Source organism: Cibotium barometz, chromosome 8, assembly GCF_041138505.1.
Source record: "Cibotium barometz isolate CiBa-2024 chromosome 8, ASM4113850v1, whole genome shotgun sequence".
In the NCBI taxonomy this organism is placed as follows: Eukaryota; Viridiplantae; Streptophyta; class Polypodiopsida; order Cyatheales; family Cibotiaceae; genus Cibotium; species Cibotium barometz.
In genome coordinates this window covers 12,617,643-12,677,642 of record NC_141053.1, presented here as the reverse complement: position 1 = coordinate 12,677,642, position 60,000 = coordinate 12,617,643, and the positions used below count along the sequence as shown (strand labels likewise).

Here is a 60,000-nt window from a genome sequence, read left to right as displayed (position 1 = left end):
TCTCTCTCTCTAACTCTCTCATACTCTCTCTAACTTGCTAACTCTCTCTCTTTAACTCTCTCAATCTCTCTTACTCTCTAACTCACTAACTTTCTCTAACTCGCTTGTCTCTCTCTCTCTCTGGCTCTCTCTCTCTCTCTCTCTCTCTCTCTCTAGCTCTCCCTCTAACTTTCTCTCTCTCTCTCTCTCTCTCTCTCTCTCTCTCTCTCTAACTCTCTAGCTCTCTATCTCACTCTATCTCTAACTATTTGTAACTCTCTCTCTATCTCACTGCATCTCTAACTATTTGTAACTCTCTCTCTATCTCACTTTCACTTCTCTCTCTCTCTCTACTTGAATCTCACTGACTCTCTCTTTAACTCTTTATATCTTTCTCTGTGTAGATCTCTCTCTCTCTCTCTCTCTCTCTCTCTCTCTCTCTCTCTCTCTCTCTCTCTCTCTCTCTCTTTAACACTTCTCTCTATGACTCTCTCTTTCTAACTCTTCCTCCTTAAATCTCTCGATCTCTTTTACTCTCTCTATATCTCTCAAACTGGCCTCTCTCTAACTCTCTCTCTATGTATATTTCTCTCTCTAACACTCACTTTCTCTCTCTAACCTACTCTCTTTACTCTCTCTCTCTCTCTCTCTCTCTCTCTCTCTCTCTCTCTCAAATTCTCTTAGTCTCTCTAACTCTCTCTATTTCTCTCAAACTAACCAAAACTCTCTCTAATACACACTCTCTCTCTCTAACTATCTTTTTTGAATTGGCCAACTCTCTCTCTCTAACACACACACTCTCTCTCTAACTCTAACTATTAAGGAAAACCTACCCTAACCGTGTCGTGGGAAGATGCCTTTCTGCCGAGCTTGAGCATGGCTCAAGAGCTCCACTGTAGCCGCTTGTCACCGCCGTCCTCCCACACTCGTTGTCACACCGAGGTAGTTGCTCTAATCCAACAGGTGATGCAAGCTCTCTCGCGAAGATCGTGTGGGATCTCCATGGAAGAGGATCGCGTTGGTTAGCGTGAGAGAGAGAGAGAGAGAGAGAGAGAGAGAGAGAGAGAGAGAGAGAGGAGAGAGAGAGAGAGAGAGAGAGAGAGAGAGAGAGAGAGAGAGAGAGAAAGCAAGAGGGAACAAGTGATTAGCACTAATCACTCCCAAATCTTAACCTTACACATGCTAGATTAGAGTTGCAAGAGAGAGGGAGAGAGAGAACACTCCACTTCTATTGCACAAATGGGAGAATGAGTTAGAAACAAGAGAAATTGGCTTTTATAGTTCCAAGCCTTTTTGCACTAGGCCGCTTGTTGGGAGTAAGTGTCCCGGGGCGCCCAAAACATAGTTATAAGGCTTTCTCTATGGTTTGGCCAACTCACCAAGATCCCCTTGTCTGTCCTTTGAAGCTCAATACTTGGGAGTGTCTTTAGGGCATTTCCCTCATCAAATGATGGGATTTATAATATAGCATGAGCGCCCATTACATAAGTGTGCGATCATAGTTGTCATAGGAATGTGTTAACCAATATGTGGTTAACATACTCCCCTTCCAGAAGTCGATCGCGTCCTCGTGATCGGTGAGAGGTTGTTGAGGCACGCAGGGAAGGTCACACTTACTTAGTTCTCCTGTCTCTCTGGAAATGAGAGGGGGGTGGGGGAGTTAGTATGATGGAACTCTCTCTCTCTCTCTCTCTCTCTCTCTCTCTCTCTCAATCTCAATCTCTCCTACTCTCTATTTCTCTCTCTAACTCGCTAACTCTCTCGCTTCCTCTCTCTATCTCTAACACTCTTTGTAACATTCTCTCTCTATCTCTAACACTCTTTGTAACATTCTCTCTCTCTCTCTCTCTCTCTCTCTCTCTTTATCTATCTATCTCTCTCTTACTCTCTATTTGACTCTCTCTCTCTCTCTCTTAACTCTATGAATCTCTCTTCCTCTCTCTAAATTTGTCTATTTCTCTCAAACTGGCCAACTCTATCTCTCTCTCTCTAATATAAACCATATATATATATATATATATATATATATATATATATATATATATATATATATATATATATATATATATATATATATATATATATATATGGTAGATAAGTGTAGTAGTATAGAAGAAGAGAACAAAGGAGGAGCTACCACGTAGGGCAACTAGGATTTTGAAGTTGCCAGTTGGGAAATTATTGCCAGTTGGGAGATTGTTGCCAATATTACAGCATGGCATATTTGGAGAGCTGGATGCACGGAGGCTACTGAGGGCGTCCAAGTTTTTGAGACTCAGTGTATTAGCACTATATGGGGTGATATCATCCATTCTCTCATGGCTACTTGTGCTCGTACTTAGGGGTCATCTCGTTCTTGAGCAAGCAAAGCGCGTTACATTTATGCGGGAGCATGTCATTTTATTTTCCTTTAGTCCCACAGGTCTTTTATGGCACCATGATGCTCCTCAGTGGGTTGAGATCACCTTACATATTGGGGTGATTCTATTCTATTCCGGCTTATAGCCGCGTAATTATTATATGCTTTTTTCATACTTAATAGAAGTCTCTTTCCTAGAAAAAAAAAGTTATAGAAGAGTATTCTTCAATAAACTCCATGCTTGAAAGGGAGAAAAAGAAGTAATGGTGGCATGGGAAAACTAGGATGATATGGTCGGTGGGACAAAGGACCATTTTTCATAATTTAAAATATTGTTGTAATAATACCACATCCGTAAGTAAGTTCGTACCAATCTTAGGAATGTACTAATTGTAGCCACGATTATTAGAGATATTTTGACTTCTTATGGCATACCAACTTTTAATAGCGTGATGGTTCGATAAATACAAGGCTTCTCTAAATGTAATCTCTTTTTGTTTTGTTTTTTTTTAAAGAGGGGGATTTTATAGGAAACTAAAAAAATGTAATCAATTCAAGGTAGTTTTAGGGATTTAGGATTCACAAATAAGGGGTTTGAGGGGACACAAGTGCTATGTGGGGGTTTTAAACAAAGGTAAACCCTGGGCTAGAAATTTGGAGGCTCACTTAGAAGAGCGATCACGTGAGGTGACAAGGCAATGGGGTAGTGAGCGGTACTGCCTTTTAATCTACACGTGTTGGGCGCATGCGCTTGTACGTCGATGGGAAGTCAACTTGCACAAGGTTGCATGCTTGGGATTACAAGTCCTTGGCAGCAAGGGGTGGTAGAAGTTGCAAGCAAATGGGGGGATTGGGAGGTCAACAATCCGAAGGAGATGAAGCGGCTCTGTGTGAAGAGGAAGGCGGTGAGAGTGTGAGGAAGAAGAATGTCCTAGACTAGATCAATGCAAAGCTTAGCTCATAAGCCTTGAATCGAGGGAAGAAGGTATGCTTGAAGGTTAATCTAGAGTTGGTTTAGGAATTAGGTCGAGCTCTTCTCTCTATGCATTGTTATTATCTTTTGCCACACGAAAAATTACATGCTAAGGCTGAGGTGGGTAAGTGGCTTCAAGAGGATATTCTACATGATAGGGTGGTTTTGAATGTGTTCTACCTAGGCAAGGGTTTCTTCAATGTTATGTTTTTAAAAGGGCAATATATTTTTGAATTATTTGGGAAAGCTCCTCTTTTCATGGGGTAAGGCTGGTGCATGTGTTCCCTTTTGACCCTTTGTTTGATGTGAATAAAAGCCTTCAAGAGTCTTGTCCGGTATGGGTAGAAATAGTTGGGCTCCCTCCTTGGCTTAGGCCTGCACTTCAGGATATTGCATACTCATTGGGTCCGGTGCCACACCTTCCAAATGATGATGCTGGGCATAGGCAAGCTAATAGCGTATGTGTATCTTGGAATACTAAGATTGAAACTCCTAAAACTATTGAGGTTGATTTAGGAGAATTAGGAAAATTAGAATTGGGTTTGAAATTTGGTCCGTTTCCGGGAGCGTGCTTTAAATGCAGGGGTTTTGGACATATAGCTAACAAGATCTTTCTTTTATTTCAAAGAGGGGAATAATTACAAGAATAGAAGGGGAGGTTCTTACACCTTTACACGTAAGTCTGATGGGGAAAATGAGATAGGTGAAAACAGTGCTAAAAAAGGTAGATTTGGTTACTAGTCATGGGAAGGAAGTAAAAGGGAAAGATAAAATGTAGGACGGGGAAGGGGGTCATTCAGAAGGGGAGGGGGTTAGAGTAAAAGGGAAAGTTAGTGTCAGGCAAGCCAAAGAGGAGACTAGAAGAACCCATGTTAAACCGGGGGGAGAAGAAAAGGAGAATAAGTCTCAAGGTAGCTTGAGCCCCCTGATGTATTATAATCCTTATAGTCGAGGAAAGTGGCACTTCCTCTATTCAAAGGTTCAATTATTAGGTAGAGGAGACTTGGAAGGGGATTGAGCAGGAGGATTTGACATTAAGTGAAGTTGAGGAAGTTGACATGGTACCTAAAATTGAGTTGTCATGAATAAGTCAATAGATATTTTTGGTTGTACATGGATTGTTAAAGGTATTAAGGATAATACAAAAGAATGCTTCTTTTGGGGGGTTAGTTAAAGAGTGGGGGTTATCTATTATGGCTATACAAGAACATAACCTTTTTGGGACTAAAACTTTAAGAAGAGAGAGGTTTAGGGATTGGGTGGTGATGTATGGAGGGACGAAGGCTGGGTATAGGGGTGTTATGACTATAGTCAGAAGTGATCTGAATGCTACTATTATAGCCAATCATCCTAATGGTAGGATCCTTGTGATGGGAATCCAAGTCAGTGGGGAAAAAGTTTGGATAGTTAACATTTATGGTGCTCATAATCATATGATTAGGAGTGGGATGTGGGATTGGATTGTCAATTTGAACATTCAAGTTCCTTGCATCATTTTGGGGGATTTCAATATGGTTAAGAAATAATTAGATAGGTGTGGGGGAAGCACCATTCTGATGGGTCACGAGAAGGGAAAATGGGAGGAGTTGAGAGGCAAAATGGGATTGGTTGATAGTTGAAGCGTGGGGGATTTGAGAGACAATCCTAGGCATACCTACTTTAGCCTCCAATATATTAGTTCTTCTTCTAGAATTTATAGAGTGTATTTCAATCAACAAGCCTCATGGGTCCCTCATACTTTGAGGGTTTATATAGACTCTAGCACAACCATCTCTAACCACATGCTCTTGAAATGGAGCTGGCACTCAACTAATTGGGAGGAAATTGAATTGAACCAGTGTCCTACATAGGAAGTTGAGAATTAATAATCTTTTACTCAGAGATGATCTCTTTGTTGGATACACTGAGGAAGCCATTGGAAGACTAAAAAGGAGAGGTATGTCTGATGGATCATGGAGGCAGTTTGATAATGAGATGAAAGGAATCATCAGAGCTATTGGCAAGATGAGAGCTGAGGAGAGGAGGCAAGAAAGGAAGAATTGGGCAATGCAATTGGAAAGTCTACAAAAGGAAAAGACAGGTTGATAAACTTATTGTGATGATAAAATTAATCAATATTTCAGATGCCAATTTGGATTGAAACAAGATGATGATAGGTGTGCTAGAGAGGAGGGGAACTGGGCAAAATGGAAAACATTCAATAATAGAAGGAAACTAGAGAGATACCTTTTTAGGCTTTCAAAAGGGAGAAATAGTAGGGAAGTGGTGGGGAGAATTTTAGATGACAATGGGAAACAACTCGACAATGTTGAGCAAATTGCAAGAAAATGGATAGATTTCCTTAGTTTTTGAAGGAGAACTTCTCCGATAGGAGGTTTCAGGCATAAGGTACCTCAAGGAGAAGCAAGTGGATCATACATTTGTGGCTTTTGTAGAAACATGTGGAGACCAAACCTACAGTCAAAATTTGGCCAAAAAAGGGAGACATATTGGAAAAGCAAACTCCTAGAGGGTATACCACTGAGGCTATGATGAAAGTTTGCACCCAATTGGGCTATCAGATTTCTTGGGGGCAATCCAACTTTGTTTTAGAGGATGATAGATGGAATCTGTTGTGTAATCTGCTAAATGAAGTGAAATGTGGTAATTAGAGGGTGTGTTCAGTTTGTAGTCTTGGTTGGTGTAAAAGATCGAGTTGTATAATCAGTTCTGAGGTAATATACATACTTTTTTTTTTCCGAGAAAAGATCCTTTCATTAGTTATATAAAACGCCCGAAGGGCTACAAAAGATCGCTCCTGCTCCTAAGAGAGAGAAGAGCAGTGAATACATCATGGCAGCCCGGGAGACTCTCCCCAGGTGCTGCAAAATACAAGCATCAGTATAAATAACTGAGCGGCTAAATCATACAATAGGGGGGGGGGGAAGAGCCAAACAGGTGGCCTGTAGTGCCAACGGGGGGATCCCGTGTGTAAGGTGTAGAACGGCCCACAGCGCCAAGTGGTGTGAAAGGCCTGGCGCCGTAAGATCGCCTCATCCGAGTCTCCCCGGATGCGGTCGTACTGTCCTCGCAGGGTGTGGATCAACTCCTGCCAAATCCCACGAACAGTCTTTGCTGGTGGCTCCAATCTCCCCTCAAAGGCCGTAAAGCACCGGGCCCTCCAGGTGAACCAGATGGTGAGGCTGCTGAGGAGCTCCCATCGTAAATCCCTCTCCTGTGTCCAGCTGGCGGACGAGAAATCCGGTGCCGGAACCAGGCGAGGCTGGCCCAGTAATATATATACTTATTATTGGTCCCAAAAAAAAAAAGAATATGTTAGGTGGTCAATAAGCATTGCTAGCCCTCTTTATCTGTTTCATCAATTGTATGTGTGCTTTTTTGAGTCGAGTTCACAGTGCCACCCTTAGACTCGAACAAAGAAACACTTTTGCCATTAGCTTCATCAATCACCACCCTTAGACTCGAACAAAGAAATACTTTTGCCATTAGCTTCATCAATTGCCACCCTTACACTTGCATAGAGAAATACTTTTGCCATTAGCTCTTGTTTTCAAGAGTAGTTTCACTACCCACCTTTAAAGCATTGCCCCAAGGACCCAATATGGCTACGAAGCATAGCAACGACTTACCGTTGTGAGAAGCCCAAGTACTGTGGAACTTGCCCACCACGTTTCACCCACTAAAAACACTATATACTCCACCGATTTCCAAGTAGGAATTGCCATACCCACATTGGGCGTAAACTCAAACAAATACTGTTAGGTGATGGTTCGTATCCCCCCAAGACTATAAATGCTGATTCCTTTGACAATGTGCACATATCTTTTGGCAAAACACAACAGTAACATTGATTGAACTAGTGATCTATTCCAATTTTATGCAGCCATGATGAGGCGTGTGGTTGTTACTTTCAACCAACTCAACAAGTTTGGAGGAGATATAAGATTGTTTAATGTTCCTTCTTATTGTCATTTTCTTTCTTGCTAAAGACTTAAGGATCCGAGATTTTCCACTCTCGCTCATGGAAGTAATAACATAAAGTGTTCCACCAAAGATCTAACAAAATAATGATAATAATAAATTTTTATAGTAAGATAACATGCTCAGTGGATCAACAAATCTCCTAATAGAAAGTGAAGCAAGTAGAGGCAGTGTTTCTCTTTGGTTGGAGCGACAATGTCGGTTAATGCATTTTGCATCCCGATACAGAGAGTTCAATATTTCATAAGTAAGGAATCGTATATTGGACACCTATGTGCAGCATGACCTTGGTGGTACTGAGCCACACAGAGAACCTATTAGCCTCATTGGGATCAAGCATCCTTGTAGTGTTTGGGGACTCACTCCTGACATTGACTCAGTCTTCCAAGACTTTGAGGCTTCACCCCTTGGCGTTGACTCAACCTTCCTAGAGACTTCCCAAAATACCTTCACAGTTTGTGTTATTTTCCAAGTAGAGATCCTGCTACTCAGTCAACAATGTTGCTCCTCTCCAAGCTCGACCAACAGGGAGTAAGAGAGTTTAGAGCCCGTCTGACCAGCTGTCCTTCGGCTGCCGAAAGTGGGATTGGATCCACCTTCACAGTTTTTCGTGCAATGTGAAGCATGTGATTTGAGCCCATAGATCTTTTGAAGACATCAAATGGCTTTGAGTGTAGCAGGGGGCTTAAGTAGCTCTTAGACATTGGTTAGCATTAAGGGTGCTGATATAGTGACACTAAATTACAACTGTAGCAGGTGCCACAAATGCTTACTTGGGGGTGCCTGATCACGCTCAATCCAGCTCTGGCCAAGCTTCCCATGCACCTTCTTTTAGCCTGATGTTTTCTACCTCGGCTGCACACTCATGTAGCCCAGCATTAGCATAGATGTTTGACATCAAAACATATGCAGCTGCCTGCTTGGGCTGTAGATGAACTGCATAATCAAATGCTTGTTTTGCAAGCTTTAAATTACTATGTATACGACATGCACCTAGCAAGCACAACCAAATGGTTGGATCAGCCTGCATTGGCATTCTCCCTAACATGTCCTCCACCCTCTTGAAGTCCCCTGCACGCCCAAGCAGGTCTACCATACTGCCATAATGCTTCAAGTCTGGAGTTATGCCGTGATCCCTAATCATAGATTCAAAGCACTCAAGTCCTTCGACAACAACACCAATATAGCTGCAAGCTGAGAGAACAGCCGTGAAGGTTACTCCATCAGGCTCAAGGCCTGCCAGTTTCAGCTTCTCAAACATGTGCAGGCTTGCTACAGAATTTCCTTCTCCTGCATGTCCAGCAACGCAAGCATTCCATGACACGATATTAGGTTCCTGAAGTCCATCGAAGACTGCCTGTGCATCTACCATGCTTGCACAACTCCCATATGCATGAATAAGAGTGGCTGCCACAGAGGACATCCATTCATGCCCAGCAGAGACAACTTCAAAGTGAAGCTGTTTGCATATTCCTAAGCTTCCTGTTTCACTGCAGGCTTGGAGAATGCACACAAGTATGATGGCATCCAGAGTCACATGCTCTTCTTGCATCTGTCTGTAGAGAAGTAAAGCCTTCTGCCCTTGACCTTGCTCAACATAAGCTGAGAGCATTGCAGTCCATGACACGACATTGCGCTGCGACAACACATCAAACACACCCTCTGCATCTACAAGGGCACCACACTTCCCGTACACATTCAAAAGAGTAGAACAGACACTAGCATCCGATGCATAGTCCATTCTGCAGGCATCCGCATGCAATGCCCGCCCAATTTCCAAAGACATTGTTTTAATTGACTGTCCATTCACAGCATGAGCTGCTTCTTTCTCTGCAAAGATGCAACATGCTTGAAGGGCAATCAAAAGTGTCAGCTGGTTTGGACTCATGCCTTCTTCTTGCATCTGCCTGTACAACAATAAAGCTCTCTCTCCTTGGCCCTGCTCAACATATGCTGAGAGCATTGCAGTCCATGAAACTGCATTGCGCTGGATCATTACAATGAACACATTCTCTGCGTCCGATACAGTCCCACACTTGCCATACATGCTCACAAGGGTAGTGCCAACAAGGACATCTGATGTGTGGCCCTTACTATAGGCATCCGCGTGTACTCCCTGTCCAATGTCCAAAGACATCACTTTGGTTCGTCTCCCCTTTACGATAAATGATTCTGCCTTCTCTGCCAGGTTGCCACATGCCTGAAGGGCAATCACAATTGTGAGCAAGTTTGGACTCATGTCTTCCTCTTGCATCTGCCTGTACAACTGTAAAGCTTTCTCTGCTTGACCCTGCTCAACAAATGCTGATAGCATTGCATTCCATGACACAACAGTGCGCTCAGAAAGTGTGCTGAACACATCCTCTGCTTCCAAAACTGCCCCACACTTGCCGTACATACTCACAAGGGTATTACTGACGAAGATGACCGATGCAAGGCCTTTCCTGCGGGCATCAGTGTGCAATTTCTTGCCCTGTACAAGGTCCTGTATGCTGCCGCAAGCTTTGAAGAGGTTGACAAAGGTATGACTATCTGGCTCGACACCATCCTCTTGCATACATTGATACATTTTGAGGGCCTGCTGCCAGGAGCCGCTTTCCACATAAGCAGAGAGAATGGCGGTCCAGGAGAAGACGGTACGGAAGGGCAATGTATGGGATATTTGGACTGCATCTTCGATGGCACCACACTTTGCAAGGGTCACCACCAAGTAGCCACCCAGCAAGCCAGTCAGGTAGGGCCTATGATGGGCAATATGGGCATGGACGCGATTGGCGTGAGGGAGGGCCTTCCTCTTGATGCATGCCTTGAGGAGAGACATGTATGTGTTGTCGGAAGGGGATATATGCATGCGGGAGAGGACATCCAGAGCCCTGTCCAGACGCCCTTTTGTGCACAGAGATTGAAGAAGCTCATCATTCTGTAAACCTCCACTCCCCGGACAAGACCCACTCTTTTCCTGCCTCTCATGTTGCCCACAGCTTCTCTTAAGGCCTCCATCCTTTTCCCACCTCTGAGAGAGAAAGAATGACCTCTGAGAAATGAATAATGAAAGATCTCCCTGCTGTTTTCGGCTTCTTGTTGCTTGTTGTGGTACTCGATGGGTTTCTGATGCTGCTCGGAGCGGTAGTGATGATGGACGATTGGCAGATCGCAGCAGAAAACGCATTGATTTTTCACATTTTACATAATTCATTCAAACCTCACCCTCTAAGACCTTTATTTAATATTAATATTATTATTATGGCAATTGAATTTTAGTTATGGTATATATATTCACTCAATTTTCTTATGTTTTCTTGCAAGAGAAACATACATCACAATAGGACTTGACCATGTAGCTAGAGCTACCATAACAACCCACTTGTTCTTCTCTAAAATCAGTATGATGATATGTAAGAGGTTCTCACAAGCCGCTTGCCAAAGTGGAGGGTGTTGCGTGTTTCCCAAATAAGGTCACTTGCAATAGCTTTTAAAACATGTCATTCGTCAGTTGGGTTCAATTTTCTTGTGTCTTCAAGAAGAGGCTACTTCTAGTTGCATCCCCACATTAAATGTATGATTGATTCTTGAGAAGTCCAGCAAAAGGGGCACATGGGATTCATTGGCATCCATTTAGAGAGAGTCCAATAGAGGGTTTATTCTTGGTTGGCAATTTGAGGTGAAGCACCCTCCACACAAGCAAGTTTGAGCCTTGCTCCAAATGCAAACCTCGAGCCAAGGATGAAACTAAAGGTAACATATTCACTCTATTGATCTTGGTGGCATTAATTAATTAAATTAAGGTCCACCACCTTAGGAGTGATCGGTCGCTCCCAGCCCTTCCCTCCTTGCTTTCTATCATAAAGAGTAAAAGAAAGCATATTCAATAGCAGCAACAATTGCATCTCCATTAGCTAATGCTTTCGTATCCCAAACTCCCCCACCTATAAGCCTCCTCCATGGCCCATGTGCCAAGCCATGATGTCCTGCTAGCATAGAGATAACGAGAGAGAAGAAAACATAGAGAAGGCCTTGTTTACCCAACTATGTCCTCCTAGTCTATGAAAATCTCATCCCTATTGGAGGGCATGTTAGGAGAGCATTTGCATGTGGGAGAGGCCAAGTGTGTGTCCGCGCGAGAGGGGTTACTGGGCTGTATAGATTTTTACTCCACATGTGGCGGGGGCATGCGCCCGTACATCAAAGGGAGGTTGACGAGGTTGGGGGTGCATACTTGGAATGGTCTATTTGTGGCAATAGGGGGTGGTAGAAACATCGAGCGAACGGGGAGATTGGGAAGTTGACAATCTAGGAGAGATGAAGCGGCTCCGCGATGAGGATGGTGGTGAGTGTGCAAGGAAGAAAAATGTGCTAGACTGGATAAACGCAAGGTTGAGTGCTCAAGTTCAAACGCGAGAGAAGAAGGTATGCTTGAAGATTAACCCGGATTTGGTTAGGAATCAAATTGGGCTCTTCTCTATGTGCAGCAGCATTGTCTTTTGCCCAGGGAGGCCGCCTACAAAGGTGGAGATTGGTAGGTGGCTCCAGGAGGATGTCTTGCATGATTAGGTGGTCTCCAAAGTCTTTTATCTAGGTAAAGGATTCTTTAATGTGCTATTTGTTAAGGGTCAGTTTGTTACGGAACTCTTGCGAAAGGTCCTCTCTTCTTAGGATAGAGGTTAGTGCATGTGTTTCCATTTGATCCTCTGTTTGATGTTAATAAAAGTCTTCAGAACGCGTGTTGGGTAGAGATTGTAGGACTCCCATCTTGGCTTAGGCCAGCTCTGTGGGATATTGCTTACTCATTGGGTCCGGTTCTGCACCTTCCAAATGATGAGGCTGGGGGTAGACAAGCTAATAGTGTGTATATTTCCTGGAACACCACTAGAGATACGCAAAAAACGGTCGAGATTGATTTAGGGGATTTGGGAATCTTAGAATTGGGTTTAAAATTTGGATCCTTTTCGGGAGCCTATTTTAATGTGAGGGCTTTGGATATATAGCTAAGAACTATGTAGAATAGCCTCAGGGCAAAGGTGAGGGGGAAAAGGAGGTAAGAAAAAATAATGTTAAAAAATCTGAATCAGTTGCTAGCCAGGGGATAGAAGCTAAAGGTAAAGAGAAAATGAAAGATGGGGGTGAGGGACAGTCTAAAGGGGAATGGGTCAGTGTAAAAGGGAAAACTAGTGTCAGACAGGCCAAAGAGGAAGCCAGAAGAAGTCACTCCAATCAGGGGGTAGAAGGAAAAGATAGTAAATCTCAAGGTAGCTTGTGCCTTTTAATGTATTATAATCCTTATAGCCCTTTGAGGGAGGGGGGGAGTGGTCCTTCTGTAGAGCAAAGGTTTGATTATCAAGTGGAAGAGGCTTGGAAGGGGATCCAAAAAGAGGATGTGGCAATAAGGGAAGGTGAGGAAGTTGATATGGTCCTTGAAATGGCTTTATCATGAATAAGTTACTAGGACTTTCAGCTTGCATGTGGAATGTAAAAGGATTTAAAAAAAAGAATGCTGCTTTTTGGGGGCTAGTTAAGCAATGGGGATTTTTGGTTATGGCTATTTAGGAGCATAATCTTTTTGATAATATCTTTAGGCAGGATAGATTTAGGGATTGGGTGGTATTGTATGGGGGGGCAAACTTCGGGTGGTACAGTGGTGTTATGACCATATTAAGAAATGATCTTAATCCTAGCATTATAGCTAATCATCCTAATGGCAGGATCCTTAGAGTAGAAATTTTGGTTAGGGGGAAAGAATCTAGCTCATTAATATTTATGGGGCTCATAATCACAAGATTAGGAGCGAGATGTGGAATTGGATTGCCAACATGAATATACAGGTCCCTTGTATCCTCTTGGGTGATTTCAATATGGTTGAAAGACTAGTGGATAGGTGTGGGGAAGTACTATTCTAATGGGTAAGGAAAAAGGAAAATGGGAGGAGTTGAGAGGTAATCTGGGATTGGCAGATAGTTGGAACTTAGGGGATTGGAGAGATAACCCTAGGCATACGTATTTTAGTTTGCAATATATCTCATCGTCTTCGAGAATTGACAGAGTGTTATTCAGCCAACAAGCTTCATGGGTTCCTCACACTTTGAGGATCTCCATAGACTCTAGCACTGCTATCTCTGATCATATGCCCTTGAAATGGAGTTGGGCTGCTACTAAGGGAGAGGAGATTGAACTAACTTAGTTTTCCACTAGGAAGTTGAGAGTCAATAACCTTCTTCTCATGGATGACTTAATTGTTGAATATACAGAGGAAGCCATTGGGAGGTTGAAAAGGAGAGGTATGTCAAATGGATCATAGAGCCAGCTTGCCAATGAAATGCAAGGCATTATCAGGGCTGTTGGCAAACTGAGATTTGAGGAAAGGAGGAGTGAAAGAAAGATGTGGGCAATACAACTGGAGAGGATGCAAATTAAAAGACAGACTGGGAAACTCACTACTGAGGAGATTAATCTATAGTTTAGGTGCCAACCTAGATTAAAACATGCAAATGATAGATGTGCTAGAGAGGAGGGAAACTCGACTAAATGGAAATCCTTCAATAATAAAGGGAAACCAGAGAGATGTTTGTTTAAACTTGTCAAAGGGAGGAATAGTAGAGGTCTGTTTAAACTTGTCAAAGGGAGGAATAGTAGAGAAGTGGTGGGGAGTATTTTAGGGTCTACCCTTAGCTTGAAGGAGGACTATTCTCAGAGGAGATTCCAGGCAAAAGATAAATTGCTAGGATTAATCAAACATAGTGTGGACCTTCACAAGGCTAGATGGCTAGAGAGGGATGTTGATGTTGAGGAGTGTTGGGTTGCTCTCTTGAAATTGGGAAGGGACAAAGATCCTAGATGGGATGGGCTATCTGTGGAATTCTTCATTGCCTTTTGGCCATCCCTGAAGGATATTATTGGAGAAATATGTAGAAAGGCCTTCAACTTTGGCAGCCCTACTCATACTTTAGCAAGGGCTGCCTTGATGCTTCCCAAATGTCTACACTAGGATGAAACATGGTCTGTTATGGTAAGGGAATTAGTGGTACATGCTAAAGGTATGTGGCAGGACTTGGGGTGGAAAGACAAATTGTTCTCTTATTGACCTCTTAAGTTGATAGGCTCTCCTCTTTGCAAGATGATGTGCAAGAGGTGGAAAGATGGTCTAAGCCTTATGACTTGGGATGGGGGATGCAGAGTGACAGGAAACTTTATATTCAACCTGTGGATTTGGTGGACACATAAATTCAATCCTTCCTAAGGGCTACTTGTTGATAATAACTATGCAAAGAAGCTGAATAATAAAGGTCTAAAGACATTGAATGATTGTTGGGATTGGGGTGGAAAAAGTTGGACCAATTAACTTTGGAGTTCCATCTGTTTGCTAGGGAGAGGGACATGATGACTCAGGTGTTGGTGTAGATACAAAGTGGGTGGTGCTCCACTACTGCAGATGAATCATGTTGGATCAAGAATTGGGCTTGGTTTAATGGGGTTAAGTTGGCAAATGGCAAAACTAGAGACCTGTACATTGAGTTGAGGAAAGGAGAGAGCAATGTTAAATATTGCAACAAGATTTGGAGAGTGAGCTGGAGTTTTGGCAGTTGGAAAAAGAGGTGGAAGAAGTTGTTGGATCTAAACTGCTACACAAAAAATTCACTAGTAGATGTTGCCCTAGGTGTAAATTTGCATTGGAAAATGGAAAACATGCATTTTGGGATTGCCCAACCATCATAGGTGCATGGGGTAAGATTGGAAAGTGGGTTGAGAAATGCTTAGGAATCCAAGGTTACTGGGGTGATTGGATCCATGGGAAATGGGCTTTCAATGATGACACTGTAGAGATACTGTTTAATATTATCAGAGCCTGCTGTGGGAAATCTAGACCACTAGGAATGAAGTTGCCTTTTAGAATTTCTCTCTTGTTGGTATTGATGTGACAGATGTAATGCATAAATGTATATGTATGTGCTAGTCTATAATGAGTGTGAATAAATTGAGAAAAGAGGGGATGGATCAGTTAATGCTAAAACTACAGATAAGCATCTCTTGATTCAGGCCTCTACTTGGGGGATCTTCAAGCATACTAGGGTAACCTAACCCATGGGACTGGTTTAGGATAGTTCTTGATGTAAATGGTTCAGTGGTGTACTTAGCTTTCAGTTAATACATATACTTATTATTAATTCCAAATAAAAAAATCATCCTTGTTTTTTTTTGGTGGGGGGGGGGGTTAAAGCTTGTGCATTCCTATCCCCTACAAACCATGTTTTCCTACTTGTTTGACAGCAAAAATAGGACTTGATCTTGGTGTTATTGTGAGGTTGTGGATCTAAGGAGGCTTATGCTTAATGAACAATGCCATGATTAATAGACTCGCTAATTAGAGACTAATCACAAAACTTAATGCAAAGAAGATAAGCTAAACAAGGCATCATTAATCTCATCAATCATATTTCACCGTGTGTGAGTACATCATTATATCGCTCCATGTAGAAGCATCTAGATCCACTTTCTTCTCCTTGATTCTCTCAATCATCCCTTGTGGCTTCTCTTGCCTACATCATCACTTACATCAAGCTAGAAACCTACCCCTTGACTTTGGCATTCACTTTTCTTACATTTACACTCACATAACCTTTGATCGATTGAACAATTTCCCCTTTTACATCCATAAATTTATGTGTCCCATGCACCTTCTAGATACATCCTCCCTTGATAGAGAGCCTTCACGTGCTAGAGGACCAAAGAATACATGTGAATGACCATCATTCCAACAGTTATATCCACCACATAAGTGCCTGAGAGGTCTTGTTAAATGAGAGAGAGCTACTCCATGCCAATGTAAGGCTCCACACATGAATTGAAACAAGACTCAACCTGCAAACATATATGACAAACAAAAATCCAAGTGCAAAACTAAGAAGAAAGACTCCCAACACACCCTTGGGTCCAATTTGCCCTCTCCAGATGTCTCTCCTTCTCATATGGAGTATTTATATCTTTTATTCCAAAAATAGACCCATGTAGCTATTCATAGTTTGCTCCATTCAAATTTGGCTCTTCTTTTACAAAAATAAACCTTCATGCCTTGTGCACTACCTTCTCATAATTTGCCATTTGTTCAAGTCAAGAGCTTGCCTTAGCCCTGTCGAATCATATGTCGTTTTTCCTTTAAGCCACAATTGTAACTTCCCAATGTGGGTACGCTAGCTCGTCCGTCTTGTGTCCTCACTCCGTTGTCAGACCGGAATGCTCCTTTTCCAATGGGGTTAAGGAAGAGCTCTCTTAGCCTAGATGAAGGCATATAGAGATTCGTCTTTGTGGTGGTTCTCTCTCACAAAAGGTAAGGGAAGGTGGAGGAAGAAGACGAAGCTAATGTAAGAGGAAAACCTACAAACAAACCTATCTAGCATGCATCCATTAGCAAGCAAGATTCAATAGCAATAGGGAAACCTACAAAAAACCTATCTAAAATGCATCCATCAACCAAGATTCAATAGCATACATGCAAACAAAATAGAGAAGAGAAGAGCTCACAAGCATTCCATTGTAAGGGAATGAATATGTATTCCTTAGTTTCAAAAATGACTTAGATACAAGTGACTCGTTTTCACACTAAGGCTCAGCTAAACGTAAAAATGACTTAGATACAAGTGACTAGTTTTCACACTAGGCCATAGCTAATTGTAAAAATGGCCCGCTCTCTATTATTAGTTAAGCAAGTACATACATGAAATCCTTGGACTTTCCCTATTTGACATTAAGCTCATGGTAAGGATACTTTAAATGTTCCAGCATCATCTTAAAATAGATAAGTGCATGTTCAAGTGAGTAAGATGGAAAAGAACCTTACAATAGGTCAGACAAGTAAAACCATGCTAACCTATGAAGTGGTTAAGATACCTCCTTCCTAACACAATGACCAAATCCTCACTTAGGTGGAGATATTACATTACACACGTACAACAAGAGTTCAAGGTATTACATTACACATGTGCAACAGGGGTTCGGTGTTTATACTTTATCATGTGGGCTCAATGAGCAAAGGTGGAGAACCCCATGATGAAAACTTGGATGCCACCACCAATGGCTTCACTGGTGCACTTGTTTGAGCTTTGACCTTCTAGCTAGTGAGTTGAGGTTGTGGTGTAGCGCACAAGGGTGTTATGGAATTGAGGTGATCCTTCTAAGTCTAGGGAGAATCTTTGGGCACCAAGAGAGTGTACGTGGCTCTTCTAAGATTAGAATTGATGGGGGTGAGACCACCGCGCATGGACTTGGAGAGGAACATTCACGATTTCTTGCAAGATACAAGTTTACATCCAATGAAAAACTTACCTTCAAAACAAAAGTTATGGATTGAGAATTATTTACCACGATCAGGGTTGTTGAGGATGGTGTGAGGTGTGGGTGGCCTAACAAGCTCCATGTCTCCCAAGACAAAAGATTATGGCTAGCATTGGTGTTAACCAAGGTTGGCCATATAGCTAGGTGGTCTTTCTAGGGAAACTCTAGCTCAAGTTGAGCAGGTTCTATAATTGTTTCTACCTCTAGGCCGAATTATAAAGGTTGGCTATACAAGATTTTGTACGCTTGGGAGTCTACGGCCTCTTTGGTTCTTGTTTTTTTGGAGGCATTCTCTCTTCGTTTTTCGTTGTTAACCTCTTATTTATTGAATTCCCCGTCACCAACCTTGAATCGGTAGTGATTTCTGCGGTCATTGAATTGGTAGTGATTTCTGTGTGACTGCAGCTCGCACAATGTTCTTTTGAAACATGCATGGGGCATCAAGAATGATGTATCAATCATGTCTTCAAAGGTGATGTGCATATATCCTGGTACGTACCTGAGATGATGATAATAATACAGCTGGATTAAACAATGGGAACTTGTAGCAAGCATGAAAAGTCTTTCGTTCAGCTGCAAACGAGAGAGAGAGAGATGATACAAAGAAACACTAAGAGATGATACAGCAGGGATCAAACACTAGCAGTTTATGGACAAAGAAACAGAGTAACAGGGAGGATAAGGTAAAAAAACGGAGGGAGTCATTCATCAAAATGAGGTGTTGAGGCTCTTCTTGCTGCAAACATGGGAAATGAAGACCCCCTAACATGGCTCATCCCAACCAGTTTCAAGTTTGTCCTCAGATTGTAATGCTAGATTGGCACCATCCCTAGCACGCTCCAATGCAAATCTCCCTGAACCCCTTCACACGTGCCCGAGCTTTAAGGAGTCTTTTAGCTTGTTGGCAAGCTCTTGGCCTGATAAACATTCTTAGCTTGTAAACAAAGCAATCATTTATGTTAGAATTTTCTATAATGCATAGGGACTGCCAGATCCGATCATTGTTGTAAGCAGGTCATACTTGTATTTGAGCAGCCATGATCTATCATGCCTGACTGCTGACCAAACTCACACCATTCCTTTGCCTCTCCTAACAACATAATCCACAAGATCCTGTGTGTGGAAGATGCCATTTCTCAAGCTTCTTTGCAGGAGAAAGCTTTTTCTGTGGGTGCTTGCGATCTCCTCAAATAGGTGGGTATACTTCCTGCTCGTGCTCTTGCCAGGCTTCCTTTCATGACCTTTCTGTCTAGAGTTTGGTGCACACTCCTACAGCCCAGAATCAGCATAATTCATTGACATCAAAATATACGCAATAGACTGCTTGGGCTGTAGTTTCACTGCATAATCAAATGCATGTTTTGCCAGCTCTAAATTGCCATGCATACGACATGCACCCAGCAAGTGCAGCCAGCTGGTCAATCCGGCCTGCATCGACATTCCCCCCAACATATTCTCTACCTTCTTGAAATCTCCTGCACGCCCTAGGAGATCTACTATACTATCTAAGTGCTTAGGATCTGGGGTTATGCTATGATCCCGGCTCATGGACTCAAAATGCTCAAGTCCTTCAGCAACAAGGCCAGTACGAGTGCAAGCTGAGAGAACTGAAGTGAATGCTAATCCATCAGGCTTGATACCTGCCAGTTTTAATTTTTCAAACATGTGCAAGCTTGCTACTGCATTTCCCACTCCAGCATGACCAGCAATGCATGCAGTCCATGATACAATGTCAGGATTACAAAGTTCATCAAAGATGGCCTGTGCATCTACCATGCTTGCACAAGTGGCATAGGCGTGTATCAGAGGGGCTATCACAGAGGTAACCTGATCATAACCAGCTGAAACAACGTCAAAGTGAACCTGTTTACATATCTCCAAACTTCCTACTCCACTGCAAGCTTGCAGAGTGCAGCTAAGTGTAGCATCATCCAGGGTCACACCCTCTTTTAGCATCTGTCTGTACAACCAGAAAGCCTTCTCTTCTTGGTCCTGCTCAACATATGCTGAGAGCATCGCATTCCATGACACAATGTCACGCTGGGACAGCTCTTTAAACACATCCTCCGCTTCCACAATGGTCCCACACTTGCCATACATGCTTACAAGGGTGTTACCAACAAGTCCGTTTGATAAGCAGCCATTCCTCTGAGCATCTGTGTGCAACGTCCGTCCAATTTCCAGAGACATCATCTTGGTTGATTCTTCCTTCTCTGCAAGGGTGCCACATGCCTGAAGGGCACTCACAAATGTCAAGTGGTTTGGACTCATGCTTTCCTCTTGCATCTGCTTGTACAACAATAAAGCTCTCTCTGCTTGGCCCTGCTTAGCATATTGTGACAGCATAGCATTCCATGACACTACACTGCGTCTGCACAATGTAGAGAACACCTCCTCTGCTTTTGAAACGGTTCCACACTTGCCATACATACTTACAAGGGTGTTGCCAATAAAAATGTCCGATGCATAGCCCTTATTGTGTGCATCTTTATGCAATGCCTGTCCTATTTCAAAAGCCATGACCTTGATTGATCTCCCCTTTGCGACAACAAGAGAATCTTCTTTCTCTAAAAGGGTGCCACATGCCTGAAGGGCTATCACAAACGTCAGCTGATCTGGACTCACCCCTTCCTCTTGCATCTGTCTGTACGACTGTAGAGCTCTCTCTCCTTGGCCCTGCTCAACATACGCGGAGAGCATTGCATTCCATGACACGGCATCACGTTGGGACAATGCAGTGAACATATCCTCTGCTTCCCCAAGTGCCCCACATTTACCATACATACTCACGAGAGTGTTCCCAACAAAGACATGGGATGTGAAGCCTTTCCTGCGGGCATGGTTGTGCAATTTCTTGCCCTGGGTAAGGTCAGGTATGCTGCCACAAGCTTTGAAGAGACTGGCATAAGTGAAAGCGTTGGGCTCTACACCATCCTCTTGCATGCATTGATGCAATTTGAGGGCTTCCTGCCCGCAGCCACATTCTACATGAGCAGAGATCATGGCCGTCCATGAGAAGACACTACGGTGAGGCAATTTACAAGATAACTGGAATGCGTCATCGATGGCACCGCATTTTGCAAGGGTCACCACCAAGTAGCCGCCGAGCAAGCCAGTCAGCTGGACCCGATGATGCGTAAGATGGGCATAGACTCGCTTGGCATGAGCGAGGGCCTTCTTCCTGCAGCATGCCTTGAGGAGGAAGAGGTAGGTGTTGGTTGAGAGGGATGTGGGCATGCGGGAGAGGACATGCAGCGCCTTATCGAGCTGCCTCTTTTCGCAGAGACTGTGAAGAAGCTTCTCGCCATGGTGGTGGCTATCATCGTCATCATCGTTGTTGTGATGGATCATCCAGTCACCGCGGCTTGTATTGCTGGTGGTCCTGCAGCCCGAGGGACGGGTGCTCCACCATCCTGCCCCTGTCTGTTGCTCGCCTCTTCTTCTCCTTGTTTGAACACTGCAACCTTCTTCCTTAGGAATTAGTTAATGTGTGCCTTGCATCAAATATTATTAAGGTCAAGACCTTAGGAGGCTGGTTTTTAGAAGATTACCATAGCACATAGTGTCATCATTTCTTCTATTTGACATTTTTTTTTGGAACATGGAACAATAGTGTTATATATATATATATATATATATCCAAAAAAACTTTATAACCAACTTCATCGAGTTACAAAATCATATCCACAAACTCTATGCCCTGCTTTACAAGTCCTTGTTAAGTAAACTACATATCAGATTCCACCTTTCATCTTCCAACACAAAAGAAGACTTGTTAAGTAAACTACATATCAGATTCCACCTTTCATCTTCCAACACAAAAGAAGACTGCCCCTAGGAAATTTGGTATCCCAGTTGTATCCCATGAAATGTATATATAATCCCTAGGCTGGTGCTTCTATCTCTATTGACTTCCCCTACTTGGAGTGGCCTTGTTGATCGCTCTCCATGCATGGTGGCTTTTCCATTTCAAAGTGATACCCTCGTATGCTCAAGAATAGTTTACCATCATCCCTTTTTGCATGAGTACCATTAATTATTCATAGGTGTGCTTAATGGCTTCCCATTATAGATCAGAATGAAACTTCACTAGGTTGATAAGCCTCTAATTGGGACTGTATGACCATCATAGGAAGATGTCACCTTGTTCTTTCATGATTTTTCTTCTTAAAAAGGAATCCACTTCTCTCTCTCTTAATATGAGGGGGAAAAGAGGCTAACACTACTATTTGAAGGAGAAGATGCCTAAAAAAACTCTCCATGTGGCATCACCAAAAGTCAATGTGTGTTCTCCTTTTATATTTAGTAAGATGGAATACTCTTCCTACCCTTAATCATGAGTTGGGGGCATGAATCGTGGATTCACAGTTTTAATTAACATGCAATTTATAACTTGGGTTGTTTTTAGCTTTAACCATGTAGTCATTGGCACACATGATTTTGGGTATTGATTGTATAAAAGAAGGGACTTTTGACACCTAATTTGTTAGTATACATTCAATGCCTGCCTCTCAGCATGTATCTCACATTGATGTATGGTGCACATTTGTACGGCCCCCCATTATGAGGAGAAGCCATTAGTGCACATATCTTTAGTGGGAACCCAGCTTAGATGCTGGAAGGGGTTGTAGTTGTGACCATTGATGGTTAGGAGATGATGAGGGGTACAAGCATTAGTTGGGGTCCAAAAAGGTATAGGGAATATTCCTTGGAATATTCACTCAGATACTACCTATAGCACTATAAATGGACATAGTTGGCACAAGCAAAGGCATCCAATGCTTGTGTGCATATATTCCCTATACTCTCAGTATGCCCTCCATCCAGAGTTTGTCTAGATCGCCATCTACTAAGCTCTACACTAGAGCGCACGAGTGGACATCACCATCATATTGTACCTCTCTTGTTTAGTATAATCAGAATTTTGAAATTCTCTCCATTCTCTCTATTGCATTGTCTAGTGTACTTTCTCTTATTGTATCTGCTTTTGCTGTGCCATATTCTTACATGATGGCCATGGCTTTTATATCTTTTTTTATCCTTGCTTTGAATCCATCATCACTCCCGTCCTCAAGATCTTCTCCATTTACTAACCCCCAAAGCTCCTTTTGCACAAGTAAATTTATGACCCTTGTTTGCCATGTATGGAATCCTTCACCACTAAATTTATCCACGAAGGTTTGAGTGGCCATGGCTCAATGAGGAAGGTGTTACCAAGATTTTTATTGTATCTCAGTAGTAGTTTCTAATCCTCTTACAATGATTTGAACAAATTTAGCTTAGATTTGGTGCTAAACAAGATTGAGATCACTAATTACTCACTAATCTCAAGGAACAAAACTAGGTAACTTTGAGTGATCAATTGGGATAGTTGTACTCCCATTTAACCCAAATGCTTTGAGAGAGTGAAATGGCAATGAGTGAAGATAATATTGAGCTAATGATACTTGGATTAATCAACTTTTAATCAAGGATTAGAGAGCTTATCAAAACCTTAATGAAAAACAAAGGCATAGGCCTGGATCTCACAATACACTGCTCCATTGCAATTTTTGATGCTTTTAGTGGATTTGCAACATCCAAAAACCCCCAAGTACCACTCATTTTGAGTTGGTTTGATGCGACGAAGCGGAATTTTAGTTTTTCCCTAAACAAATTAAACGCTGATTCCAACATCTCCCATTCGTTTAATTTGTTTTTCCCTAAACAAATTAAACGTTGATTCCAACATCTCCCATTCGTGAATGGCGCCCAATTGAGCTGCTTCCTTAGAGTTGTAGTTGCACCCTGGAGTGATGAGAACCCTTATAGAAGGTCATGGGCAATGGCTTAGTGGCAAGCCTTCAATTGGCTAGCTATTTTTAGCCAAGTGAAAAATAGAGGATAAGGTTGCTAATAACTATGATTAGCACTAATGATGGTGATAAATAGTGTAAGGAGTGAAAATGGGGTGCCTTGGCTCTGATACCATGTTAATTGAGGTGGATTTGATGATAATATGAGTGCATAACTAAGGAAGGTGAGAGCTATGGTGGATGAAAGATGGAAGAAGACATGCTTAGAGCATAATGGTGACACTAATGAAGATAAACAAGATATGGATTAGGATTAATCACATACTCACATTTTTGCATTAAGATAATGAGTTTGTTACATCCATTTATAGATCTCATAGATCTCTCAACATGCTCCATGCACCCTTGTGCCATCCATGTGTTCATAAATGCCCACATGCCTTGTGCACCCTTGCACTTTCCATGTGCCTACTTTCTGACCATTCACTCCCTTTTATGTTCATCTATTCACAACTCCTAATAACCTTAGCCCTTATCTATTCCAATTTCATGACATCCTAAACTTTATCTACCTTGCTTCCACATACATGTGCCCCATACATGACATGACACACTTGAGCTATATCAGTTGTTGGGGATGGTCCACAATACATGACCTTTTGTAACTCTTCTCCCCAGTTATCTATAAACGTTTGATAAATGTCTACAACACCAATCCATTGTAGCCATTAGGCCGTGATTATTCTTTGTGGAACCTCTTGCGCATGTTTATCTTATAATGCTTTCATTTTTATTTTTGTTTCTTCAATGTTCTTTTTATTTAGTGAGAAGCTCCTTCATCCAATTCTGTTTCTTTTTCACTTGTCTCAATTTTACTTGGTTTGGTTCCACTCACCCGTGTTTGTTTTTTTTCTGTTTCTGTCTCATTTCCAGACTCCTCTCACCAGAGGTGTAAGAGTTAGAAGTATATGAATCAAAGTCTTCTTCCCATGTGGATTCAAGCTCACTATCCTCACTAATTCCCTTGTTGTCTGAGTATGTCTAAGTACATGGCACTCAGCATTCGCAATGGTACAACTTTGGGAAGTTCCTCGCCATCTAGTGTTACCCATGTTGATCCTCGCCTTCCCGAAGTGTCTATGGTGGCCATCATTTGAATACAACTTAAATTATCACCTTCATCTATGACCTTTGATTAGGATGCTCTCTAGCTCACATTATTGTCCTTCTTGCATGTGAAGAAATATTATAAGTGAATAGAATTGATGCTCATATATCTGATTATCAAAAAGACCACTACTACCCATAGGAGGTACATGACCAAAGTCACAAGGTCTACTCTAAGAATTGAATCATCGAACTGAAGTAGACATGTTTTCTTGCCCAATCATGGACCATTTTAGCTTCATGCATAGACGTCTTCCTAGGATTATCTCATAAGAGTCGGCTTGTTTCGAGAAATCTACATCACGTAAATGAAGGTATGCTTCAAACGATGTTTTAGCACCTTGATTATAAAATCTTGTAACATCACAATAGGTTTGGTAATTGTTCCATTTGCCATCTTGACAACAATGTCAAACACTTTAAGGCAAGGTTTACCCATCTTTTTCCAACACTTCCTGGTGATTAGACTTATTTCTGAGCCACCGTCTAGGACTCCCATTATTGTAATTCCCTTGGCAATGAATGGAGAGGGTTGCATTAGTCTCATCACTCTCAAAGTATTGTCCTAGTTTGTTTGATGGTAATTTGACCACAGAATTGGCATTGTTCTCATCCATTTGAGGCTTTGGTGTAGTCTCATAGGAAGGATGTCGTTTATGCATGTCTGCAAAGGGTGATAGTCCAACATTAAGTTCCCCATTAAGAAGACCTTTCAATGCAGAAAAAAGTTTAGGGCATCCACATAGACATGCAATGATTATGGTCTCAATTTTCAAAGCCATGAAATCCATTAACTTAGGGATGTTCAATGGAGTACCCGTCACCTTTCTACCATATGAGGGTGCTGGTGAGATTGGAATCTCCACCTCTTGAATGGGTTTGGGGTTCTTGTACTCAAACATTCTCCTAAAGAGTTTAGAATCCATTCTCCTAAAGAGTTCAAAATCCATGCTTGGAAGAATAGGTGAGTTCCCATTGACCTTAAGGATGACACTAGGTATATCCAATGGTTTGTGGGTTGCGCAGGCTTTAGGTTGCTTGGATGAACAATGTCAGAGATGTTTACTTATTTTGGTCTTGGTTGTAACTTCTCTTGAGTATGTGTGACTATATCCTTGAGCTTATGAAGTTGTTTCAATTATCTTATAGGGTCGCGGTATGAACCAAGTTTCTCTTTATTTGGTTTCTTGATGGCTTGCAATCTTTCCTTTTTTATCTCCTTGGTTTTCTTTTTAGTGTCTCTAGTTTGTCCACTTAATTGGAATCCTCATCAAAATCATTCATGTAGACTGGTTCGTCAAGTGTTTCCAAGTTTACCCGTTCGGTTTTCTCATTTTTTCCCTCGTTTATGGATTTATTTCTTTTATGGCCCCTCTTCTTTTTGGATCCTGCTACTGATGAAGCGTGGCTTTCTATTTTCTTTTCCACAACAGGTGTGTTTTGAGCCATAAGTCTTGTTATTGCATTCACATGTGGGTTAGGGTTTGTCAAAATCGATCATTGAGTTTGACCACCCACTCCAATCATGTTAAGAGGTGTGATGCTAGGACCTTTATGCTGATTTGCAATAGCTACAACTTTAATTGGGAAATCTTTGATCCAATGATCTATGCCACAATGATTACATGTTGTAGGTGGCATGCTAGAAGATGTAACTTGGTGACTGTTTGGTTTTTGATGGGACGGTGTGGTCGCTGACAATGCTAGCATTGAAGAGGCATTCTCTTGATAGTAGGGTTGTTGTTGTCTTGACCTCTTCCCATCGCAGCTAGCCGGTATACTAGTTTGACTCCACCTTTTACATCGACTAGATAGTATTCTTAAAATAATAAATCTCTGTGAAGTCCTTAGTGACGTGTGATGCACTGTCCAAGTCAATCTCGTATTCTAGACACCCAAAAGATTTCTCTAAACTTATTTGGTTCAATGGTGTAATCCTCTGAGGTGAGTTTAGGATCCCAAAACTGGTGGAGGTAACGATACATTTTTCACATTGTAAATCCCCTTTGCAACAATAGGTTGTTGTGCCAGTTGCTCATCATTGGGTTGAGGTGTTGCAGTAGTAGGTATTATGGCTTGTGGCTGTGATGGAGTTAGTAAAGCCAACTACTGAGGTCTGGAAGCATTAGAAAGGGTTTGTAAACGTGTGTGGCGTTGTGAAGCCTCATGACCATAACATCCACAAAAAGTATAATTCCCATTACAGCATGCCCTTATAGGGCTGGACACTCACTAGTCAAATGCCCTTGTTGGGCAGATTGACCACCATTGAAGCTCTCATTATAGCATGCACTTAAGTCTAGACACTCACTGGTCGAATGCCCTTGTGGATAGATTGAGTACCATTAAAGCTCTCTCCTTGTTGATAGATTGAACATCGTCGGCAAATTGAGTACCATTGAAGCTGTCTCCTTGTCGGCAGATTGAGTACCATTGAAGCTGTCTCCTTGTTGGCAGATTGAGCACCATCGGAGCTCTCTCCTTGTTGGTAGATTAAGCACTATTGGAGCTCTCTCCTTGGGTATATATATACATTTTGAGGAGCTTTATTTGCCTTTATCCCCTCTCCTAGAGTGCTTTCATAAATTCTATGAAATTCATCTCCACTAAAGTATTACCTTTTTAGCAAATGGGTTTGACAGTAGAAGTGTTATGTCCAGTGACTCCGTAAGTAATAGATTTAGAATTTGATGCTTTGGCTCCCTTGAACACCATGAGTTTATCTTCTAATTGGATGGCATTTTTTGTGACTTCAGCCCATGTAGTGATCTCTCTAATGACTAAGCCATTATAGATCACTTTATGTTTAACTGCATGGATGAATCTATCAAAGCAACTGATTATTCGAATAGAGTTTATGCAGAAAGCAATGAGAGTTCAAATGCTTAAGCTGTCTAATGAAATCTCGTATCGACTCCTCTTCTTCTCTCTCTGCTTTGTGTAGCTGTGAAGCACACGCATGAGGTGGGAGATGGCACCCAATAGTGTCTTAATGGTGATGTTTACTCTATCTCATGTTTTATTTTATGCTATGCTCAATCTTGTCGATTTGATTTAAGTCTATGGTTTATTCTTGATGTATATGTGAGTTTAATTAATTCTTCAAGAAGTACATGAGGTCCCATGACAGTGGTATCAAAGCTATGGGTACTTGCACTTGAAGAATAGGGAGAAGCTCACAAAAATCCAAAGGATAAAGAAGACAAACGCTTAAGTACTCTCAGACAAAGCTTGGAAGGTTTATGTGAATTTTATGAGCCATAGGGTGGAGAAAAAGACAAAGGAAATCACAGTTCGAGTTAACCTATTTGAGCCAAATCTAGATGAATCCAACCCTAGGATGTCAGGTCCTATCAAACTCTTGTGAAGTGCCACAAAGGCCAAAAATCAAACCTTGGCAAAGGAAATCAAGGCGGAAGAAAAATAGCTCAAGGAGCAAGAAGAACATGACCTCCATGCTAACCGAAAACTTTACGGCTTACCACAATGAAGAGTGCTTTATTCAATTTGAGCAAGCCCAACTAATTCAATTTGAACAAGCCAAACTAATTTTGGATGATAAGTGTGAGGTGAAAAAAAGAAAGAAAACCCTTGCCTCTATAGCCCTTCCACCTCGCAAACTTGGAAACACACACACGAACGGGGGCACCACCAGCCACCGGCTGGAACACTCTCTCACACTTCACCACCCAACCCACGCCAGACAGACAGCAAAAACAGGGGCACCATAAACAACGCAAACACCCAGCAATTTATATTTCCAGTAAACACATGTATACAAGCTTCTCCGACACAGAAGCCTTACTCACACAGCTCACAAACACTTACTCAGACCTGTCACACTGCCGAGGATACACCACATCCCCAATCACCACGAACCTCTCGCCTGTCTGCTGTACCAATCACATCAGAATGAACCCGGCCACTCTCACTTCAGAAGGCGCCCACACCAGCTAACCCTCAAGTCTGCAGCCCATCACTTCTGCATGTGTCGCCAGCAGCATCTACCCAAACACGTCTCTCTCTCAGTCTGTGCTGATCCTCTGTCAGCCTCACCCTTGAACACTTCTCTGCAGCTTATCTGCAGTGCTACCGGCCCACCACCAAGCAGCAACACCTGTCTCTTTGCTTCACTCGGCACCCTGCTCTGTCCACTGCCCTGTCTCCTAGGCGGCCCACACCAGCCTACGCATCCACTTTCACAGCTCCTTATTAGCTGCTCTACCCCGCTGTTCCAGTCCTTTACATCCCGCTTCTCTGGCGGACCAAACAGAACCCAGGCGGCCCTTTCACTCCTTCGAGGCGGCTACCAGTCCTTCACGCTCTCGTTTCCCAGCACCTGCTACTTTCACACGGGGAGGCTCCCCACGACTACACGATTGCCACTAGCCACCTAGCTGCAGCTCCACGCTTTGCCCTCCTCTGCACTCTTGTGGCTGCATACGCCCGAGAACCCCCGGCCTACAAAACAAGGCGACCATCAGCTTATTCTCTCTGCTGCGCATCTCCCGCCAGCTCCTACGTTCGCCAAGCTTCTGGACTGTGTGCGCTGGCGGCAGCTCCAAGCTCATCGCATACTTTCCTGAAGGCCACGTTGATCCTTATATTTTTTATTTTTTATTTTTGAAAAAATAGCCACCATGCTATTCCTTTTCACACCAAATGCCCAAGGCATCATACACTGTTTCAAATGCAACTTAGTGCCCGCTGTACTTGGACGCATACACATTTCAAGGCAACATTAATCCCCCATACTTCCACATCTTCAAACACAAGCAGGTGCCCATTGTATTTTGACGTGCCCACACATATCAAGCGGTCGAACAGCTGAAACCATCTCCATCAAACCCTGTTTCGGACAGGCCTGCAACAAGCCCAAATCAAATCCGTCCACCCTGTACACCTGGCAACGCCCTCAAACCCAAAACCTTCACACACGCCACGCATCCATATATACACACGCCCAAAATACCTTTCAAAAAAACACCTGACATACTTTGCCAACCCCCCCATCTGCTAGAGCATTCATGCTCATCAGCAAAACACAAGTCCAGTAGCTATCCACCAGGATCAAAAGGAAACAGCAACTCACCATCCCATTCCCCAATATCTCTAAAACACCATGGCTGCATCACTGCATACCAAACATCAACCACGTGCATCACAAAATCATTTCTGTCCACTTCACCCACAGCAAACCTCCCCGTCTTCAAAACCTGTGGCATTCCAGCATTTAGCATCCCATTTATCAACACCTGTGAAGGCCAGGTTTCAGCATCTTGACCTGTTTGTACACCAAAATCCACATCCTCTCCAATGGGAGTGTCCACCAGCACTTTCAGCTCTTGCAAAACAGGCATCTCTTCACAACCATATAGCTTAATTGGCTCAAAATCCTTGTCATCCATGCACTTTGCCTTCAGCATTTCAGCAACCCGCAAGGTAGCCTTAGCTACACTCTCGATCATATCTGCATCCATCTCCACCTCTGGCTCCTGTTCATCAAGGCTAGCAACTTCCCATATATCATCCTCAGGCACAATACTCACTTCACAATGCTCTTCATCAGCCAAATCCACATGCATACCTTCTTGAATGTTGCCAACCCCCCTGGTATCATCGTCCAAAGATTCCCCAGCACATAATGCATCAAATGGAAAAACATCCATACCTTTCATTGCAGGTACCAGACCATCATCAAGCTGTCCAAGAAAATCCAAGACGATAGGATCTTCCTCCACGCTTTCCACATCCGCATCACGAACCATCTTCACTTCATCAGAAGTCTCTACCCCATCCTCCTCCCTTGTAGAATCTGATAAAGAATCATCCTCAAGGCATTCTGTATCCAGCTCCTCTTCCTTCTTATCATCAGTCAATCCCAAGAGATCATCCTCTTTGCTTCCATGTGCATGCATATCATCCAGATCACTGTCATGAACAACCACGACCTCCTCATCCAAAGAAGAATCCACTGGCAACTTCTCATCTGCACTTTTCTCCTTCACCTGCTTTTCATCCACCTTCACCTGCTTAAAGACTTTGGAAAAAAATCAGAAGGCACATAAAACATCCCCCTTTGCACCTGTATCGGCCTTTGAGGCTCCTGTCTAATCAAACCTTGCATAGGACTCTTATCCACCCCAACCAAATAAACATGCATATCCCTTGCAGACACAATACCTTCATACGGATAAACACCCATCTCCATCTGCTTCAAAATCTTGCCTTCCTTTTCCCTAGCAACCCTAACAGCATCATCAAATGACTTGGGATTCTTCAACTCAACCCTGACCTTTAAATGAGGTAACAGACCATCAATGAACAAGCTCTTCTTCAAAAACATAGGAGGAACTCCCTGCTTTAATGTCATACAGCACTTACCCCACAAACATGTAAATACCTTCACAAAATCATCCAGTGATTGCCCATGTACCTGCTTCAAGATGCTCAACTCCTGCCAAAGCACACTAGAATCCTCCACTTGCTGAAAACGCTTCAAAAGGCCTTCTTTCAACCTGTCTAAGGTCAAAACACCAGCGTCCTGTGCTTCAAAACCCTTAAGCCAGCTTCGGGCATCTCCCTTCAAGAAAATCTTTATCAGCTTCAGAACCTGCTCTTCATCTGTCACATGGTTGCTAATGCATGCCAACTCCATCTGCTCCAAAAAGTCACACACATCTTCTCCCTTCCCGCCATGAAATTCCGGATAGGACCACATCATGACAACCTGTACCAATCCCTGAGCTCTCCTTAGTGAAACACACGCCCTTCTAGGCAAAGAACAACGCCAGAGCTATCCTCAGTCAAACAATGCCAGAGCAACTCCTCAGTGGGGGCACCAGAAGGATGTGAGGTGAAAAAAGAAAGAAAACCCTTGCCTCTATAGCCCTTCCACCTCGCAAACTTGGAAACACACACACGAACGGGGGCACCACCAGCCACCGGCTGGAACACTCTCTCACACTTCACCACCCAACCCACGCCAGATAGACAGCAAAAACAGGGGCACCATAAACAACGCAAACACCCAGCAATTTATATTTCCAGTAAACACATATATACAAGCTTCTCCGACACAGAAGCCTTACTCACATAGCTCACAAACACTTACTCAGACCTGTCACTGCCGAGGATACACCATATCCCCAATCACCACGAACCTCTCGCCTGTCTGCTGTACCAATCACATCAGAATGAACCCGGCCACTCTCACTTCAGAAGGCGCCCACACCAGCTAACCCTCAAGTCTGCAGCCCATCACTTCTGCATGTGTCGCCAGCAGCATCTACCCAAACACGTCTCTCTCTCAGTCTGTGCTGATCCTCTGTCAGCCTCACCCTTGAACACTTCTCTGCAGCTTATCTGCAGTGCTACCGGCCCACCACCAAGCAGCAACACCTGTCTCTTTGCTTCACTCGGCACCCTGCTCTGTCCACTGCCCTGTCTCCTAGGCGGCCCACACTAGCCTACGCATCCACTTTCACAGCTCCTTATTAGCTGCTCTACCCCGCTGTTCCAGTCCTTTACATCCCGCTTCTCTGGCGGAGCAAACAGAACCCAGGCAGCCCTTTCACTCCTTCGAGGCGGCTACCCGTCCTTCACGCTCTCGTTTCCAAGCACCTGCTACTCTGCCTCGATCACCCTGATTATGCCTCTCCTGTATGATCACCAGCCCACGCTTCTACTAGGCGGCTTGCACCAGCTACGTAGCCACACTCTGCGCCCCATCGCCTTCACTTACGCTCTGTCTTGCAGTTGCGCATCATCCAGTCGTCACAAACCTTCCATGGCACCCTTTAACGCCAGTACCTCCACACGTCCTCACAAAACCAAAGCCACCAAGGGCTGCACCCCTCTAATCGCTACTCCTTCAACCACGCCTTCGTACAGGCTTTTGCTCTTCGCCAGCCCGTCTTCAGCTCCAGTCACCTGCCACGCCTTAATCTAGTCGGCGTTTCCAGTCGCTACACCAGCCCGTCCTCTCACACGTTGTCCACCTGTCAGCCCGTCGACTGTCTCTAGACGACGGCTACCTTGTCTTCACACGGGGAGGCTCCCCACGACTACACGATTGCCACTAGCCACTTGGCTGCAGCTCCACGCTTTGCCCTCCTCTGCACTCTTGTGGCTGCATACGCCCGAGAACCCCCGGCCTACAAAACAAGGCGACCATCAGCTTATTCTCTCCGCTGCGCATCTCCCGCCAGCTCCTACGTTCGCCAAGCTTCTGGACTGTGTGCGCTGGCGGTAGCTCCAAGCTCCACGCATACTTTCTTGAAGGCCACGTTGATCCTTATATTTTTTATTTTTTATTTTTGAAAAAATAGCCACCATGCTATTCCTTTTCACACCAAATGCCCAAGGCATCATACACTGTTTCAAATGCAACTTAGTGCCCGCTGTACTTGGACGCATACACATTTCAAGGCAACATTAATCCCCCATACTTCCACATCTTCAAACACAACCAGGTGTCCATTGTATTTTGACGTGCCCACACATATCAAGCGGTCGAACAGCTGAAACCATCTCCATCAAACCCTGTTTCGGACAGGCCTGCAACAAGCCCAAATCAAATCCGTCCACCCTGTACACCTGGCAACGCCCTCAAACCCAAAACCTTCACACACGCCACACATCCATATATACACACGCCCGAAATACCTTTCAGAAAAACACCTGACATACTTTGCCAACCCCCCCATCTGCTAGAGCATTCATGCTCAGCAGCAAAACACAAGTCCAGTAGCTATCCACCAGGATCAAAAGGAAACAGCAACTCACCATCCCATTCCCCAATATCTCTAAAACACCATGGCTGCATCACTGCATACCAAACATCAACCACGTGCATCACAAAATCATTTCTGTCCACTTCACCCACAGCAAACCTCCCCGTCTTCAAAACCTGTGGCATTCCAGCATTTAGCATCCCATTTATCAACACCTGTGAAGGCCAGGTTTTAGCATCTTGACCTGTTTGTACACGAAAATCCACATCCTCTCCAATGGGAGTGTCCACCAGCACTTTCAGCTCTTGCAAAACAGGCATCTCTTCACAACCATATAGCTTAATTGGCTCAAAATCCTTGTCATCCATGCACTTTGCCTTCAGCATTTCAGCAACCCGCAAGGTAGCCTTAGCTACACTCTCGATCATATCTGCATCCATCTCCACCTCTGGCTCCTGTTCATCAAGGCTAGCAACTTCCCATATATCATCCTCAGGCACAATACTCACTTCACAATGCTCTTCATCAGCCAAATCCACATGCATACCTTCTTGAATGTTGCCAACCCCCCTGGTATCATCGTCCAAAGATTCCCCAGCACATAATGCATCAAATGGAAAAACATCCATACCTTTCATTGCAGGTACCAGACCATCATCAAGCTGTCCAAGAAAATCCAAGACGATAGGATCTTCCTCCACGCTTTCCACATCCGCATCACGAACCATCTTCACTTCATCAGAAGTCTCTACCCCATCCTCCTCCCTTGTAGAATCTGACAAAGAATCATCCTCAAGGCATTCTGTATCCAGCTCCTCTTCCTTCTTATCATCAGTCAATCCCAAGAGATCATCCTCTTTGCTTCCATGTGGATGCATATCATCTAGATCACTGTCATGAACAGCCACGACCTCCTCATCCAAAGAAGAATCCACTGGCAACTTCTCATCTGCACTTTTCTCCTTCACCTGCTTTTCATCCACCTTCACCTGCTTAAAGACTTTGGAAAAAAATCAGAAGGCACATAAAACATCCCCCTTTGCATCTCTATCGGCCTTTGAGGCTCCTGTCTAATCAAACCTTGCATAGGACTCTTATCCACCCCAACCAAATTAACATGCATATCCCTTGCAGACACAATACCTTCATACGGATAAACACCCATCTCCATCTGCTTCAAAATCTTGCCTTCCTTTTCCCTAGCAACCCTAACAGCATCATCAAATGACTTGGGATTCTTCAACTCAACCCTGACCTTTAAATGAGGTAACAGACCATCAATGAACAAGCTCTTCTTCAAAAACATAGGAGGAACTCCCTGCTTTAATGTCATACAGCACTTACCCCACAAACATGTAAATACCTTCACAAAATCATCCAGTGATTGCCCATGTACCTGCTTCAAGATGCTCAACTCCTGCCAAAGCACACTAGAATCCTCCACTTGCTGAAAACGCTTCAAAAGGCCTTCTTTCAACCTGTCTAAGGTCAAAACACCAGCGTCCTGTGCTTCAAAACCCTTAAGCCAGCTTCGGGCATCTCCCTTCAAGAAAATCTTTATCAGCTTCAGAACCTGCTCTTCATCTGTCACATGGTTGCTAATGCATGCCAACTCCATCTGCTCCAAAAAGTCACACACATCTTCTCCCTTCCCGCCATGAAATTTCGGATAGGACCACATCATGACAACCTGTACCAATCCCTGAGCTCTCCTTAGTGAAACACACGCCCTTCTAGGCAAAGAACAACGCCAGAGCTATCCTCAGTCAAACAATGCCAGAGCAACTCCTCAGTGGGGGCACCAGAAGGATGTGAGGTGAAAAAAGAAAGAAAACCCTTGCCTCTATAGCCCTTCCACCTCGCAAACTTGGAAACACACACACGAATGGGGGCACCACCAGCCACCGGCTGGAACACTCTCTCACACTTCACCACCCAACCCACGCCAGACAGACAGCAAAAACAGGGGCACCATAAACAACGCAAACACCCAGCAATTTATATTTCCAGTAAACACATGTATACAAGCTTCTCCGACACAGAAGCCTTACTCACAGAGCTCACAAACACTTACTCAGACCTGTCACTGCCGAGGATACACCATATCCCCAATCACCACGAACCTCTCGCCTATCTGCTGTACCAATCACATCAGAATGAACCCGGCCACTCTCACTTCAGAAGGCGCCCACACCAGCTAACCCTCAAGTCTGCAGCCCATCACTTCTGCATGTGTCGCCAGCAGCATCTACCCAAACACGTCTCTCTCTCAGTCTGTGCTGATCCTCTGTCAGCCTCACCCTTGAACACTTCTCTGCAGCTTATCTGCAGTGCTACCGGCCCACCACCAAGCAGCAACACCCGTCTCTTTGCTTCACTCGGCACCCTGCTCTGTCCACTGCCCTGTCTCCTAGGCGGCCCACACCAGCCTACGCATCCACTTTCACAGCTCCTTATTAGCTGCTCTACCCCGCTGTTCCAGTCCTTTACATCCCGCTTCTCTGGCGGAGCAAACAGAACCCAGGCAGCCCTTTCACTCCTTCGAGGCGGCTACCCGTCCTTCACGCTCTCGTTTCCCAGCACACCTGCTACTCTGCCTCGATCACCCTGACTGTGCCTCTCCTGTATGATCACCAGCCCACGCTTCTACTAGGCGGCTTGCACCAGCTACGTAGCCACACTCTGCGTCCCATCGCCTTCACTTACGCTCTGTCTTGCAGATGCGCATCATCCAGTCGCCACAAACCTTCCATGGCGCCCTTTAACGCCAGTACCTCCACACGTCCTCACAAAACCAAAGCCACCAAGGGCTGCACCCCTCTAATCGCTACTCCTTCAGCCACGCCTTCGTACAGGCTTTTGCTCTTCGCCAGCCCGTCTTCAGCTCCAGTCACCTGCCACGCCTTAATCCAGTCGACGTTTCCAGTCGCTACACCAGCCTGTCCTCTCACACGTCCACCTGTCAGCCCGTTGACTGTCTCTAGACGACGGCTACCTTGTCTTCACACGGGGAGGCTCCCCACGACTACACGATTGCCACTAGCCACTTGGCTGCAGCTCCACGCTTTGCCCTCCTCTGCACTCTTGTGGCTGCACACGCCCGAGAACCCCCGGCCTACAAAACAAGGCGACCATCAGCTTATTCTCTCCGCTGCGCATCTCCCGCCAGCTCCTACGTTCGCCAAGCTTCTGGACTGTGTGCGCTGGCGGTAGCTCCAAGCTCCACGCATACTTTCTTGAAGGCCACGTTGATCCTTATATTTTTTATTTTTTATTTTTGAAAAAATAGCCACCATGCTATTCCTTTTCACACCAAATGCCCAAGGCATCATACACTGTTTCAAATGCAACTTAGTGCCCGCTGTACTTGGACGCATACACATTTCAAGGCAACATTAATCCCCCATACTTCCACATCTTCAAACACAACCAGGTGCCCATTGTATTTTGACGTGCCCACACATATCAAGCGGTCGAATAGCTGAAACCATCTCCATCAAACCCTGTTTCGGACAGGCCTGCAACAAGCCCAAATCAAATCCGTCCACCCTGTACACCTGGCAATGCCCTCAAACCCAAAACCTTCACACACGCCACGCATCCATATATACACACGCCACGCATCCCTATATACACACGCCCGAAATACCTTTCAGAAAAACGCCTGACAATAAGCATATAACATCTTTCGCTAAGACCAAAGAAGTAAATCTTGTGGATCTTGGGGGGAGGATCCTAAACCTATCTAGATAAGAAATGACCTCAACTTTGATAAGGAAAAAGAACTCATAGATCTTTGTAGAAAGTTCAAGGACATCTTTGCATGGATACACACAAATATGAAAGGAGTTCCCCCCAAAGTAAACAAGTATATAATCCCCATTAGAGATAATGCTAGGCCTGTCAAACAAGGAATGTGACCAATGAACCTTAGCTATGCAGATCAAGTCTAGGAGGAACTAAAGTATTTTTATCTCAGTGGAATGTTTCTACAAAATTGAACATACCAAATGGGCATCTATCATTTTTTTTGTTTTGTAAAAGAGTCTAAAGGTAAGAGTGTTCATTGACCCCGAAAAGAACGACAAGCTAAGAGTTTGTGTTAACCCCAAAAATGTCAATGAAGCCACTATCAAGGATCAATGTATTTTGTCTTTCGTCAAATATGTACTAGAATGTGTTGCAGACAAAGAAGTCTATAGTTTTTTGGACCACTTTTGTGGGTAAAAACAACTTCATAGACCCAAGTGATCAACAAGAAATGATCATTGATGTGAAATGGGGTATTCCATATATAGTAATGCCATTTGAACTAAGCAATGCCCTCAAGGAATTCCAAAGGTTAATGAGCAGTACATTCAAATAATACTGAGGAAGATCCTAGAAGTATTTGTGGACACTATCAACATAAATTCCTCATGAAGTGTCTTAGGATGGTCTTAAAGATATGTAGATTTTATAGGATCTCTGAAATGTCAAAGTTGGATAGTGTAATCCTAGGACATATTGTTTCAAAAAAGGGCATCTTTATTGATAATAGCATAGTCAGACTAATCGTAGAATGATCCCCATTAGAAAATTCTAAGGGAGTACAAAGATTCATGGGCCACGTAGTGTATTATACTAGATGCTTCCTTATCATGTTTGTAGACATTTCCCATCCCCTTTATCATCTCTTGATAGTGTTGATGTGGATAGAGAAATGTCATTTTCCTCTCCTACTCTCCGAAATCCAATATGGGTTTCCATGGCTTTGACATACTTTAACTAGTGCTCATCATTTTCTCCTTAGAAAACTAGGTAGGCATCTTCATCATTACAATTGATAGAATAAGGAAGGGTCTCTAGGGTTTCCTCTTTGATTTGTGGTTATTCAAGCTCCTCTCCTTTGGAAGTCTCATTTTTAAAATGGATCATCATGGCTATAGGTCCAAACATATAGAGTGGAAAGATTACCTGTCTATTCTTATCACAAAACATTGTGCCTCTATACTTTTGTAAAGGATATCTATTATAGCCATGTAGAGGAGGAGGATGCAAGATACCACCGGAACTATCTCTCTCTCTTCCCACCAAGCCAGGCAGAGGAGGAGGAAGACTCGAGGGTAGGTGAACGAGGAGGAAATCGCAGGAGGAGGCTCAGGAGGGAGTAGGACTAGTGTTTATTTTTGAAGGTTGCAAAGCCCTTCCACGCACAATTTGACTTGCCTGTAGAAGTATAAGGATCTATGAGATAAAAAAGATGTGCCTTTCATAGTGAATGTTGGAAATTTCAAAACTTGCACATGAAGGGATATATATATATATATAATTGATTAATTAAATTATATGTTTTTCTAATCAAAATTACTAATTTTACCAACCATTGAAGTTAAGGCTTATGTAGATCTCCTCATGCAGCATGCCTATAGGGTATCAACCTATCATAATTTACCCTCCACTTGTGCCTAACCACTTTGGAAATTGGCACTTCTTGCTTGCAGGTTTGGGAATCTAGACTCTTGAGACTCCCCTTAGCCTTGCTACCTACACTCTTCCATTTGATAGGTCAGTTTCTTAAGTTTTTGTTAAGATATGGATAATGGATAATATATTGTTTAGACTCTGCACTATGATAGGTCACTTACATTTTTGTTAAGCTATGGATAATGGATAATGTATTGTTTAGACTTTGCACTATGAGAGCAAGAACACAAACCTGATAGTGTTCCTTGAATCCTTTTCTGTAGATTAATGGACGGATAAGGATATAAGCATCGAAGGAGGCACAACAACTGTGGGACTTGGGTAGTAGGGATGATTCAAGTATTTTAGTGTGCACTCCGAGACGAACATCTAGTGGCTAGGTTCACTTGAGGTCAAGAAAGAGGACCATGAATCCTTGTTTTGGGTATTTCATCAGACACATATCCCCAATCTCATCAAAAGAACAGATGAATGCAAACAGGATGCTCCATGTAGAGAAAAGGGGGGAATTTCTGAAGACTCTCAAGTGCTTATTTAATTGCAGCAAAGGGGCCAGTGTGAAGTCTCCATGCCTTTACTGCATGGACTCTGCAAGGGTGATGGACTTTAAGTGACGGAGACGACCACCCAACAGACAAATTTTGGATGAAAACTTTAAACCAGTGTTTGAGATTCCTCTTTCCAATGTGCATATATGCATGCTTCTTGCTTTGTGTCGTATCATAGAGAAATTGGTATATCTCCACATGGAGGTAATGTTCAGATTCTGAAGGACACTAAGAAGTCATCAAATGAAAAGGAAATTCCAATGAAGCCCTCTATTGGAAGTGTTAAGGCAAGAAGATTTCTTTCCAAGCAAATGAATAATCAACAACACAAACTTACAAAGTTAGGAAAGCAATATACAACAACCTACACAAGTCGAATCGAATACCAATAGTGGAAAAAGCTTCATAATGCAGTGAAAGACCATGAAGGTGCTTCAAGGAATGTTAAAGCAGATGTTTGGCGTTCATTTGATACTCTGTTCCAAATGTGTGAGAAAGTCAACTACTCCTAGCAAGACAAAAAGAGCTTTCAAGACAACTTACAAGCATTCAAAAAAGCATTCAGAGCTGCTTGGACTGACACCAACATTACATACTACATGGTATGTTTCTAGCCTACTCTTGTTTCCTAGCCATCGATACTAACTTGCATTGTATGTTTTCTTATGCAGCATATTCTCTACAACCACATGCCTTACTTTATCAACAAGTATGGAGATCCTAGCATTTGGAACACACAAGGACTCCAGAAATCACACTATATGGACCGAAATGCATATTTCAGCAGGCACACACAACATGGTGGTAGAAAAAGTAAGGCAAATAGCCTACAAGAAGTGTTCCAATGGTTCTATAGAAGGATACTGCAACAACTACATAAAAAAGAAACCTTGAGGTCATCCAAACTGATGCAGACACTCAAACATATGGAAAGGAAGAAATTGAAGCGTTCCGAAGCATTTAAAAACTCAGATGCCATGGAAGCACAAAACAAATGGAGAGAACAAAAGATTTTTATTAATCATCGTTGGATAGATAGATGTAACACATAAGTCTTTTACAATGTATCTTTCCATTTTAATGACTTTGGCAATTCCAGTAAATCTGGCTTTCGTTTTACCTTAGCAAACGGTGTTTGCCATACTCTTCTAGTTCCTCTGGGTTCTCTATGCCTAGAGACAATGCTACTACAGCATATGTATGAAAGTAATCCCTTTGGTTACCGGCATAACTAGGGTAGCATCCAAAAATTTCTAAGGCAATAGACTTCTCTATCAAAATAATCTTCTCATAACTCTTAGGAATAATCATTGCACCTAGGAACAGGGACAATGTCTTAAATACAAAATTTGTAACTTTCCCTTCCTGGCTCATGGCATTGTGGTAGACTATAATCTTTGCCTTAGACAATCTGCTTAGATAGTGAGAGAGAGCTGTGTCTCGGCCACAATACTCCCTTTTATGCCATTGTAAGAGTTTATCTTTGACTTCAAATATACTATGCAAAACAAAATAATTAAGGAAACATAAGTCTACATATCAAATTCACACACACACACACACACACACACACACACACACACACCACACATACATAAAGAGAGAGAGAGAGAGAGAGAGAGAGAGAGAGAGAGAGAGAGAGAGAGAGAGAGAGAGAGAGAGAGAGAGCCTGAGTCTCATCTGTCCTCATCACGAACCTGAGTCTCATCTGTCCTCATCACACGAACAGTTGGTCTTGCCAAAGGTTAATAGAACTTTTAGTATCTTCTCCTACTTTGTTCATAAACTCCTTTGTGGAGTCATTCAACTTATCAAAGCCATATTTGGCCTGCAGCTTCATGAAGGTTTTATCATCTGGCACAAATCCATCCTCTTTGAATTTCTGTGCCGCTGCCCAAACAAATACTGAGACACTCTTTACTATTATAATTTTCCTCCAATGCTAAGTCATCTGCATCATCTTCCGAGACAAAACCACTACCCTCTTCCAGAAAATTGGCAATTGTAGATTAAGCAAAATCTTCCCTCAAGCTGAAAATATTTTGAATGTCAACCAACAGTATATAACGATTGTTATCAATAACGAATTCTGGTAGCACTGGCAATACTAGACCACACTGCTCCACTTTGAAGAGATCTACATCCACCAGTGGTCTCTATATTGTTGACGTCTTTAGAGCAACAATATCCATCGACTTTGAATCCTCTTCCTCCTGTACTAACTCAATATCTTCCTCAAGTTCTGCCTCCTCGGAGGGTAATCTATCTTCTGGGGGAATTTCATCTTGGATAGTACCTTCATACAGTAGTTCTTCACCCATTTCAGGAAGGTCTTTATAGAGGCACTGCAGGTAGCAGAGGAATCCAAATGGCTCATATAACAGCCTGCAACAACTTAAGTGCAAGGTACACCAAGAAGGCTTGTAGGAAGATGGTAGTTCCTGGTAATTCTTGTATAGAAAATTGTTTGCCTTCCTGCTTAGTGCATAATCTAGCAAGTGCACGTAAGCCTAATTGTTTAGCAGCAGCCTTCCTTTGGATATTATTTTTTCAAAATTGTTTCGACAGGTACTCTACATGGTGATGCAAAATGGACTCCACTTGCAAAGGCTTATTAAACATCTTTGCAATAATGTGAAAGTCTTTAGCAGCAGCTCCCGCATTACAGACAAGTTCTTGAAAAATTGGGATACTCTCTCTCTCTCTCTTAAATACGAGAACCGTTAATAGTGGCGTGAGGATTAAATAACTTTAAACGAGCCCACGTGTGTAGTAATAGCGGACACGTGTGATGTTGACAATTGACACGTGGGGTTTGAATATTAAAAATGACTCTTTTTTTATTCTGTTTGTAACGGTGCACCTGAGAGAGAGAGAGAGAGAGAGAGAGAGAGAGAGAGAGAGAGAGAGAGAGAGAGAGAGAGATCCATCAAGCCACCGAAAGCTTTGGTATGTGTTTCTCTTGCACACACTCATGCACACACACACACACACACACACACACACACACACTCATGCAGGAACACATAGAGACACACACACACTCATGCACGCACACAATGGGACACACATACACATACACACACACACACACACAAGGAGAAACACATACAACATAGACATACACATCCAGTAATGCTACATAGAGAGAGAGAGAGAGAGAGAGAGAGAGAGAGAGAGAGAGAGAGAGAGAGAGAGAGAGAGAGAGAGAGAGAGAGAGAGAGAGAGTGCGATGTTTTTACGATTTGGTGCTTTGAAGCCAAATTGAAGAGCTCTCTCGCGCTAAACCGCAAACACATACACACACATATATACACTTACATGACATCCACAAATACACACACACACACACACACACACACACACACACACACAGCGAGAGAGAGGTATTTTTACGGTTTGGCGCGATATGGCGCTTGCATGTCTAACGCTTGTTTGATATCATGTCAAATCGCACTTATTATTACAGAGGCCTTGCTAGTGCGATCTATTACTGGACATACAGAAACACATACACACACACACACACACACACACACACACACACACACACACACACACACACACACACACACACAAACACACACACACACACACACGCATGCACGCACATGCACACACACACACACACACACACATGCACACACGCACACACGCACACTTACACACACACACACACACACCACACACACACACACACACACACACACACACATACACACAGGTTGATTTATGTCTCTTTCTACCAGGCTGATTGGTAGATCATGGCGAGAACAAAGGCCACTACAAGGAGACAGGGTAAGGGGCCTGGATTGGCAGCAAAGGCTTCAATGACCGTGTGCCCACGCACATAGAGTACTTCAATGACCGTGTGCCCATGCACATAGGATGACTATAATGCCCATGCACATAGGATGACTATAATGCCCAAGGATGGTGAGACACTAAAGAGGCTTAGGTGGAGGTATGAGAAGCTTCTACATCCTGCAGAGATTACAGACCCAAAAATGGAAAACATCCTCATGATTCCACCAGCAAGGGCTCCTCAGGATAAAATAAAAATTGTAGATATGACACATGATATTAACACAAGAGCCAGGGAAGAACATGACGCCAGAGGGGAGGAAGAGCAGAAGGCAAGAAAAGACAAGGATCAACAAGTAAAATCAAACCCAAAGAATCTCCACAAATAGTACATCAAAGAAATAGAAGACTTGGAGTCAGTCAACCTAGAGTTACTAAGGAGCTTGCAGAGGGGCATTTTTATCTTCGTGAATATGGAAGATGGTGAGCGACAGCTCTCTCTTGACATCGTGGATGTCAGAACTTTGATGGAGAGGATATCACAGATCACAGATACTATCTTATACGTTTGTTTAAAGTAGGTATCCGAATTGCATTTTTTGATGATATGGTAGTTCCGTCTTTAGTTCTTCCCTTTTTCCTCAATGAGTTACCCTTGTTTCTGCAGTTTAATAAAGTTCTAGCTTCCACGTGAGAGCCACTCTGAGGTGTTTATTCTCAACTCTCGGCTGGCACCACTGCTATGAAGAAGGAGTACTTCCCACAGCAAGAGATTCAAAAGTGGTTCACCTATTTGAACATGTTGGAGGTTACCATATTAATTTCTCCATATGAATCAGGGTATGTTACTCCTCTATCTTGTTAGTTATATAATCTAATAGATAGGGGATGCCTTAGTTTTAGATATTTCTGCTTTTGCAAGAACCATTGGAGCCTTGCCGTTATAGAATTGGATAAGAGAATCATGTGGACTCTTAATTCAGTACCAAGATAATTCACATCCTGAGTTAGGCCTATTAAGTAAACATTCAAAGCACCTTTCTCTAGTATCTATGGCTCCTTGAAGTTAGCAATGTATCTTATTGTGAAAGCTTATTTATTATGCAAGTGTATAAAAAGGCTTCTTCATGTTCTTGGTTCCCTATATGGAGACAATGAACTGTACAAATCAGAGGTCAAGCCTGTTTAAGTGCCCAAGCAAGGAGACTCACAATCCTGTGGGGATGGAGATCGATGATACATGTAGAATATATTCTCCAGAGTCTCTTCTCCATGAATCCCTTCATGTCCAAGGTAAGTGGAAGAATCATTGGGTGGACATTGATTTAGCTAGATTTGCGGTTTGACATTGTGAATTTTGTTTTTTCAGACCGTATTACAGAATTATAATAGTAACTATGTAGAGTGGTCCAAAGTGACCATGATACGATTAATATTAAAGAATAGCACAGAGATGTCCGAGGAGAGCTAGTCGGAATTCCCCGATCCTGCAGACGTCGAGGTGCTCCTTTAGGCTGTAGGAGATGAGGCAAAGCCCTCTAAGCACATAGAGGTAGAGCCAAGGTCCAATGTGGAGGTTAACATTGAACATCCCAAGGTCGATGAGGTAGAGCAAGTTGAAGAGGCAAAGCCGAAGCCTGAAGAGAAAACAGACGAGAAGCACACTGCAGAGGCCGAGGCAGGACCTAGTAGGGAGGCAAACAATGAAGAACCTAAGTCTGATGAGGATGCCAAGGCTAGTGAGGATCCCAAGCTTGATGATGAAGATCCCAAGCCTAATTTACCTGATGTAATGTAACCAACTCAATTTTAAGAATTGTTTCTGCTAGCTGTTTTTGTCCCTTAACAATGATTATAAGCTTCAATCATATTCAGACTGATTAGAATCATGTCAATAATGGTTCCAAACATCGAGGAGGCTTATTATCTTGGATGTTAAAAATAATAGATTGCTGCTCAAAAGACAGCCCAAGAGCTTTGGACCAAGTGCTATAGGGAATTACAAAGTCGAAGAAATGCATGTCATGCTAAGGCCCAAACTGTATCAATTTATCAACTTTGTAACTAAGCACTTTAGATTGGCCATATGGTCCTCAATGATGACGCATAATTTGAGGCCTCTTGTCACGCTAGTTTTGAGAGAATCTAATATTGAGGAAACATAATTGTATTTCACATATGACCAAAGGCACTGTTACATTGACCCATGTGTTTTTCATCCCAACAAACGTGGGGTACCCTTACTTATGAAGTGCTATGTGGATATCCAACGCCCATATAGTCCCACAAATACATTATTAATTGATGATACCCCTGAGAAGGCTATGTACAATCCCATGGGAACATGGATATCACCCTTTCCTTTCGAAGGTAATGCAGATGATGTTTATTTGGAAGAACAATTGATTCCATATTTAGATGGATTGTACAAATCAAAAGACTATGTACAAGATTATGTAATGAGAAATCCTTTTTTGTAATGTAATGTTTTCAACTGTTCTATTCTCACTCAAGCAATATGTCTTGGAAAATAGTATACATTGTATTATTTTTTGGAAGTACTGCATCGAACAAAAGGCTCTTGATTAATTATGGTAAAAGAGTACATTCAAATTTGTAATGTCAAGTAGGAGTGTCATTAACAAGATAGACTTGATTAATTATGTCAAAAGAGTACATTGGAGTGGGTATTGTCAAGTAGGAATGATCTTGATTGTGTTACCCAATTCTTTACATTATTGTATTAGTCGCTCCTTTCTTCTATTGTGAATGAATCTATCCTTCCGTAGGCTGTTGTAAATTACATTTTCCTTGTATAGAAACAATTATCACCAGTGTTGAAGCTTCATCAATCACTTCAATGTCTATGACTTTGTCGTCCATTGCACTTGCGGCTTCCTGATCCATTGGTACCAACTCTCCATTGATGTAACGGGACCTGCTATACCAGAAGGACAAGATAAAAGTTTGAGTTGCAATCATGTACTTCGCAACTTCGCAACTACTATCTCCAGTGCAATGTTAAATTGGATATCGTCAAAAACTTTACTCAGCCATCCCTTATCAAAGAAGCCTTGCTAAGAGGAATGTGTCCAAATCTTTGCAAACAAGCATGGTCCTCGCTATCTTCACCTGAAATAAGCTAAAAACTTCCACAAACACAGTAATTGGTAAGTAAACAATAAATTTTACTACACGAGTTAGAATGCTCCCTCGTAGTAGGGAGCGTTGCACATCCTTGAAGAGCTTGCTCTTTGCTGACTCCATTACTGAGGGGTCTGGGATATACCAATCCATGTAGTTCCACTCAGCTTGCAAAGGTAGCTCTTCCAAGTGGCCGATTGTGTTTCTTGTTGATTGAGCAGATGGTAGAAATGATCATAAAAAAAGATTCCTATATCTATAAGGCTTTTGTTGGTCCTTCCCTCATACTGTAGCCGACCAGTGCGTGCGTAAACCACATTCATAATTCTAATGATGCACTGAACTGGCTCCCACTCCTCATATGATGAGGGGTACACATCTGCAACCATAGACGTGGACTGTTTACATAGTTCATTAGACCATTATGAGAAAATGAAAGATTGACAAGCGATAGATTTACTTACAGTTTTGTCTAGCGAGGGCAATTTTATGTCATCTAGATTCTCAAGCACAAGCTCACTATGCATATATATATGCTGCACACTAAGACTTCCTTGATGGTTGTCCTTCCAGTCTCTATCTTGAAGTCTTTTACTCTTTCTTTCCATGACGCCCTAAATGTATTCTTGTTGCTTGTCTTTCTTTTCTTCCTTGACTGCATAAGGACCCATGTGCCCTTGGTGATCAACACTTGAGTCCACTGATTTTGTGCATTGAGAGAGTTGGATACAAGTATAGCAAAACACTTTTGATCTTGGTCTCCTTGCCCTAGGAATTGAATCATCTATGATGGCATTAGTGGGGCGAAATCGGGATGATATAAAATGAGATTTGTTACCCATCTTTTCAAGAAGGAATGGAGTACAAAAGCTCGAAGCTTCAGAAAATGGTAGAGGAAATGAAAAGAGCGTGAGATATTGTTTAAGGCCAAGAAGAAGTTTGAGAGGGGGGGAATTTTTCCTCCTTTTCAAAAAGGTGTATTTAATACATGGATTCAAATAGAAGTTTCACTTCCCATAAAAGTGTAGGTGTATTTAATGCATTCGGGTGTGAAAAGTGACTATCAAGTGTAAGTAGAGTACATTTTGACATGAGAAGGAAGAGTTTTTGGATTTAGAAAAAATAAATAACCTATTTTTCAACATAACGTTGCCTTCTTCCTGATTGGATGCGCTCCTTTTTCTCTCTCTACTAAAAGGCCCTACGAATGACCTCCAAAATGTCCTAATGGAATCTATCAAGTAGTTGATTATTCGAATAGCATTTATGCAGAAGGCAATGAGAGTTCAAATGCTTGAGCTGTCTAATGAAATCTCATATCGACGACTCTTCTTCTATCTCTACTTTGTGCAGCTGTGAAGCTACACCCTCTAAGACTCCTTCATGCACAAATTGCTTTAAGAACAATCTCCTAAGAGTGGTGAAGTTCAAGCATTACTCGACCTTGAGAGTTATGTACCAATACCCAGCCTTACCGTCTAATATTAAACTAAAGGAATTAGTCTTTGCAACCTCATTTTGTTCTCCTAGGGCCTCACACACTTGATCAAATACCTCTAGATCTATGTCTCATAGGATTACCATTTACAGTGAACCTCTCGGTTAGCTTGGCTATTTGGACGGCCTTTCAATAGCTATGTCGACCCCCCCATCTCTCATAACAGGCACTATGCTCTCAACTGTCGCTCTTTCTAGGGCTTGTGCGCAAAAGCAACTGGGTCTGTGGTGGGCTTGTGCGCAAAAGCAACTGGTTCTGTGGTGGCGCAACAGGTGCAACAACTACAAGTGTAACACATGGCACTACATGAGGATACGTTGGTCTAAATCTAGGTGGAGCTAAATGTGTAGCATAAGGTGTGTGTCCTATTGGTACCCCAATAGGTGCTGTAGCCATGTGGGAATTAAGTACAATCGGTCTCACAACCAGAGTTGGTAGCGCACTGAATGACTTTAGGAAATGGATGTGTCATGGGGGCACTAGAATAACATGTGACAAATGGTTTATGTGAAGCTGATGATCCTCTCAAAATGGCCATAGTAGATATGCCAAGCTGGAGGGAGGAAAGTGGGGTGGTTTCTACCATGGTTGTGGGCCTATGGCTTAAAGGTAATTATGATATGTTAGTTTACCACTCAACCAAGTAGTGTTCTAGCAATGTCTTGGTTAGGGGTAGCTCTAGGATCTAGGAATGTAAATCTTGTGCTAGAATGCTCTTGAGTCCTACATGGCTTTGTGGGATAGAAGATGGGGGTGGGTCCATGGTATAGCCATCTGATAATATAAAAGTAGGATTCATCGAGAGTGTTACCATTTCCCTTATTATGGGCACTCTTTCTTTGGATATCCCCACTTGCATCACAAGTCTTTGTATCCTTTCATGTTCGATGATCCTATGTATGTAATCGCAGATGCCCTATAAGTGTTCCTCCTCTGTTGTGTCCCTAGAGACTAATTGAATAATATTTTTCCAACTAACACTGTAGATTTGAGTTGTGCCTAAATCCACAAGGGTTTCTATTGCCGCATCATAGTCCTAGTCTTCTGTAAGAAGACGTTGGTCCAAAACATGCACAAAGGTAGATGCAATGTTATTACATATATCTAGGCTATCGGGCATTACTTGTGTGGTCTTGGCTTAGGATTGACTTTGGGTATACTGAGCTATTAAGGCTACTAATCGTTCTTGTGCCAATTACAAAGTCTCATGTTTTTTGGCTCTAGCAACCTTAATAATTGCGTATACTTCCTGCACTTCTTCTAATGTTCTGCTAGTTAGGCGTAGGCACTTATGCAGGGGGACATGGGTCAATGGTCACAGTTGGTGAAGGTGCATGGATAGGGATATCAACATGAAAGCTCCGTCCTTATAAGGATGAGACTACACCAAGTGCCTCTCTAGATTTTACCTTAACTCCTCCATCATGTAGTTGGTATGTAGTAAGGTTTGGTTCAAAGGTAACAGTTGAGACCTAATCTCTAAGGTAGCTAGCTACGTGATCAGAAAGAGTGGTGGCTAGCCAGGTTGGTAAAGCTTGGTTAGGGTTCTCACTTCTTGGGTGACTGGGGATCCTTTCATTGACTCGAAGTCAAATGAAATATCAGAGGCCTCTATTTTTACAGGTCCTTGTACAATGCTAAATTGGGTTCTGATATCGAAGGTCGAGAGCCTAGTGGAGACTGGTATGCACCTAGCTCAATAAACACACTATCATCTAAATAGGCCTCTAATACATGTCCAGATTGTAAGTGCATGAGAATCTGGGCTTACTACAATCCAAGAAGTTTGAAAATTGATTTCTTTAAAATTTTCCTTTTGTTGAGAAAACTTGTCCAAAATAGGTTTCAGATAGTTCAAGACACCTTGGAAAAGTTTGGGTATGCACTTTCTTGAGATCCCCAGGCACCAATTTGTGAATTCACTATACAAAATTTAAATTTTTGAGGCTGTTGTACAGGTTGCACCAACGTGATCCCCACACCCTAAAATGGGTTTCTAGAACTTTTAGCTTTGATTTTTTTTAAATTTCCCATATTTGTTTTTCTAACCTATCTTTTCCCTTTTCCCCTTAACTTTTTCTCTCTTTTTCTTAAACTTCTTTTACTTTTTATCTGTTGCTTTTTATTTTTTATTTTTTTCCCCCAGTTATGGTTTACTGTTACATAATGTCCACCCTTTACTTAAATGGGGATGCTCGGATGCTAGTGTGCCATCTAAGTGAATTGGCATCGTGGGTGACCCCGTATTAAATACTAGTTACCTAGTGTTATTGGTATATAGCTTGAGACCATGCTTGATGGGTGTATGCTGTTGATTTGTTGTAACAAGTGTTGCCATGCTTGACAATTGTGTGTGGTCAAAGTGAAACAAGTGGACTACGCTAGACAATTGCACAGAGTCAAAGTGTAACAAGTTGTTTATGTAATGATGTGCCATGCTAATTGAAGTGTAACAAGTGATAATACACGCCATGCTAGATGATGTGTAAAATGATACTCTCATCAAGTGTAACAAGTGGTGAGTGTGTGCTATGTTTGTTCCTATTAATGTTTCATATTGGGATTAAGTATTGTGGAGGTAGCAATTAATTGGAACAACTAATGTGTTTAAGTTTGTGAGAGATAGGTGATAAGCAGTGCACATGTCACACATGGAGGATCTTGTCTATATCATCTCGGATTATTATTATTTTATTGGCCATGTTCCAAATGATTGTACATATTATTTATGCACGCTTGTGCATGGCATTGCTATATTATTAGCACATGTGCTGGAAGAGTTTTTGTTATTTACACTTAGTGTGTGAACAAGCTCTAGTGCTTGAGCTATTTTTGTAAAAATGAAAAAGCAAGCCAAAATTTGTACACACAACTATTATTAGCTTCTTGGGCTACATATTAAATACAAATCTCAAAACACTCATCTCGTGGAAGTGGGAGCTACACGTATGAGGTGGCACCCAACAGTGTCTTAATGGTGATGTTTACTCTATCTTATGTTTTATTTTATGCTATGCTCAATCTTGTCAATTTGATTTAAGTCTATGGTTTATTCTTGATGTATATGTGAGTTTAATTAATTCTTCAACAAGAAGTACATGAGGTCCCATGATAGTGGTATCAAAGCTATGAGTACTTGCACTTGAAGAATAGGGAGAAGCTCACAAAAATCCAAAGGATAAAGAAGACAAAAGCTTAAGGACTCTTGCACAAAGCTTGGAAGGTTTATGTGAATTTTTTGAGCCATAGGGTGGAGAAAAATACAAAGGGAATCACAATTCTAGTTAACCTATTTGAGCCAAATCTAGATGAATCTATCCCTAGGATGACAAGACCTATCAAACTCTTGTGAAGTGCCACAAAGGCCAAAAATCAAACCTTGGCAAAGGAAGTCAAGGCGGAAGAAAAATAGCTCAAGGAGCAAGAAGAACATGACCTCCATGCTAACCAAAAACTTCAAGGCTTACCAAAATGAAGAGTGCTTTATTTAATTTGAACAAGCCCAGTTGATTCAATTTGAACAAGCCAAACTAATTTTGGATGATAAGCATATAACATCTTTCGCTAAGACCAAAGAAGTAAATCTTGTGGATCTTGGGGAGGATCCTAAACCTGTCTACATAAGAAATGACCTCAACTTAGATAAGGAAAAAGAACTCGTAGATCTTTGTAGAGAGTTCAAGGACACCTTTGCATGGATATACATAGATATGAAAGGAGTTCCCCCTCAAGTAATCAAGTATATCATCCCCATTGCTAGGCCTGTCCAACAAAGAAAGTGACCAAGGAACCTTAGGTATATAGATCAAGTCTAGGAGGAGCTAGAGTATTTTTATCTTAGTGGAATGTTTGTACAAAATTGAACATACCAAATGGGCATCTATCATTTTGTTTGTTTTGTAAAAGAGTCTAAAGGTAAGAGTTTGCATTGACCCCGAAAAGAACGACAAGCTAAGAGTTTGTGTTAATACCAAAAAGGTCAATAAAACCACTATCAAGGATCAATGTATTTTATCTTTCATCAGGAATGTAAAGTAGACAAAGAAGTCTATAGTTTTTTGGACCACTTTTGTGTGCATATATAGCCATTCGAACTAAGCAATGCCCTCGGGGAATTCCAAAGGTTGATGAGCAGTACATTCAAATAATACTGAGGAAGCTCCTAAAAGTATTTGTGGACAATATCAACATAAATTACTCATTGAAGGAGCATCTCAAGTGTCTTAGGATGGTCTTAAAGATATGTAGATTTTATAGGATCTCTGAAATGTCGAATTTGGATGTGTGATAGTGTAATCCTACTAAGGACATATTGTTTCAAAATAGGGCATCTTTATTGATAATAGCATAGTCAGACTAATCGTAGAATTACCCCCATTAGAAAATTCTAAGGGAGGAGAGAATCTTGTGGACCGGCTTAGCACCATATCCCTGCAAATCAGCTAAGGGAACATGTGTGGGAAGCCACAAAGAAATTTGTAGAGAAAGTGAATGATGAAGCAGCATTGCAAGTTCACGTGGAAGAACTGATATTAGTCATTGAAGAATACAAAGAACAATAGAAAAAGATCACGCTATATGCAAGAATGGTCACCCCAAGCTTCAATCAAATGATGTGTGTTTGTATGAAAACCGCATGACTATGAGGGTGTAGACAAATTGAATCCCAGAGGTTACTATGGTTATTTTTGGGAGGATTTGGACAAGTGTAGCAAGGTTAATATCGGTGCGGCTAGTTTGATAACAAGGGGGTGTTTTTCATAGGTGGATTTCCCCATTGTTTCCATCATTCTTTCATGATTAAGCTGACTCCGGTGCCAGGATGTCAATCATTTGTTGATGCCCCTTAAAGTCAATGGGGGGGAGCTAAAAGTTAGTGTCATCACTCTTAAAATATAATCCCAACTTGTTTGTTATCCTTTTGGCTCTTTTTCTTTCTTGCTCTCCAGCTAGGGGCCAGCTTAATGGGCATCTCAAGGTCTTGTAAGTCCCCTAACCCTCGTCTGAGCCTCCCTTCCATCCAATCTTTTGAGTTTAACTCCTCCATCCCTACTGTGAGCCTCCCTTCCGTTTAATCTTTCAAGTCCTTCCACGGCGTAGGATTACCTACAAGTAGAGTTCCAATCTGGATTGGTGAGGAAAGGAAGTCGCAGATCTGTTGGCTCTGAGAGCGCTTCTTGGTGTTGGTATTAGGCTCATCATAGTCAGAGGAGATGGGGGTTTGTACTTCTAGATCGTCCCATCAATTTGGATTTGTTTACCCTCTGGAAGTTCATCTTCGATGGAAATAGGGTTGTATAGCCAACAAATGCAAGAACTATCCACCACGAAGGTCGAAAAATGACAAGCCTAGCAATCAGCCTAAGGGAAATTAGAAGCCATGGCTTAAGGTACACACTTGCTTTCTTGCCAAAAAAAACGTCGGGAAAACTAGAAGATAGAGAAAAGCACACATCATTGCAATCAGCCAAGGGAAATCAAAAGCCATGGCTTGGTGTACACACTTGCTTTCTTGCATAAAATGCTGGGAAAACTTGTACTAATTGATGTGAAGTACATACAAGATAGAGAGAGAGAGAGAGAGAGAGAGAGAGAGAGCACAATATTCACGAGTTAATTGAAAAGAAGAAGGGAAAAAAAAAAAAGCGCGTGTTACGGTCTCATATATAAAGAGAGTGATTACTCGTCGACGAGCAGCAGCAGCGACGGCGGCGGCGGCAAAGAGCTAGCCTTTGGACGACGAACTTAACCAGAGTCCGTGCAACTGCCGCAGTAATTGAGGGTAGCCTCGCAATTTCCGTTGTTGAAAGCGTGGCTGCCGCACTTACCACAGCCGCCTCCGTTGTAGATCTGGGAAAACTGGTTCTTGAGATCGGCACCAGTCGTGGCGGGGTAGCTGCCTTGGCATCGAAAGATGGCCGTGCAGTGGCCGGACACGCGGGACGTGTAGGCTGTGTACGTGGTGCCACTGTCGAAGCGGTTGTAGGCTGTAATGCAATCGTTCTGGCTGACACTGCCACAGAGGGCGGAGCCTGAGCAGTTGTCGGAATAGGCGGAGGCGCCCCACTCCGCCGCAACAAGGCAGGCCGCCATCAACGCAACCGCCAGAAGCTGCTTGAAACGCAGCGCCATCTTGCAGACAACAGCAGGCAAGCGCTGCTCTAGGGAGCTAATTAGTACTACTACTACTAGATAATTAGCGAACGACTTATTTCCCTTCCCTTGCAGCCTCTATTTATCGGTGGTGGCCAGCTGCTTCGCTTGTGCACCGAGCACAGCTGGCGCTGTGCTTCTTGCGTGCACGCTGCCTCTTTCTCATTAAGTCATGCAGTTACTGCACTGACCCCCCTCTCTTTTTTAAATGCAGTACTGAGGCGGGGTTGCGCCATCGACAGTGTTCGCAGCAGAAGAAAACGTTTTCCCCAACAATTCCCAAAAAACCCTTCAACCTCAAATTTCTGTAGATGTTTTCCTAAATTTTTAAAAGTTATTGAACAAAATTATACCTAAAATCCCTTAAAATATGTGTATATATATATGTATGTATGTATGTATGTATGTATGTATGTATGTATATATATATATATATATATATCATTGATTAATTAAATTATATGTTTTTCTAATCAAAAATACTAATTTTACCAGCCATTGAAGTTAAGGCTTATGCAGATCTCCTCATGCGGCATGCCTATAGGGTATCAGCCTATCATAATTTGCCCTCCAACTTGCGGCCTACCCACTTTGGAAATTGGCCCTTCCTACTTGCAGGTTTTCGAATCCAGACTCCCCTCAGCCTTGCATGCAGTGTGCACACCCCCTTATACCATTCATAGTACCTACACTCTTCCATCATTTGATAGGTCAGTTTCTTAAGTTCTTGTTAAGATATGGATAATGGATAATGCATTGTCTAGATTCTGCACCATGATAGGTCAGTTTCTTACGTTTTTGTTAAGGTATGGATAATGGATAATTAATTGTCTAGACTCTGCACTATGAGAGCAAGAACACAAACCTAATAGTGCTCCTTGAATCCTTTATGTAGATTACTGCACGGATAAGGATATAAGCATCGAAGGACGCACAACAATTGTGGGACTTGGGTGGTGGTTCGCCAATGACTAGCTCATCGATCAGCTCATTAACAAAGGCAAGCCAATCCATTATCCCATTATCAATTTTTACTACTAGAGTCTAAAACAAGTTTGAATTATGCTTTGCTATCCCAAGCATTGGCGACGTGGCCTGAGCGCTTGGTGTTCCATCGTTGCTTTCTTCCGTCATTGTGTCTTGCAAGTTGCTGCGCCCATGCTCGAATGCTACACTTGCCAAACTTGGGAGACTCTTAAAAACGTTAGGTAAATGACATCGAAGGCATAAGCATGCGAGTGTGCTTGCTCAAAATGGTGTTAATAGAGCACAAATAAAAGTTTATGGAATTTGGAAATTTGGAGAGGAAAATCATTGGGAAAAAAAAAGTATGTTTATTTTTGCATGGGGTAAGATTCTACGTAGAGCACAACGGCTAGCCTGTCCTCACAAACTACTGACTCCTACCCCCTCTTGAGCCTCCTCCTGTGATTTCCTCCTCCTTTGCCTACCCTCCTGTATGTCTAGCATACTAGGAAACAAAAATCCAGGCATTCCAAAGAGCATTCCCGAGAGTTAAAAATATCCCAATATCACAGAATAAGAAAAAGCACTGTATGTCTAGCATACTAGGAAACAAAAATCCAGGCATTCCAAAGAGCATTCCCGAGAGTTAAAAATATCCCAATATCACAGAATAAGAAGAAGCACAAAATCTAGGCATTCCAAAGAGCATTCCCGAGAGTTAAAAATATCCCAATATCACAGAATAAGAAGAAGCACAAAATATATTGTAATACAATCAAATATGAACTAAATCAAGACTGGCAAATTGAGAAATTGTTTAATGAATTAGGGTGAGTTTGGCCCAATATCTCTTACATCTTCTTTCAAATCCATAGTACATGCTAACTGGTCTATGTCAAGATCCATATATCCCATTGCAAGGTCAACAAAAAGATCTATCTCACTAGCAACAACAGACTCAACGTCATCATGCTCAGAATTATTTCCTTCCTCATTATCTTGAATATAGACACCTTCATCTTGATTAGTTGGTGGTATCTCCCATTCTCCATCTTGTACTTGATCGTTCATTTTTTCAACTGCCACTTCGTCCATGAGCTCTTCAACATCCCTATCTTGAAAAAATCTCTTTGAATGAGGAGCGACTTGTATGACATACCACCATTTCTTGTCATTTATATTCACGTGAAATACAACCCTATAAGAAGAAACACATCGAAACATACATAAGTATGATATAATAAAAGCTTATGGTTAGAATTTACTTGTTCACAATGGTGAGGTAGCATAAATGTGTCCCTCTCTGTTTGCCAAAATTTTGTAGAATCGATCACCATAAATCCTTTTGGATGCCTCTTCACAGTTGTTTGAGTGCTTCCACACACATCCTTGATCCACTTCACATCCAATATAAAAATTTGGAATGTCATGAATCCAACCTTTAGGATGTTTGAATCATGCCACAACAATCAAGGATTGCTTTTCTTGCTCAAAGTCTGCCATAATCCCACAAACTTGGGTATTTCTCTTTGTATCTATATGTTGACTGTGGAAATTCCTTCCTTCTCGAACCACATGGCATTGTATCCTTCGAATGGCATTGCTAGCGCACTGCTTAATTGAGTGGTAACTGACATATTATAATTACCTTTAAGCCATAGGCCCACAACCACGGTAGAAACCACGCCCACTTTCCTCCCTCCACCTTGGCACATCTACTTTGGCCATTTCGAGAGGATCATCATCTTCACATACACCATTTGTCACATGTCATTCTAGTGCACCTATGACACATCCATTTCCTAAAGTCATTCAGTGCGCTACTGACTCCGATTGTGAGACCGATTGCACTTAATTCCCACATGACTACAACACCTATTGGGGTACCATAGGACACACACCTTATGTTAGACATTTAGCTCCACCTCCAACATATCCTCATGCAGTGCCATGTGTTACACTTGCAGTCGTTGCACTTGTTGTGCCAGCCGCCCACCACAGACCCAGTTGCTTTTGCACAAGCCCTTGAAAGAGCGACAATTGAGAGTATAGCATCTGTTATGAGAGATGGGGGGTCAACATAGCTATTGAAAGGTTGTCCAAATAGCCAAGCTAACTGAGAGGTTCAATGTAAATGGTGATTCTACGAGACATCTAGAGGTATTTGATTAAGTGTTTGAGGCCCTAGGAGAACAAAATGAGGTTGCTAAGACTAATGCCTTTAGTCTAATATTAGACGGCGGTAAGGCTGGGGGTTGGTACATAACTCTCAAGGTCGAGTAATGCTTAAAATTCACTGCTCTTAGGAGATTTTTCTTAAAGTAATTTGTGCATGAAGGAGTCTTAGAGGGTGCAGCTTCACAGCTACACAAAGCAGAGAGAGAAGAAGACAAGTCGATACGAGATTTAATTAGACAGCTTAAGCATTTGAACTCTCATTGCTTTCTGCATAAACTCTATTTGAATAATCAGTTGCTTGATAGATTCATCCATGCGGTTAAACATAAAGTGATCTATAATGGCTTAGTCATTAGAGAGATCACTACATGGGCTGAAGTCACAAAAAATGCCATCCAATTAGAAGATAAACTCATGGTGTTCAAGGGAGCCAAAGCATCAAATTCTAAATCTATTATTTACGGAGTCACTGGACATAACACTTCTACTGTCAAACCCATTTGCTAAAGGTAATACTTTAGTGGAGATGAATTTCATAGACTTTATGAAAGCACACTAGGAGAGGAGATAAAGGCAAATAAAGCTCCTCAAAATGTATATATATATATCCAAGGAGAGAGCTCCAATAGTGCTTAATGTACCAACAAGGAGAGAGCTCCGATGGTGCTCAATCTACCGAGACAAGGAGAGAGCTTCAATGGTACTCAATTTGCCAACGGTGCTCAATCTGCCAACAAGGAGAGAGCTTTAATGGTACTCAATCTGTCCACAATGGCATTCAACCAGTGAGTGTCTAGTCTTAAGTGCATGCTATAATGAGATCTTCAATGGTGGTCAATCTGCCCAGCAAGGGCATTTGACTAGTGCGTGTCCAGCCCTATAAGGGCATGCTATAATGGGAATTATACTTTTTGTGGATGTTATGGTCATGAGGCTTCACAATGCCACACACGTTTATAAACCCTTTCTAATGCTTCCAGACCTCAGTAGTTGGCTTTACTAACTCCATCATAGCCACAAGCCATAATACCTACTACTGCAACACCTCAACCCAATGATGAGCAACTGGCACAGCCACCTATTGCAAAGGGGATTTACAATGTGAAAAATGTATCGTTACCTCCACCAGTTTTGGGACCCTAAACTCACCTCAGAGGATTACACCATTGAACCAATTAAGTTTAGAGAAATCTTTTGGGTGTCTAGAATACGAGATTGACTTGGACAGTGCATCACACATCACTAAAAGGTCTTCACTGAGATTTATTAAGAATACTATCTAGTCGATGTAAAAGTGGAGTCCAACTAGTATACCGGCTAGCCGCGATAGGAAGAGGCCAACTAGTATACCGGCTAGCCGCGATAGGAAGAGGTCAAGACAACAACAACCCTACTATCAAGAGAATGCCTCTTCAATGCTAGCATTGTCAGCTACCACACCGTCCCATCAGAAACCAAACAGTCACCCAAGTTGCATCTTCTAGCATGCCACCTACAACATGTAATCATTGTGGCATAGATCATTGGATTAAAGATTTCTCAATTAAAGTTGTAGCTGCAAATCAGCATAAACGTCCTAGCATCACACCTCTTAACATGATTCGAGTGGGTGGTCAAACTCAATGATCGATTTTGACAAACCCTAACCCACATGTGAATGCAATAACGAGACTTATGGCTCAAAACACACCTGTTGTGGAAAAGAAAATAGAAAGCCATGCTACGTCAGTATCAGGATCCAAAAAGAAGCAGGGCCATAAAAGAAATAAATCCATAAACGAGGAAAAAAATGAGAAAACCGAACGGGTAAACTTGGAAACACTTGACAAACCAGTCTACATGAATGATATTGATGAGGATTCCATTGGACCCACAGACACTAAAAAGAAAACCAAGGAGATAAAAAAGGAAAGAGATATAGAGATGTACCATTACTGGTGGGGGGGGGGCAGACCCGTGCTTCCCACCTCCCCCAACCTCGAGCTTTGTGAAACTCTTCCTTTATATAGATATAGAGATATAGAGATGTACATGATGGTTAACATGTGCTGGTTATGGGGGACCGTTCTTATAGAAAGGGTCCCAACATGTGGTGGTTACTGTGATAAAAGGTATTGTAACATGTTCTCTTTATTGTCAGCCAGGCTAACATGTTCTCTTTATTGTCAGCCAGGCTGACATGTGCTGGTTATGGGAACTCATTCTTATACAAAGGGTCCCAACATGTGGAGGGTACTATAATAAAAGGTATTGTAACATGTTCTCTTTATCCTAAGTTGTTGGAAGCACATGGATAAAGCATGTTTGTCAACTCAATATATATTGGTGTTATGATCTTCTCTAATACATTTTGAGTATGCTTTCTCAAATAAAGCACCCAACGTCTACTTTTGCTATTCATTAATCAAGATGCTTTTTTTTAATTTAAAAAAATTTTGGTAGACCTTACGTTCTTTAAGGTTTTGGACCTTTGACACAAGATTTGGTAGATTCATGTCATGAAGCTAATGTGAAATTCTACATGGCTTTTTGATGCGTGTCCCCTATTCTTATATGATAGAAAAAAATTGTACATGCACACCAACTCCTCAATTTTGCATGTGTGTGGGGATGTCTCGCAATTTTGCCCTCTCTCTCTCTCTCTCTCTCTCTCTCTCATCCCCACCATAGCCAAGTAGAGGAGGAGGAGGAGGACACATGGGCTCTCTCTCTCTCTCTCTCTCTCTCTCTCTCTGAGACTCACATGGCAAAGGAGGAGGATGCAAGATACCACCAAGACTATCTCTCTCTCATCCCACCATAGTCGGGTAGAGGAGGAGGAAGACACAAGGGTAGGTGAAGGAGGAGGAAATCACAGGAGGAGGCTCAGGAGGGAGTAGGACCAGTGTTTATTTTTGAAGGTTGCAAAGCCCTTCCACGTACAATTTGACTTGC

General features: G+C 42.4%; 3 protein-coding genes across 3 annotated transcripts; all 3 read right to left on the bottom strand.

Moving 5' to 3' along the window:
- Window positions 1–8,085: 8,085 nt before the first annotated feature.
- Window positions 8,086–10,461, bottom strand: LOC147635919 (putative pentatricopeptide repeat-containing protein At3g01580). Its single transcript, XM_086802044.1, has one exon. It carries the CDS (start codon window positions 10,459–10,461, stop codon window positions 8,086–8,088), a length of 2,376 nt encoding a protein of 791 aa, XP_086658170.1.
- Window positions 10,462–18,240: 7,779 nt separating this feature from the next.
- LOC147635918 (pentatricopeptide repeat-containing protein At3g53360, mitochondrial-like) lies at window positions 18,241–21,096 on the bottom strand. Its single transcript, XM_086801316.1, has one exon. It carries the CDS (start codon window positions 20,961–20,963, stop codon window positions 18,882–18,884), a length of 2,082 nt encoding a protein of 693 aa, XP_086657442.1. The 5' UTR covers window positions 20,964–21,096; the 3' UTR covers window positions 18,241–18,881.
- Window positions 21,097–53,378: 32,282 nt separating this feature from the next.
- On the bottom strand, window positions 53,379–53,986 carry LOC147635917 (meiotically up-regulated gene 117 protein-like). The gene has a single exon (XM_086801050.1). The coding sequence runs from the start codon at window positions 53,899–53,901 to the stop codon at window positions 53,515–53,517; it is 387 nt and encodes a 128-aa protein (XP_086657176.1). The 5' UTR covers window positions 53,902–53,986; the 3' UTR covers window positions 53,379–53,514.
- Between the last annotated feature and the right edge of the window lie 6,014 nt (window positions 53,987–60,000).

Bases quoted from the DNA above. Each gene is read 5' to 3' on its own strand.
- LOC147635919 (XM_086802044.1), bottom strand. From the start codon at position 10,461: ATGCGTTTTCTGCTGCGATCTGCCAATCGTCCATCATCACTACCGCTC.
- LOC147635918 (XM_086801316.1), bottom strand. From the start codon at position 20,963: ATGATCCATCACAACAACGATGATGACGATGATAGCCACCACCATGGC.
- LOC147635917 (XM_086801050.1), bottom strand. From the start codon at position 53,901: ATGGCGCTGCGTTTCAAGCAGCTTCTGGCGGTTGCGTTGATGGCGGCC.